A 53,761-nucleotide genomic window follows, 5' to 3' on the forward strand; every position below is an offset into this window, starting at 1 on the left:
AATGAATTCTTCCTGATTTTTGAGAAAGTTAGGTCATGATATAATGCTGCTCAGAAACATTTGTTTGAACACAGCTATATTTTGCATTTCTGTCGCTCAGTTTTTACCGCTGTTCAGGTCATTGGCTCAAAAACAGAAGTGCCATTGTTTGTAAACTGTAAAATTATTTTGTTCTGGACTTCTTGTCCTAAACTTGGCAAGCCAAAAGGAAAGAGCCTGTGTTACCTACAGCCTTCACTGCTTACATGAAAAACTGAAGAAACGACAACTCTTTGAGCCCTGCACTGTTCTGTCTTTGAGCTGTTTGGAAGAGAGGGAGGGGAGACGCAGGGAGGAGAAGGAGGAGGAGGAGGAGGAGGAGGAGGGAGGTGGAGAAAGGTTGGAGGGGAACCACTGGCAAAGAAGTTGTTTCATACTGAGCTGTTTGTATTCACTGAGAGTCACTGCACCTGTGTTTCAGAACTGGTTACTCACAGTCCAACTGGCTATTTGTCAACGCTGTCATGTCTGCAGTTCGTGCAGCAATCAGCAGGAGAGAAGCAGAAGTGGACCTGCTAGACTCAAAACAACAATAACTCAGAGCAAAGGATTTGTGTTTGGTGAGTTCCTGCCTCCATCTTGAGACGAAAGAAATCTTTGTACAACAAACTTACCTACCTGGAATGAAGGGCTGACAGCAAGCTGACTGGTGTGGACAAAGGTGAGTTACTCACAAACAGCTGACGTTACTCTGGTTTGTTTGGTCCCAACCAGGATCCGTAGAAAAGTTTCCCCATTTTGTTCTTACCATAATTTGCTCCAGTAAACTTTGCACGACTGTAACATACATACAGGGTGTCTAACATGAGCTGCTGTTACTCTCTTTGTGTAAGTGTGTATGCACAGGCGCGTGTTACTTTGTTGAACTTTATGATGAGTTGGCTGCTCTGTGGTTCATCTTTGGATCAGACTAAGCTGCTCTGGTTCTCTCATAGAGTATGTCTTGTTTTCTTTTGTTCATTTGTTCAGACATCTCACATGTCCAGAAATAAATACACACACACACACACACACACACACACACACTCTTCCACACACAGGAAGCAACAGGACAGTGTGATGTCTTCACTCCACAGCCAACAGGATTAACTCCTCCTAGTTTAGATAACAGCAGTCCTCTCGAAAACCAATAGCCTCTAGCACCCTTACTCAATTTATAACAGAAAATCATTAAGCCTGTAGTTTTTGAGGTAGATTATCTCAGACTGTTTGCTTTTAAAGTTGCAGCACTTTCTAAAGCTGCAGCTATATTACAGTAAACATGTACGTATGTATAGCTCAGTTGGTAGAGCAGACATCGAATGTACAGAAGCTACAGTCCTCATCGCACTGATCCACACACATTACTGTGAACTTCTCTGTCCGTGCCTTAAAAAGCAAAAAAAAAAAAAAAAAAAAACTTTCTCTCTCAGCATGTGTCATAGGGCTGCAGTAACAGATTATTTTAGTCTGGCGATTAATCGAGTAATCAGATAAGAAGTATTGCAAGTTCGGCCATTTTGTTTTTTTCATGAAATCACTAGCTTTATTCAAGAGAAATAGTAATATATAAAAGAGATTATAAGAAGGTCTCTTTATTGACCATAAACTTAATTTCCCTTTTTGAAAAACACGGGATGATCTTATCTTGCCTATATAAATACCATAAAAACTCGGAATTTCTTATCCATGCTTGTTTGTTTTGATTTGGAAGTGCCTACACATGTAGTGTTGCTTCTACTGCCCCCTATTGGCTTTATTGTGAAATGCATCATTGGCAATGGGTCTTTCAAAACTGCCATCACAGCTTTGCGGCTGCATCGATACTATAAAATCTGTGTCGGTTCACATATTGGCAAAGAGCCAATGACGATATATTGCCTTATCAATGTTTGAGCACAGGCCTAGAGCCACCACAGCCAAATTATTCTGGATTCGTCCCTTGTTGAACCAAAGCACTTGCAAGCACATCATGTTACGTCAGCCAGAGGCAGTAGGACAGAGGGTGCTGTCAATGAGTGCGTTTACATGGACTTGAGTACCCCGGTTATGAGCCTTATCCCGGTTTTATGATAAATACTGCTATCCCGCTTTCTGATAACTGCGTCTTATTTGCGCAGGTGCCTGTGATGTTTATTTTTTTACAATACAAACCGCCTTAAGTACTTTCCAACGTGACCTTTCTTGCTCCAACAGTAGGTGTTGGGAACCTGTTGTAGCCTGTTCACCACAGACTTGAATAGGGTCATCATTTTGAGGTTTTCTCCAATCTAAACTTCCAAATATATTTAATTATTTCAATACCAAAAGACAAACCTCAGTTTCTTCATCGCTTCTGAAGTAAGACGCTTTTGTTGCTGCTGCCTTGTTTGTTTTGCTGATACGTCACTTGGCTGAGGTAGTCAGCAGCTGTCAGAAACCGGGGCAAGGTGTGTTCATGCCACTGTATCCCAAGAGTTCTCCAGGTAGCAAATCGGGTTTCTCAAAATCGGGATGAGTGCTGGTCCTGGTTTCTGAAATCAGGATACAATGTTCACATGCACAAACACAAAAACGGGATACATTAAAAAACAGATCAAAACCGGGATACTCAAGTCCATGTTAAAGCACTTAATGGGACAGAGGCTGTTTAGGAATCGCCTCAGCCCTAATGTGTACGTTGTGTCATTTTGATGCTGTCAGATGACGCTCAAGCCAGCCATCAGCTACCTTTAGATTATTCGGTTTTAATGTAGTAATGAAAAAGAAAGGTTTTTGGATTGAGTGGGGACATGTTAGAAGCACACAGCAGATGTACATACTCAGAGTTATGGCTGAATGAACTCTTTGATTTTTTAAAAATGTAACAATGTAAGTAAGTAAGTAATGTTATTTCACAGCAATTTTATCTTGCAGGCCTTCTTGACAGCATAAATGGATCTTGATAGACAAGGCCAGAATTGATCACACTGACAGTAGTTCAAATCTAAATCAGCATCCTTGGTTTTCTGTGTTTTGGCTGTATAAAAGTTAATCCGACCTAAACACAGCTGTAGAGTCGGTTCACCAACAGTCATTTTTGGACTAAACTGTTCCGAGGACTCTCTGAGTGGAAAAGCCCACATGGGAACTCCCTAGAGAGCCACATGTGTTTTTTGTTTGGATTTGGTTTTGATATATAAGGCATAGAAAATAAAGATGGAGAGACGTAGTAGTTGAAGCTGTAAGCATGTTACGTGTTGAAGGTTGCATGATTATTGCTAATATAAAAAGCAGAGAGTGAATTCAGACTCCACTGTCCGTCCATTGGTCTGTTTTTTAGTCAAACTTGTAAGCCTACTTTTTTAATCTGCTACATAGGTTTTAAAGATGATGTTTTCTGTTGCTGCCTTGGTCTATGTAATGAACAGAGACACTCACGTTAGGACAAGTCATCATACAAAGCTTTCAATTAAGAAATTGTTCCAAGTTCCTGCAGTAAAACAAAACAACTGAGTAAAAGTTATTTTGGTCTAAATACACTTTTCCAGACTCAATAGTGTCTAGACGTAACATAGAGCTGTGGAATATGATATCTGAACATTAATACATTTCCAAAATGGAGATGTGATTCACAAAAAGACCTGTCAGTCAAGCGATCTGTCCTTCCGTCATTCAGGTCTTGTTCTTATTTGGGACTGGTGAGTCCATGGTGGTGTCCATATGCAGAGTAGGTTACTTTTGATATTCCTCCCCTTAGAAACTCTCTCCAGCTCCTAAATCCTGAGTTTTCCCAGACTGTATGAGATATATTATCCCTCCAGAAGGTTCTGGGTCTTTCATGTGCTCCCTTACAAGATGGACTTGTTCATAAAAGTTCCAAAGGGTGGCTCACAGGAGGAATCTTTTTTTGTGTTGCCCATCACCTCACGATGTCTTATGTGATTTGTGGGAGCAGTGGCTTTACTCTTTGTCTTTAAGGTCAGATCCCTCTACTGTATGATAAAGTACAAGGCCAGCATCAGTGGGCCAGTCTGGACACAAAAGGACTACCTGAGCAGACGGGTTGAGGGACAGAGAAAGAGACCTGTACTCTAAATGAGCAGTGTCATTCTATTCTGACGCATCCTTGCAGCGGGCTGTGTCAAAAATAGACCTCATCAGTTTTCATCATCATTTCAACATTTAAATGAACTAATTATCAAAATTATAAAACACAATGTTCGTTGAAAAGAGGTCCTGGACATTGAAACCTCATTTCTGTCTGTATTCAACCAATTATCAAAGCCTAGATGAAAACGAACTCTGAGTTGACCGTAGTCAATACGAATGGGCAAAACAGACCGGAGGAAAAGAAAAATGTTTACCCACGAGTTATTGATTCAAGTATAATTTACATTACGTTATTTCCAGCACATACAGCAACAGTTCAGGAGCTTTCAGTAGCAGTTCCTGCTTCCTTATGTAGCAGTCTTTGACATAACATTCAGTGTTTCCACAGCAACGATAAAAGTCCCGTTACAACTATAAAATGAATTATTTCTACGGCTTTGTCGTAGTGTTGGAAATATCTGAGGTAATGTAAGTACTCAACAATAAAATATAAATAACATAGGTTTAGTCAATTTGTCATTAATTTGGATATTTTAGTGAAGAAAATGTTCATATTGTATCTTAAAAAAATGTAATAGAGGCACTGCAAATAAGTAACAGCAAAAATGATTTACAAAAAAGTTGTGGGGGTTGTTTTGAAGAGAAGGGCATGTTTGAGGCTCTGCGTGCTTCACATTCTTAGCTGCTGACCTCTGTGGAAAATAACAACAGCCGGGCTTGAAGGTCATGCTGCAGTGGCCAGTGGCTGAGGCTGAGTGGTTAGTGGTACCACACTTGATGTTTGTGAGCCTATTCTGCTCGGTATTATAGGATCTGTTGAGGAGAAAATTGCACAATGTTGAGGAAAATGCATACCACACACAGTCACCTACTAAGTAAACACTATATTTTCCATATTGCACAGCTGAGTCTTCAAGTCTGGCAGTGTTGAAGGACACCTTTTCCCTTTAAATTGTCTATCCCTTGCATGTTGGCAGTGACAGTGTTGGCTATCGTGTTTTGATATCGAGATATTGGAGCGTATTGTCATTAGCAAGCCAACGCTCAAACTCCATATGTGGCATTTTCAGGGTAGACAGATATATATGGAATGAAGAAGGTGCTCACTTCAGGAGGAGCATTTATTATTACAAGCAAAATGACAGTAAAGAAATCAGACCAAACACTTAAAGGTAATATAAATTTGTGTAAAGTAAAAGACGTAGTAAACCATCAGAAGCCCGTGTAAAGCTGAGACAGCAGCTAAAGGACAATGTAAAACAAACAGCATTTCAGATTTATCCCTAAACATAGACCAAAGCATTAGTAGAAGTGAATACTTCAGCGTGGGCTGATTGCGTATGAAGGAAAAAACTCTTTCATAGAATGTTTTTCTGTGTATTCCAATATCGTGATTAAGCGTTCATGGGAAATAGTGAAAGTTTATTACTTTCCTCCACTTTCTCTGCTCATATCCTCTCCTAAAACACCTAATAATGTCCACATTTTCAAAAGCATAACTGTCACATTTGACTGTTGGTTTGGTTGTGGAATTTATTTAGTTTCTATATCTAGAAAATAAAAATTACAATCTCTCCTACCATGTATTAAATGGTTTTTGAACATAATATTTAAGTATACGTTACAAGCATACATTTTAAGTTGTGTCTGTGTCAAAACCATATTGTACCAGACTGTAAATATTAACGAGTGACGTCAGCCATCTGTTACTGCAGGGGGCTCCGGAGACTAATCGGCAGCAGCCGCCATGTTGGAAATCCTGTCTCAGCCTAAATTTCAGTCAACCTAACGACAGGCTGAGAGCTGGAGCTGAGGCGGGTTCTAAGCCTCCTGACATCACGCCCACCTGTCAATCATGTCAGCTAAGTGCCTAACTATGGATAACACATATCGTTCATAAAATCAAAACGGACCGTTTAAAAAAAATTCCCATGAGGACGATAACTAATCAGACCTATTTTGTTTATTTTACCAGGCTGTAAAAAATTTAATTTATGCTGTAAAAACTGGCTTTTTTGTGAATAAACGTGTCCCTGGAGCCAGCCTCAAGCGGACACTCAACTGACTGCAGGCTTTTGCACTACTGCATTTGCTTAATTTTTCAAGAATGGAGGTGGCTGCTTGGTCAAAACAGAAAGTGAACGACGCTTTTTTCATTTTACAATTTTTTTTGGTGTGTTTAGAATCAGGTTTTCATTAGAGTAAGTGGAATCAGTCTCATTCATTTATAATTGTGCAGCTCTGTCATAAAAGCAATGTAATAAAAACCTTTATAAAGCTCACATATTTCAACTTCCGAGATGTCAATGTCACATTTAAAAAAAGCTGAGAGTGGTAATCCTGTTTATAGAACATTGAATCTGTCTATCTTAGATTTGATTTTATTGCAGAGGAAGTTTAAACTCATTTACATGCGAGAGACAAATTGGTGCTGGTGCTTCATATTCATATTTAGAGATATTGCATTCAGAAGTGCCTTCGACCTGACACCCCAAGTATTAATGGATATCTGTGCAAATAGTGCATATTAATGCCTTGTGAATGCGTGGATTGGTTATGTGCTTTGTGTTAAGACAGCGGGTAAAGATGGCTGGTCTGAGCCTGCTCATTTGTTGAGGTAGGACAGCCCCTCGTAAAAGAAACGACTCCAATAAACTAACTCCTGGTGTGCCTGCCAGACCACACGCTTGCTGTCAGCTTAAAAATACGACCGTACTGCTTCCCTTTTTCTCTTCTCACTCTCTGCCCTTTTGACCTGCTCGCCTCTCTTCTTTTTTTCTATCCATCCTTCTGTCTTTTGCTTTTCTTCTCCTTTTCTGTCTGTTCTGATGAGCACTTCCTTTCCCTTTGTTAACAACTGTCCATTTGTCAGATGATTAAAACATGTTTTTTATTGTCAACTTGCATAAAATGATTACAGTGATAATTTAATAGGTGCAATACCTTTGCATATATCCGCAAAAAAATATTTATTTTTCCAACTATCCTTATAATCTCTGCTATCCATTAAAATGTGTAAGCAGTGATTATTCTAAACTTTGTGCAATTCCTTAAACCTTGGAAAGTCTATTCCAATAGTTTGAAACATCCAGTGAATAAGTCATTACTATGTTCATACAGTATTGTCTCCTGTGATGTATATTCAGTTTTTGAAATGGTTGGAAACAGGGATTGAGACTGGAAAAGAAGCCCTGACTGGGTAGTGATGAGTTATATATTTCTATGAAATATCTAGTTGGGATTATGTTTAACATGTCATTGTGTTGACACCAAGTGATTTTCTTAGAATGCAGAAACAACTTCGAGACAGAAATTGCTGTGAAAGATAGGCCCATTGACTGTGTGTTATCCGTTCACTGGACCGATAGCTGCATTCACTGTAGTTGAAGAGGTCTTTATTACAAGCCTGATCATTTTCGGCTCTGTGGGGCCTCACTGTCTCAGTCCCAGTAACCTGGTGTTTGCTTCTTAGAAATCTGGCTATTGACCAGAGAACGGGACCAAAATAAACAACATACTGAGAGGGATTAAGAGTGTCTGAGAGCTTCTAAAATTACAGCCCTCAGAACATATCCAGATGTTGCTGTCCTCATCCTCCTCAGGTAACGCACGTGACAGAGCCGTAGTGTGTGGAGCGGCCCAAAGAGGCGAGAGCGGCCCCTGCGGAGCCCCCCCCCCCCCCCTGGGTGAAGCTCTTCACATTTTTTTTCCATGCTGGACTCCAGCTGCTGTGATCAACCTGCTGGAGACAGAGGCTCTCACAGGGTGGAGCAGAACAGCTCTGCGTCTGCCGCTGATCACATTCTGACCTGGTGAAAAATACAGAGAAAACACTAGTATGAAAAAATACAACTGAGATTATTAATTATAACACACTCATCAACATGTATTGTTTTTTTATCCAGATTTTTTTGAGGGAAAACTGGAAAGCATTTAGTTTTTTTGTATTCTGTCTTGCAAACCTAAAAGGTTTGAACTATTAAACTAACTTGAAATACATGAAAATAAATCCCTCTGGTGATAACTAATGGCACAATTTAGCCCTGAATCGTTTGCAAATTAATGAGAAGGGTTATACAATAGATGGACTTCATAATATGAAACAATGTGAAGAGAGAGTTAAGGATGATGACATGCAGCAGAGAAGCAAGGTCAGATTCGAACCCACGGTTGCTGCACTGAGCACTAAAGCGTCTGTATATCAGGTGTGCAATCAACCACTGAGCTAAAGCAAGTTTAAAGAGGAAAAATAATGACATAACTGTGGTGGTTGGGGTTGCATTATGGGAAATGTAGGACATGGTTACGACTTGGAAAAATACATTTCTCCTTCTCATGCATCCCTTTGTATCATTGTATGCACCAGTTTTGCCTACAATTGTGGTAAAGGCTTTTTTGTTGGGTTGTGCATCTGTCATCCATTAGTCTGTTAATCCATTGCATAATTATAAATATAAAATAGTCTGGAGAGAAAATCTACTAATTTAAATTCTGTCACAGCAACACCTTAAGAGAATTTAGATTCAATCTGGGACTAAACCTCCTTTTGTACTCAAGGGGAGCTGATTGGACTGTAAGTGAAAGCCAAGAAACCACACACTTATTATGACACCTTCCCAAAAATGTCTAATTGGATAAACTGATGGTTTCATTCAGGGCACGAAAAACAGAAACTCTCTTGGTTGTGTCCCGACAAATAACGGTAACCACCAAAACGTATTCTCTAAAGTCACACTGTACTTGTCGGCAGATACTCTGGTACTTCTTACTCCAATCCCAACTCTGGTCATAGTCTTTTAAAGAATTCAGAGTTGGTACAACAAACCTCATTTCAGATGAATTCCTGGATCAAAACACCGGCTTTAGTTTTTCCTGTGTAAATCACAAGATGTTTGCAGTATGCACACGAAGAAAAGATTGGCATCCATAATAGTCATGAGGAAATAACAAATATTGATATATGCTGCAATGTCACATGTGTGTCTGTCTCAGGAGTGAGAATACAGCAGCAGAGTCAGCATCATATCATTACTACCAATTGGCCATGGTTAGCCTCTGCATTGTGCCTGATCCAAGAGTGAAAATACAGACCCTTGTGCTAGAGTAAGGAATTTGATCTGCTTCCAACATGTGGGATATGGTTGCAGTGTACATTTTCAAATATGTAGGCAAATAGGCAGAAACGATCTCCTACTGAAACGCAAATCAGGAAAGTTGTAGTCATTCGCTCTGCCTTCAGGACCACCCTGACCCAGAGTTTTATACTGACCAGTGTTCCCTCATGCCGGGAAAGTCTATTCAACTTCAAACTTGCATGAAACCAAAGTTTACTTCAGGGTCACAAACTTCTGTCAGGTCAGCATTATAAACTTTATGAAACCAAACACTGGTACTCTCTATATGCGGCATCTAATCTGAAGTAGGGGCGTGTGGTAAAACTATATTAATACCAGAACCGGTATAACATTATCGTTACCAGTTTAAAAACATACGTTTGGTTGTAGTGCACACACGATGTAACACCGATTACTCAGCCTACCCGCCACAATAGCGGTTAAGTAAAAGTAGCATCTCACATGCTCGCTGACCAAAGGGCACAGCCTCCTCCTCATGTCAGAGCGATTGTCGGTGTTTACAAGGAAAGGGAATTCTGGCAGAGAAATTTGGTAAATGTGTATTCTCCCCTGTCAAAGTTTTTAGCAACAATAAGTGGGTGTGCTTCTGTGCTGCAGTGTGTCTCTTTCTGTCTGTCTGGAGCTTTAACATAGGCAATGTGCTGAAATGGCTTGATTCGGTGTCACTTGAGCCCAGTGCTGCACAGATTTGCATCTCCGTTACAACTGCTCAATCTGCTGAACAAGTGTTTTGTCTGATGTCTTAGTTGCGTGTCTTGAATCCAATATAGCCTAATTAAAAGAAGCGGCGATGGCTGTGACTCGTGGTCAAAACTCAGACAAATCCTGGAGAACTTCTCAGATGCTTTCTACAGTTTTTGGCTTGGAGCAATTTCGAATGAAACTGCACACTGTATGCCCCACATTCTGAAGAGCCTATTTTAACACTACTATTTATGGAATATTCTATGAAGAAATCTAAACTGCTCTCTCTTTGCCCCAGTGTTGTGTTGTTGTTTGTGTTTGATTGACAGCACTTGGCATCCTGAAATCGTGCAAGGCTGCAGAGAGACACTGTAAACAACAAACCCTAACCCTGGGAACTGTGGCTGAAGATCCATTGACATGTTTAGTTAGATATTATTAGCAGTTGTTTTTATAGGTAAAGACCACACAGTATCAAGGAAGAAATTTCATTGCAGGACTGCAATAGGGATGGGTTTTTGGAAAGGACCCAATGATATGATATGTATACAATACTTTCCAATACGCTGCATATTTGACTAAACAATTAAAAGTGGTACCAGGATACATTTTGCTGTATTATTGAGTCAAAGCTATTTAATTCAGAATTTCTATTTTAATTTATTACAATGTAGGGTTTTCACAACACCAGAATTGTAATCTTGTAACAATTAAACAATATTAATACTTATTTCAGTACAAGGGCAACAAAAATCAGTCCTGGAAACCCAAAATTCAGAACATTCTTGTTTTTAATTACCAGTCTGCACACAATGCTGGTACAGAAAAAAAAGCACTTAACACACCAACTCATTTGAAATACTGTTAACATTTACAAAACGCATAAATTAGGAGGATTGAAAATATATATCTCAGTTGAATTGTGGTGGTGTCTGTATCAGCACAGACCCTGGCCTCTGTCTGTACTTTCATGTCTTCTCATCATGTTGCTGCTCTTTGGGACATTTCTGTCGATACCTCTTCTCTGAATCTGCACATAGTCGATACAGATCGTATTCTGACATCAGTGCATCAGTGATGTTTGTCAGCAGGGCAGATATCAGCCAATACTGATGTTCAACCATTACATTGGTGCATTGCTAAAAATAAAGTTCAAACATTTTCTATCAAAAGATCTAATCAGATATTAAATGTACTGTCATGGGTTTGGGGCATGGAGAAATACTTTAGGCATTGAAGCCCCCCTCAGGATAAACTATAGACCCTTTCACATAATGAAACTGTTTTCTTACTCTATCTGCTTGCCAGTATGTTCTTTTTCACTCATTTGCTGTTTCTTTGAATACGTCAGACTACTCTTTCTGTAGCATTGATATAAAGGCAACAACTGTCACAATAGCACTGGACACTGCTGCTTCGTCTGCCATCTTGGATAAGTTCAAATATTTCTCTCTGACTTCTGCAGTCATTTTTATGTCATGGCTTTTCCTCCCGAGAACCCCTTCCCTTCCTGAAACTATATGGTGTGCATGTGGGAAAGGGGCTCATATTAACTCTGGTGATCCCTTAATTTTTCATCTAGTATCAGCATGGATACAGAATGTCAATTCAGATGCTAACATGTTAATGAGGATGTTAAACGTGATCAACATGAACCCTGCTGAATGTCACTGTAACCACTATGAGTGTTTAAACCTACTGATTGAAGCATTTAGCACATTTATGTCCTCTCACACTGCTACACCCTTCCTTCCTTTCTTTTTCTGCTTCTATTGTTCACTGTGTCCCTCTTTTTTTCTTCAATAATAATGAATACTAATTACTTCTCTTTTTACAAATATCAACATTGACAAATTGGATTTGGTGAGTTTGGATATGAGTTATTTTACAATAGTTGTGAATGTTGAATCTGTGCAACGAAGTAGTTGTGATCTAAAGTCGCAATGGCCACAATTACCGACAACAAGTCGCAGATTGAAGAGTACCAGAAGTTTCCCTGAACAGGGCCACATTGTGCCTGATCATTTACCTCTCACAGTATTTAGACATAATTGGCTGCAGCTGTTTCACCCTCTGCAGAAGATAGGTGCCTCTCGTTTTTTGGCACTGAACTGTCAGCTGTAATGAAATGTGTTGGATGAAAAATCTCAGCGTATGTTTCTTCATCATCTTAACAGAGATACAATTGTCTGCGTAGGCGCATTCTGCTTTTCACGCAAATGTAAACAATCACTCGCACTTATGCAAGCTGTACCTAACTGGCAGTAAATGAAACAGAGATGGGCCACCTGGTTCCTGTGTGTTTCAAAGAGCTTTACTTTTAGGGCGAGCCTCACTACTTAGTTAAACAAAAGGGCCTCCATGTTGGTCCTCTAGACAAACACACTTTCCTGAGAAAACACGGACACAGTTACACTTTAACCTGCCCAGGGAGGCCACAGCTACATCCTCCCGGACAGTTTAGGTCAGACTGGACCACAGTTCAGACCTGCAGCGAGAATCATGCGCTGCACGTGAAACCATGCTTGCCTGTCAAACAATGGAGCCTTTGACGATCATACCACCCCCCTCCCTCATCCACAGTACAGTCAGAGCACTGTCTCTCCAGGGCTTGGGTGTCACTCCACATCTCTGCTGTGCTGCCCTGGAGCTGACCAGCTGGCTTCTAGGCTCTGGGATGTGAGAGCAGCAGCACAGAGGAGCTACAGTCAAAGTTCAGACCAGATTAGCCCAGAAAAGGGGCCAGCAGCCCAGCCCAGCTGAGTCCAGGCTATTCCTGCATGAATAACTTGATAAGCTTGGCCACTTGAGAGGAGGTTGAACCGGTCCTTTTTAGTCTGACCCTCCCTGGATAATCTCAGCTCTGGTCTGGCCCCTAGGTCCTACTCAGGGAGACTTGGGACTTTGACTTTGGCTGCTCTGTGAGTGCTGCTAGTTTTACATCCAACATCGTGCACACATTTCAATTACAAATGTATGCAATTTAAAAAATATATATTTTGATATATAAAGTCAACTTGAGTCTATATTTAACATTGAATTTATGAGATAGGATGATTGAGAATATTTAAAAGCCCTTTAAGCACAAATATTTTAATGCAACTTCATGAGTTTTCTTTGGCTCATGGTGAAAAATAATTTTTACACTTTTCATTTCACATATATAGTGCGTGTTTTACAAAACAATATATTTACATAATACCCTTACAAAAGTAAATTGAATCCAAGAAAGGCTTTGAAATTACATTTACATCGATTTTTTTTACAACAATGTTGTCTTCTACTACTCATTATAACAAGACTTTAGCCTCTACATACATGTGCTACATTACAGGTGCTGACGTATGTTTAGATCAGACTGAGTCCATACAGTTATCACATGTGATTCTTCAGTATCTCTGTGCATGATGGACACAAAGTGAGAGGGAAAAGCAGATTATCACTATACCTATATTACTAGATAAACAAAAGGTTTGACTGGTTATACAAGAAGGCAAGAATCTGGTTTCTTTACTTTTACCATTATGTCTCTGTGACTGTCAAGATTTATGTACATGAAGGGGTTAAATTAAGTTAAAAACTTAAACATTTGAAACAATGAATAAAGGATTCTTATCTCCCTGGTAGATGATGAACATAAATGCAAGCAATGAGTGTTATCTGATGGTGTAGTTATGCCGGGCTGCCACCTCCCCCCCGGCACAGCGTCAGTCATGTAAACACACAGCGCTCTGGAGGAATGCTGGACTCTGTGACCCCCCTGCCCCGAGTGCTGTTACAGTGCATTGAGTTCAGCCCGTCCCATGCTGCGCCTCCCCAAAGCTCCGCCTCACCCTATCCCAGCCTGAGGCCCCACAGGGTGGAAAAAAACACACCTCCCTCAACCAGCACAACAGCTTCCTCACATACATGCACATACGCAAACATGAACAGACACACACATACCACACACACGCACATATCAAGACAGACAAGTGCTCAAGTACTCCCTTTCTTCAACCCCCCCCCCCCAGCTGTCAGAGGTGTAAGTTCTTGTAGTTTCGACAGCCTTGTCTTTTGAAGTTTTCTAGCTAGGCATTGGAACTTACAGCCTCCTTCTTCAATTATCATCTTGCAGAGTGAACAAATCCTGCCAATTGTAATAATACAATTTCGAAAGCTTTATAGACTTTTCATTGAAAACACATGAATTTCATTCGTAACCTTGTCAGCTCCTTATCTCTTTTATGTCAGCATTTGAAATGAACAACAAAAAACACAAGTTAAAGAAAAGGCAAGGTCATTCTATATTTTCCTAATCCTCCCATACATGTACTGTAGTTTGGAAAGGCAAAGTATTTGTAGTGTCAAGCAGACACTGCCCTCTGCTGGAGAGCAAACAGAGAAGAAAGGACAGGTGGACTGAGAAAAGATGTTGGTTTTATTAAGTCACACGCCGAGTAATGAGGAACACATGTAGACAGACTGAAACCCAGGACTGATAGAAATTCTATTGTTATCTCTAAAAGTTGCATACCAGCTGTAACCCCATTAAATGGAAGTAATCATTGATTGCAGTGAAGAAAAAGTAAACCAAACACTGGTGATTAACACTCTGCTGCACCGCATCACATTAAACACAAGGGGCCTGACACACGGGTGCAAGTCTCATACACACAGATTGCATGTGCATGGACACACATGCGCTCACAGAGACACAATCACAGTTAGCCGTTGTCTGAGGAAACGAGGAGCTGTCTGGTGCCATAGCAACCAATGCGGATATCCCACCCTGCTAGAGTGATGAGAAAAAAAAAACAGAAGTGGCAATGACAGATTGACAAGACCTTAATGAGATCCTACACATAGACATGAACAAAATATATCTATCTATCTATCTATCTATCTATTTATCTATCTATCTGTCTCTCTGTCTGTCTGTCTGTATATCTGTCTATCTGTCTGTCTGTCTGTCTGTCTGTCTGTCTGTCTGTCTATCTATCTGTCTCTCTGTCTCTCTGTCTTGCATCTTTCCGTCTGTCTGTCCATCTGTCTGTCTGTCCGCCTGTCTGTCTGTCCGCCTGTCTGTCTGTCTGTCTGTCTGTCTGTCTGTCTGTCTGTGTCCATCTTTCCGCCTGTTTGTCTATCTTTCCATTTTTCCATCTGTTTGTCTGTCTGTCTGTCTATCTACTATTCTGTCCTTTAGCTTGTCTGGCAGTTTGTCACAGTGAGACTAAATGGGGAAGTGGAGGCATCAAAGTGCGACGATGGCGACTTCAGGGAATCTGAAAGAAAAAAAAACACAATATAAGAAATAGAATAGCAGAGTGTGGGTGAGAAAAGGGGGGTGAGCTCAAACTGATGGGTTTGGAGAAATGAAACAAGGCAAGAAGAAAAAGCCTCGGACTACTCTCTGGGGCACATCTTTCTGTAACAAGCCTGAAAAACACAGAAGCTGCCGCAGTCTGCACCAGCCTGCCTTTCACCAGCGTGACTCCCGTTTGAACTGCAATCTCATATGTAATACTATTATTTTGGCCCATATACCAGATTACATAACATGCCAAGCCAAACCCTGACCTCAATCTGTTAAACAGCCACACTTGCTGTGATAAAAATATTAGACTTCATATCTGCTCTGAAGCATGTGGAGCACCAGAGCAAAAAATAGTCAGACATAGAGCATTGTTGTTGTAAGGCAGTGTTTGATGAACTGGCCAGCTTAGTGTTGCACGGATGCTGTATTCATTATTGTTTTTGCCTCCCTTAGGTGGCTGGATGAAATTTTGTATGGCATGGAAAGAAGACATCGTGTTCTAACCGGTAAGTCGGGACTTTGAGCATTAATTCCCGCAGCTGGCCTGCAGGTGGAAGTCACACCCACTGCAGTGTGTGCTCTATACACAGTGTGATAGCACCAAAACCCAAATCTCCACTCCCATTTTTAGCAGTTGTTGCTGCCAGGTTGGGTGTGATGTGACAAAGGGACAGTTTGTTGAGACCCCCGCCACCTTTATAGGAGTCTGTGTGAGTGAGCATCTTTGTGTTTTTGTTTTCTCTCAGTGTTGTTGACGCTATTTATGTCAGTAGTGTACAGCAGAGTGACTCACAGCACTGGCATGACCTATTTTATTTTTATTTTTTTTCGTACCACGGTGTCATTGTGAGGTCTCTGTGTCTCTGTGCAATGCCTACTGTAAAGCTTTGATGTACTGCCCTGAAGTGGGTCTGGAGAGAGTATGTTCAGTCTGAGAGGAATGATTGAGACTTCAGCGAGGCCATGACTTTGACTTATCTTAAAAAAGTGGATTCGATTTAAACATGTCTCTCTTCCTCTTATGGAGTGGTATGACCCCTGGTCTGTGATCATCATAAGGCAGATAAACCCTCCGAGTAAGCTTAAATGAACAGCTTTTCAAAATCCCTTTTTCCTTCAAATACTTTATCCTCATATGACCTAGTTTTACCGTTTTGATGTTTCTTGTTGGTATAAATGTACACGACACAATTTGCTTAATACAGCACGAACACAAACTAAGAACAGATCTTTTAGCCATCGGTTGCACTTGACTAACTGAATAAAAATCAAGGGTACTGAAAGGCATCCACTTGCTCCACTGTCCCCATTCTGCCTCTCTGTTACCTGGGATGGCCCCTACTTTCTCCTCCTCCTCCTCCTACTCCTCCTCCCCCTCCTCCTCCTCCCCCCCTCTTTTACAAGCGCAGTCCCACCTGATGCACACATCTGCTTGCCCACTCATCTACGCCACAGCATTGGTGGGTGATTGGTGGGGGTGGAGTGGGGTCCGAGCGCCAGCCAATCGCACGCCTAATCGTGACAGCGTTGGAGTGATTTGACACATGTGCTTAACCAATCAGAGAGCACTGCAGCAAAGAGAGCAGTTGTACAAAAAAAAAGAGTTGTAAAAAAAAAAGAAAAAAAAAAAAAAAGAGTTAGTGCAGTAAGATTTTATTCAAAGAGGGAATTTTCTGTGTGGATGCTGTACCCCTGCATTTCACAGTGTTCAGTATTTGGCTTCAACATTTGAATGTAGTGACAGAAACTCAAGTGAGACAATGTAACATTTCCGTTTTACAGTAGATGTTTGAATATTCTCTTTGTTTATATGTAAATACTTTTTTGTTTATAAGTTCACACTGTAATTAAAATCAGGCCTACAGTACAATCAACACCTCACCTGCCTGTCCTTGGTTGCCTGCGGAGTATTCTTCCTTTCACTATTAAGGGAGGACAAAGGAAGACACATTTGAGAGGGGATCTTTAGTCTCTCCCACTCATTTACTTCTTCATTTCCATCTCCTTTGTATTTAATCTTACTGTTGATCCTCATCTCACCTTGATCTTAAATAGAATCATATGATTGTCTTGCACAACAAACATGAATGACAGCCACATGATCATCCAAAATGTGACAACAATCCGTGCTTTTGATTGAGGAGAGGAAGAATAGAAGTGGTAGGGGCACTGTGAAAGAGGTCAATCTTTTTTCTGCTGTACAATTGACCCATAAAGCTTTATTCCATCAGAGACAAACTTTGATGTGGACTGCCTTATTGTTGCTGTGTTGTACTCCAGCTTTAGTGTCTGCCAAGTCAGAAAATGACTATGACTTTGTCTGACACTGTGTGGCAGTACTGTCTTCACTGCTGCAGACATACGCTAGCCAGACAGCAGTAGACAGCCAACAGAGGACCTCTCTATCAGCGTATATGTCACTTTTCCCCCAGGGCTGATGTTCCTGTGCAGTGTAACGAATAAATGAGAGGATAATATGTCATGTGAGCTTAAATGAGTTGCTGCACAGCTTTACCTTGTATGGTTCTATGTTGGTGTTGCACCAGATGGACATAAGTTTATTACATTGCTCAAATATGAAATATCAAGAGCACTGTCTATCTTAGAGTCATTTTATGTTGGTGTGATTTGGCGCTATATAAAAAAATATTAATCTACTGATCTTTTTTTTGTTGCCAAAAATTCAATTATAAAATTTAAATCAAACAAAAATAACCTGGTCAACAGACGATGCTTGCCCTATTGACAGACATCGGGCAAAAAATGTGGCATGCACCAATTTCAGTTGTCAATGTGCATCTGGTGTGTTGCATAAAAGGAGCAATATGTAAGATACCAACTGAATTAAATCATAAAATTTCCTGTAATATATCAGACATTAAGGAAACATGCTTTGTTGAAGTGTTGACTTCTCTGACAACAATGATGCAGCCAATATGTCCTCAAAGTTAAGAATCCGGTCCGGAACGGTTTGCTTTTGTTTTGACCAGAGGAAGTAGGCGGTTTTAAGGCAACCCCCACAGTCGCTTTGGACCCCCCTCAGATTGCCAGATATGAGACCAGTTGTCACGGCAAACCAACAGGTGTCGCAGGGATGAAAGCAGGCAAGCAAACTGGTTTAGATTTGACTTATTATTATTATTCACAAACTGCTGTAATAGGCTCCTTATAATGCATATTCTTTGTGCTCCTTGAAGCTACAAAGACAATGTGATGTCCCACCTCCAGGGCAATGTTTGAAAAAAGGCCAAATTTAAGTTACCCAAATAAAATTGTTTGTCTAACATCCTCATTCCGGCTTTATTTAGATTTAAGTTTGAAAAACGTGATTGATGAATGCAGCTTGTGTTAGAGTCTCATCGAGGAGGGAGACTACGGACCACCACTGTCTGTCAGCCCACTGTCTGTCCCTCCCTCGCAGCATCACAGCCTTAGTTCATGACTCACACTGTGATGTGCGTGTGTGATTTTTTTGCGTTGTACGCCTGCTCTGGAAACGCTTAGCAGCGTACTGTATTGTGTAGACTTGGATGGCTCTGTGTCTCTTGTCCTCATCACTACACACGACGATGACAGGGATTGTGATAGATTCTTCCTGATTGTGTGTAATGTGGTTGTGGTCAGGGACGTGATTCATGCTCACCACGAGTGAAAGTTCAATCTGAGTCATCAGACAGACACAATGGTTCAGGAAACCACAGCAGTGTCCACACACCCTTATGGTGTAAGCGCACACACACACACACACACACACATACATACATTCAAACAAGCAACACAAAAAATCAGTTCCTTGATCGATGAAATTAGGGTTTTTTTTCCTGCTCATAATGGCTTAGCACAGTCCTGAATGACGTCTCTTGTGGTTCTGGAAAGACACACCTCGGTGACTTTTCTGATTCATAGCTTTGACAAGAAAGCAGAAGAGACACAGTCAGTGTTGAGTCATTTCTCTGAACTACTGACCCACAGTTGAAGAAGAGGACAGTGACACTAATTATGCTACTTTAGTCGTGTCTTGATTATGAATAACAACATGTATAGAAAGGCTAATATCCCAATATATATGTACCTACCTCTTTGTACCTGTTACCCCATCAATCAAACAGTATGACAGTTAATTAGTTTCATTTGTTTCTGTTTATCACTCATTTCATAATACAATCATTGTTGCAGTTAAAACTAAATGATTAAAATGTAATAGAAGACACTGATAGACTGAACAGTTTGTACTTTTTTAATTATATTTTTAGAATTAATTAAGGATGGTGAGGAAACGTGACATGTTTTCAAATGTATGTTTCTTCACTTAACATTGGATCTTAATGGGTGATTGCTAAAACAGGCCATTTGTGTGAATATGTGCTTTTAAACAATCTGTAAAAGCTTTTAAAACTTAACGTGGTGGAATACATACAATACCATGTCTTTACCTGTTCAGTTAGCTCCAAGTTCTTTTTCTCATTTGAATATCTTGTCACTGGAAAGAGAGACGATGTTGTTTGTAGACACAAGCTTTGACAGGATGACAGAAACAGACATTCGATTTTGTGTTTGTAATCCATTTGTCAGCGTGTCGAACACAAATGTCTCTCAGTCTTGTTACACCACTTTAAATCAGATCTTCTTATCAGGTGTTTGTAAACAGTAAAAGCAAATGAGCCACTAAATTAGCTTTCAAGATCAGAGTAATCCAGCTCTCACCAGGATTGTTAAAATTAACTTTACGGTTTAATTCAATATCCTTTATGAACCAAACACTCAAAATCATCTGACATATTCAATAATATGAAAGTTGATATTTTGTGTATTAAGATGACTTTAGTTGTTTATTATCACCACCCGTAGACACAGAAAAGTCTTGTAAACCAACACCTGACGCTCATTAAGTGAAGAGCAAACCTGCAGAACACGCAATGAGAAACGCGTTGATTACTTTAATGTTTTATATACATTCAACTTTCAAATCAGTCGGAACAATCCTGCTGTGCGCTGGATTACTCTGATCTTGAAAGCTGTTTGTTCCTGCTCTAGTTGCACCCCGGATGAGTAACACGGCTGTGCACAGGGCACCCATCGATCCTCGAGCCACTATCAAGATTTAACGCTGCCTACTTCACCCAAAACTACTTACCAAACTTACAGGACCACAAAACACTATTAAAAAAAGACAAAGGGGGACCCCAGAGTCTGTTGGCCCATGAAATACATGATCAACCCGTCTTCCTTAAAGGGATCGTTGTGTATGTTTGAAGAGGGGATGTATGAGGTACTTGTCGATTGTAAGTATATTAATCAACAGAGATATTGGTCAGCTCAGTCCCTCTGACGATAAAAAGGAGTGCAGGAATGGAAGCTTAGCATTACATACATTGTAGCAGACAGGGACAAGCTAAAAACAGCGTCAGGTAAATGTACACTATATTGAAAAAAATGATCATCACTTCACTTTCCTGCTGGCAAGCCACCTTGTTTTACTGTTTGCACTACCTCCATGTAGCACATCACAATTAAATAAAATATTTTCTTAACCTCCTAACTAAGTAAAATGAAATAAAGTTTAACAAAACTGGCATCATGCCCCGACAGACTGCTGAAAGAAAAAGCTATTAACACAGATGATAGTGCAACCGAGAAATCATGCAGTGTGGCTGGTGGAAAAAAAAAGATGATTTATAGTTGACTGTCATCTGGGGGCACCTGCACAACCAGCTATCAAGATGACCAATTACCTGTCTGTTAATGCGTCTCCTTTCATACTATACACGGTCAAACACACACACACACACGTGCAAGGAACACCTGCCACAAGCCTATTAACACTGACAATGCAGATTATATGTGGATCACAAAACCAAGATGGACCATATGTTGCATATGTTGACCATGTTGCAGCACTGTAAAGACTGATGCCCTCTTCAGATCTGCTACAACCCCTCGTCTTCCTGATTATGGTTACATAGATTCAAAGATATTGGACCTTTAAGCAAATGATCATTTGTCAGATGAATACTACATGAATACATATTTGAATACAAAATTAAAAATCAAAAGCTAAAAATTGTTGAATAAAAAAATTCCAGTTTGGTTTCATGATGCAGGTATCTTTTTATGAGTTTATTTTGAAGGCATTGCACTTTTAATTTCAGACTAATTTCATAAGTGAATTGCAAATTATTTGTTGAGTCTACGTTTTCAGAATAATTGCTGCCATTTTGTTGATTCAGCTCATTGCCTGTCCTTTCCCTCCTCTGCATCAGACATTTGTAACAGTCTGGTAATGTGTGTGTGTGTGTGTGTGTGTGTGTGGGTAATATTTGCCATTTTCCAAACCAGAGTGCCCTGCTATTTGTTTATTAAACTGTCTCATTGACGCAGCTTCCAGAGAGCGATGCCCAAAATGAAAAATAATACCTTGTTATAAGTGAATGGGGTGACCACAGACTGTAGACATTTAGAAGAGGCTGTGTCTGTGACGTCACTGCCTGGTGTCTGAGGAGGAGGATCAAGCCTTAATTTGGGTTAACCCAAAGAGGCAGTCTGCTGTGACACGATGGTAGAGATGCACATTTTGAAAGATCCAGGCAGATGCTTATTCGCATATTAAAAAAAAATACTATTAAGCAGATCATACCTGATTCCAAACCTGTTTTTTTTCTTCACATTAAATGTTGCACGTCTCATAGTGCATTTATGAACATATATTAGCTATTTGATCTTCCTGTGGATCTGTTGTGCTCTGTCGGATCATTCCAAAATCAATCCATCTATCCATTCGGGTCGCGGTGGCAGCAAGCGCAGTAAGTCATCCCAGACTTCCCTCTCCCCAGCAACGTTTTCTAGCTCCTCCTGGGGGATTCCAAGGCTTTCCCAGGCCAGACAGTATATGTATAATGTATAATCCCTCTAGCGAAATCTGGGGTCTCCTATCCGTTGGATGTTCCCCGAAAGCCTCCAAAGGGAGGCGTCCATGAGGCATCCTAATCAGATGCCCGAACCACCTCAACTGACTCCCTTCGATGCGAAGGAGTAGCGGCTCTACTCCGAGCTCATGTCTTAGCTCATGACCCTATTTCTAAAGCGAAGCCCAGCCACCCACCGGAGGAAACTCATTTCGGCTGCTTCTTTCTGCAGACTTATTCTTTCGGTCACTACCCATAGATCATGACCGTAGTCGAGGTTTGGAACGAAGATCGACCGGTAAATCGAGAGCTTTGCCTTCAGACTCAGCCCCTCTTTACCACAACGGTCCGGCACAACGCTTGCATTACTGTTGTTTATTCCAAGTGTGCAGCTTAATCAAACTCTTCATGCATCATCACCCAGCAGAGTTATATAAAAATCGACTTTGTTTATTAATGGACATTCGGCCTTTTCTGATAGTAGAAACAGAACAGAGACAGGAGGAATGGGGGAGTAAGAGGGAATGAAATGAAGCATGTGATAAGGACTCAATGCTACCAGGTGAAAGCACCCTGCTGTTCTGACATTTTACCTGTAGCCATGATATTGTGTCTTATTTGAATGGATTTTTTTAATGTATTGTCTCTTTAACATTTTGATTTGAGGAATAGGTCCTACCAGGTTTTAACATCCTAGACATAGGTAGTGATATATATCATTATTTTAATCATATCATTTATTTGCTCTGGTACTATAATGCTCTGTAGTTGTCCATATTGCCCCTAATTGGTTGAAGCTCGATTTCACAAGCTCACCTGTTGATTCCTACATATAGTCCCTTAGTGATAATATGTGAACAGAACAATCGCTTCATAGGTTAAGCACAGATGGAAGCCCTGTTGTGATTATAATAACAGTTAAAGTAAAAACTGAGCTGTCGCTTGTACCCTTTCTTCTGCTTCAGTTACTCACAGTACCTGACACCATTGGAGTATTGAATGCAATAGATTGTAATCTGCTTTGGAGAAAGGTGCAGGCACTAACTTGATAAGTTAGTCAGGAAATTCTAAATTTAAACTTACATTGGACTACGAAGACAAAAAAAATAACCGTTTGCTTTTTTGGATTGTTTTTCAGTGATGAGATTTGCTCTTTCTGTGCAGTACCGTTGTTGATTTAGAAACAGATCCAACCCCTTTAAAGTCTTTGGAGACGATCTTTTGAGATGTTTTTGTAGACTTAGTCTTGTCAGCTGCAGTCTATACATTAGAGCAGCCTCTCTGTAAAGCTGGCAGATTCTTGTGGCCAAGCACACCATTAACTGTGGAATTAGAAACCCTGAGAAGTTGTTAATCACCGCAGTCATTCACATTCCACATAGACTCTGCTCTGCTCAGGACCTCCATGAGCCGAGGATGGGGCATGGTCTGGGCCAATGCTATTGGACCCGATGGTCTTTAATTAGAGGGAGAGCTTGGCAGGGACTGATGGAGGAGAAAGGCTCTCAGGATGTGAGTCCAGGGTGAGAGGGTTCACACACAAAACACTGGCTTTTCATCACCGCATGACTCACTCAGTTTGTGTGTAAAGTGCAGTGTATGTGTGGATGCGTGTGCGTGTGTGTAACGCAGAGAAAGTGAGAAAATGTGTGTGTACTGTATGCATGTGTGTGTGTGCACACATGGCTGCGCGTGCGTGCATTTCTTACCTCACTGCTCAGGCATTCCAATAGAGAAAGTGGTGTGAAGAGAAAGAGCGGCTCTCACAGTGTGGGTATTCATGGATCTGGCCCCTGTGGGCCGGTCCGGGCTCCAGTGTTCACAGACAAAGCCTCTCCAGCAGGACCCAGACACACTCACACAGAAAGGGGAGCGACAGAAGGAGAGGGACACAGGATTTGGGGAGACAAGGTTACAAGGAGGGAGAAAATGGAGAAGGGGCGAAAAAGGGACCAAATGTGCGCCAGGTCCTATTCCCATAAATCTGCAGGTGTGATGGATTGCCATTTAAAACTGTAAAAAAAAACCTGCTCTACGTTCAGAATGTTTAAAAAAACATAGTTGAAATAACTTGTTAATTGCCTTTAGAGTGATATGTTACATATTTCAGACTTAAGAGTTATAACAGTCACAAATGCCGCTTGATTTATTTAAGAAATTGCAATATTGGAAGACACTTGCACAACCCGCCCCTCACCGTCACCTTTATTCTTTTTTTCCCGTGCTGTCTGCGTAGTCCATATATCTACCACGACTCTCCTCCTTAACTGGTCCTGCCTCTGGTTTTTACATCAGCCAATCCTGTCGCTCTCCTGCAGCATTCTCCACTCCCTCCTGCTTTGAGCCAGCAGCTCGAGCTCTAGGATTCCATCAGAGTTTCTTCCACTTGGCCGTCCTGTCACTGCTCCCCTTGCCTGGCCCCTTCCCTAGATCGGGTAGCCTGGTTCACTGTGTCCTTAAACAACCCTTATGCATGTACAGGAAAGGGGCCCCAAAGTGGGGAGGCTCATCTGTAACCCTTCATTTTTTGGGAGACAAACTCACACTAGAACATTTCTACACTGCCTTTTTGTTTTCCATGAATGTCATGTTGTAATTTCCATAGTCACCATAGACTATAATAAATGTGTTGTCTGTGGAATAGATGAAGAGTAAATGTACACAGGACTGTACAGTGCAAACATTGGACTGTGCTACAAAGTATTTACCTCATTGCACCAGTGTGGTGAGAGACAGAGAGTCTCTTTTTTGTGAGAGGGAGGTGTGAATGTGTGTATTTGTGTGTGTGTGTTTCAGGGTTGGAAATTAGCATCTGCCACCGGCCAAATGCAGGTGTTTTTGTGCAGTGTCAGGTGAATTTGCCCCATCCACGAGTTCTGAAAACCTTTTAACAGGGCAGACAAAATACAAGCTGAGGTAGGAAATGATGGATTGATTTTAAGATTGCAACTTTCTGTTGAAAGTGTTTGAAAGTCTTGATGTGAATATTACTTTTAACTAACTACCTCAAACTATCTCAACTCAAAGAGAATTTGCTCCTCCATCCCTCTCTTCATTGATGTTGTGCCTCCTCACATGGAGCGCCGGTCTGTTCTGAGATAGATGGATGGATGGGTGGATGAATTGATAGGCCGAGTGACGGATGGCTACTTGCTAGAAATGGATGGCCTTGTTCAGACTGTGCTGAGTCACAAAGCATGAGTGTGAAGACACCAAAAAATTGATAGCAGACACATGATGTTTGAGATGATGTGTGTAGTATTGTTGTGAATGATTCAGGTAGAGCTAGGCAATCATCAGTTTTACGTCTGAAGGCCACAGAGATACAACCAACTTGTCACTGTTTGTATAGGTACCAGTAGTAGTTTTCTTCACATGTATGATATGGTTGTTTTCTAGTGATGAATCACTGTTTTTTTTACTTGTTAGGGATTTGTATGAGACACAATTTCAACCTCTATTTTGTACAAGAGAGGTGTGTGAAAACTTATAAAACCAATAAAAGATGTAAAAGATGTAGTTCCTCCGTCCATTTCCACACAAGTCATCTCTCTGTAAGCCATGAAATTAGGGGTGACCCCAAAGTTGACTCTTGAAAGATTTGTTCCAAAGAGCCTCAGTAGACTGCCAATCTCTCAGTTGCACACAGATAATGACACAAGGATCATTCCATTCCAGCTATATGTGGGTGTTCAATGTCTATTTATACAGTGATCTGTCTGTTATCTCCAAATAAATCATGACTCATAGCCTATCTTAGTAAATATCAACAGCAATACTTTTAATGCAATACTGAGAATATATTATACTTTTAATCAATGTCCTAAGTGTGTGCGTTAAGAAATCACCACAAGCAGATATCCACTTGTACAGAATGAATTGATTACAAGACTTAGTTTGTCTGCTATGTTGCAAATTAGAATCTGGATCATTGAGCGCAAGAAGAAGAGGATGACATTCGACCATCAGTCGACGATAGGCAAAATGTAAAGAATCAGGTTCAAAATTGTCAATCTTTAGTCAGGGTCACCCCTACATGAGATGATTACACAAAAAAAGAGGATTTGAGAAAGCTCACTTGTTTAAAATGGGCTCCACCAATGTAGCTGTATGTGAAAGTCTAACAGCTGGATCATTTAGGGGTGTTTAACTTGTGCTATAAATTATTTAAAAAAGGCAACAAAATGCATAATTGAGAGATAAAGATGTTTTCTTTTTAGGAATGCGATACTGTAGTTCAGCTGATTGATGTGTAGCTAAAAAGCTGAAAATAAACTGTTTTACTTTATTTTCAGCTTTTGATTGAAAAGCTGAAAATGTAACATACTCTTTTCTCTGCTGTAGATAATTACAACATCTGATTAGTTCACATGCTGTCAGAAACTTTTACAACCATTCCAGTGCTGAATTTCAAATTGGGTGGATTAACCTTCGAAAATGAAGACAAGAGCACCCTTTGACTGAGTTTGATTTGCAGATGTTTCAGGGTGCACTCCAAGTAAGGACTTATTGAAATCAGCCTACTTTAATGATAACAACATGCATAAATATACAAATTTGTATCATGAAAAGACCGTTTTGAATTGTAACCCAAGTAAAACTGGGCTTTATGAAAATTAGAAATCTGTTGTAGGAGACCAAAAATGTAATGGCGATGTCATCATTTATTATCTCAGTCACACACATGGAATGGCAGTGTTTCCCCTACCATTCAATAAGAGTGGTGGACTGCTCTGGTAGATAAAGTCTGCAGCAACTTGCTTGCATCTCTAAGCCATATTAAGAGATGCAGTTTAGTTTAAACCTATAAATTATGAAAAATAATCATTGGTCATTGTCCCACTTACAACTGTCTAGAGAACAATGTGGTCACTGGTCACATTACACAAATACCCTGACCTGCCTTTTACTCTAATATCCAGATTATGACTGAATGAATGAATGGAGTTATGGGGATCATGAAGTCACAGTAGAAACACTGTCATATGGATCTATGATCCATTTGACTCCTGATCCCCTCAAATCCCTGGTGACCATGAGGCCATGACCCCTGCATCTGCCAGCAGCAGCAGAAGGGGAGGCGAGCTCCAACTGTACCTAGACAGATGCTCTGTTAGATGAAGTAGTGAAACCTCCCGTACAATCTCTACCACTGAAAGTCTCACAGGGCGAGATGAGTCATTAGACATCGATCCTGGCTTCTTTGGCTCCAAGCAGCACAAATGATTTGAAGCAGACACTTGAGATATCAGGAACGGCCCACAAAGATTCTGTTTGGTCTAAAACTGCAATGAAATGTGTGTCACAGAGTATAATATGTAGGTCTGGGTCTGGAGCCAAACTTTTGAACTTTATAGTGTTAGCTCAATAAGCCTAATAAGGGGTTTCATTTAGAGTCAGTTACAATAGTATGATTTGTTGTTATGTGAGAACTTGTATCAGTAGGCCACTGAGACAGAGAAGAGTTGGATGTGTGTTACAGTTAAAAATGCACAATGCTGTGCAACTTCTATTGATGTCAAGTTGCCTTCATATCATATATGTGGAAATAGATTCACAGTATCAACAAATAAGTGGAAAAGTACATGCTGGCGAGCAGAAAAGAGAATGAAGCAGCTTCATTACATGTGCATGAAGGTCCAACATCTTGCACCAGTCGCACACTCATGTTGAATCAAGGAGCTGTTTAACTTTGGTTAAGAGTACTTTTTATAAGCAACATTCATCCTAAACTTTATCTCTGTTTCCTCAAAGGGAAATTTGTTTTGCTCACAGGTGACAAGACAAGAGACATGTAGGAAACACAGGCACATAGACTCAGACATTAGAAACAACATTCAATACATAAATACTAGAATAGGCCCACATCAAGAAAACCCAACAGAAACAACAGAAAACCCAGATTATTAAAAAAGTCCATCAATAAAGCCATCCTCAGTCATCAGGGTCATCATTAGAATTCAATACTTGATGGCCTGACTTATAAAAGCAAGTTCAAATTGACATTTCTTTTCCCCATCTGTCTACCATCCAGGAAATCAAAACTATAATATGCAAAACTTGAAAATTTGGTTTGGTTGCATAATTTTGCACATATTTAACCTTCATGTTTTATTAATTTAACTAGAAGTTACATTTTATTATTATTATTATAATATATTGTGTTAATGATCAGGGTTTTTGCAGACTGTAGTGTCATTTTTATTTGCTCACAGCTCATCTCTTTATCCTTGAGAAACAAGCTTTGACTTTGAGTAGAAGGAAAATCAAATTGATGATTCAATTAATCATCTTAATAGGATCCACCTTTAAAAAGCTTGAAATGTCAGAGCTACCCTTATATAATTAATATTCTTTAGGACTGGATCTAATGCTCTTGCTATAAGTTTGTGCAGCAGTGCATGAGTACGATGTACGTAAGTGAATCTGTTTGCTTCTCCCTCCTGTGTGTTCTGAAATCTCCTCTGCTGCAGACAGTCTGGGGTGCAGAGATGGTGGATGGTGTGTGTATATGTGTGTGTGTGTGTGTGTGTGTGTGTGTGTGTGTGTGTGTGTGTGTGTGTGTGTGTGTGTGTGTGTGTGTGTGTGTGTGTGTGTGTGCAGGGGGAGGGGGGGGGCAGCGGACGTGGCGGCAGGCCAGAATCAATTGGCAGTGTAATGAGATGGCCTGGTGCCAGGTAACCATGGAGCTACCCTCTCTGCCTGTCTACCAGCACAGAGTTCAAAATTAAACTGAATGAATGAAAGCGAGAGAGAGTGAGAGAGAGAGAGGAGGGAGGGGAAAGAAGGGTCTGAAATGGCAGGAGTGGAGGGTGATAGAAAGAAAGAAATGTGCAGGAGAGGAGGGAGGTTGATGAGGCTCTGTGGGCTATTTCTAAGCACTGCTGGAAAATTTAACTTCAGCCTCATTTCAAAGGAGGATGATTGAGGGGAAACTCAAATCCACCTGGGATCTTTTTACCCTGGAATATCTGAAAATACTTCTGTAATATACCTGCACTTCCTGCATGTCAGTAAAGAACAAGTGCTCTTCACAAAGAAAGGAAAAGAATGTGACCTCCCTGAGTTTTTTTTCCCCTTGATATTCACGTTGAGCTTCTTCCTTTGCAAGTCTGACGGCATTAGTGGCTTAAATGTTCCTGCAAATCTCATCCTTTCATCCTCTCCTAGACCCACACTCTTCCCCCTGTCATGGAAGATGTGTTAATATTGAGCATTTGGCCGCATTCTTAAAGTGATTAGTTCAAGCCAGTGGATCCAGCAGATGAAAAGAAATTAAGTAATTAATACAGTAATTAGATCTTTTCCTCCTTCCTACAGCTTTACCCCTGCTATGTCATTGTGCTCGCTCCTTTCTTAACTCCCTGTGCATAAAGCATGTTAAGAAGCAGTGTGCCCCCCATGATGGATGATCTTACTTTGCGTTTTGTCTGCGTCTGGTGAAAACATTTTACTGCAGTGGTGTTAAAAAACGGAAGTACTGTCAAACCAGAAGTATTTATACACTAAAATATTAACCAATATTTTTCTATTAAGATTATAGCCATGTTGAAAGACAAAAAGTAACTTTTCAAGAGTTGTGAAAAGTTTCAACTCAAAATATTTTCATTAATCTGCCTTTATGTATTAATAAGACTGGCTAACATCATGTGATATAATAATTGAAAACCATTTTCTGACCATTTGGCACACATGACTATAACTCCATAATGGCACTTAGGATGTACGTATATGAGGGTAATGTCTTGAGGTGGGGGGAAAAAATCGAGATACTAATCTTCTGAAATTTTAAATAGATTCATAACTTCCAAAAAACTTTTTTTTTAGCTAATCAGTCACTCCCTAGTCAAGTGCTAAGGCTAGCTCTTTAACTCAGTAGAATGACAAATGGAGCAGCAAGAAATTTAGCCAGTCTCACAGATGACTGGAGTAAATCATGAAGTATGTACTAATTCAAAAATAGACTTTGAATCATGAATCCAGAATCTTTTTGAATTGAAAATAGATTCTTAATCGAATTGGGACCCCATGAATCGAAATCGAATCGATTCGCGAGACACCCAATGATTCCCAGCCCTAGTAATGTCTACAGAAGTTAATTGACCAAAGACGTTGACAGAGGCATAAAAAAAATATATCAAAATTGCACTTTATCAATTTCAACCTCAATTAAATCAGATTGTTGTGATGTTTCATGATGATCATGCTTTTGAGGAGACCAATGGTACCAGGGACAAATTCGTTTTTAAATCTGTTCGTTCCTGCACCGGGGCTGAGTATGTCTGCGGCCGCATGGCAGCAGTTTGTACTCTGTATAAAGGGTGTGAGTGTTTTCACCAAGGATAGCCTGTGCTTTCTTTGTAGCTCTGGCTCTATGTAAAAGGGCAGGTTCATCCAAACTAGTGCCAGCTATTTTACTGCACATTCTCACTATTTGTTCCAACCTCTTCCCTTTTATTCAGATTGAGAGACCCAAACCAGCAGATAAAAGAGAAGGTTAATATCATCGTCTTGACTTTAGTAATCCAATAATGGATTTGCTGGCCCCAAATATAGATATTGGAATTTTCTTTTTTTTTTTTAAAAAAAAGGTTCTCTAAACAGATTTCCATGGTAATTTGCCCCGTGTCAGTACTTTAACATTAATCTGGATAATGCAAACAGAACTTCATATGCCAGAGAGGAGGTTTCACAGCAGGACAAGAGTAGAAGAAGACAGCAGGGTTATGTCAAAATAATCTAGAGGGATGGTGAAAGATGCACTCCAGACTGCAGAGAAAGTTTCAATCCTCAGCAATGGATGGACTTCACTACCCACAGAGTCAAACATGACAATTGCTGCCTATTGTATGTATCTACGTGCTACTAGACTCATACTCGCGCTCATTTGACTGGAGTTTTAAGGCTACGGTGGAATGGAAACTGACTAAAAAGACGTGATTTTGTGCTGCTTGTTGGAAAATGCCACTTTAGCATTTAGCAGAAGCTATCACTGTTCTCTGTAAAAGCGTGTTCCCTGTATAAAATCACTTCATATTGCACCACTATCCCAATTAATGTGCATTGTAAGAAAAGGGGAAGTTGATTCTCTTTAACACACACTGTATTCAAGGTTTAAAGGGTATTGTATCATATCATACTGTATTGTACAATATCGAATCTGGAGTTTTCCAGCCCTGATAAAAACTAATCTCACCTTTCACAAATACAAAGCTAGGACTTCAGATTGTGTCATTGCACGGGAAATTGCAATAGAATAATTAAGCACATAATGTGAAGCATTTTGATGTGACTCAAATTAAATATTACAGGTTTATTGTAGCAGTAACAAAACTAGTTTCATCTAATAAATTCACAATAAGGATTAAGGTATGCCTAATATAGAAAGAATAGACGTAAGTACTAAATCGGCTGTCAAACCAAACATACAAAGCCAGTTGCCATTGATTTAGTTTCTGACCATCGGGCCAGCGTCTTCAATGCCTTTAGAAACTAGCTCAAACAGGGAAGAGCCAGCCACATATCTCAGGCTGGTCGGAGCCGGCTGAAGCAGGCCATCCGTTTGTTTTGTGATGTTTTTCCTGCTGTAGTGAAAGTAAATGTTAGGCATGGCTGAACATAGAGGTTTTATACTGTGTGAGTAAGGACTGGAGTGCTGCTTATCCTGATATGACCTCTGCTTTGAATGGGATGCTGTCTTCTAATCAGTGGTATTTAAAGTGGGAGGGAGACGTGATATACTAGTCTGTCTGTACAGTAAAAAGCATGTTCAGCAGTGGGCCTCATGGCCTTTGAAAAATGCTCAGGCACTCTCTGCTGAAACGGCCCAGACTTTGAGAGCCTTGAGTGCACGTTGAGAGAGAGACGAGACAGTGGGCCAAGATGTCTGTGGTGTGGATTAATGGGGAGGACTGGAGAAAGGGTGCCGCAGTTGTGCGTGAGCAGAATATTTGATGGGAAAAGCGAGAGGAGGGAAGAGTGAGGGACAAGCAACTGCAAGAGATGGGCGAGATGAAATGGGGGGAAACAGATAAAAATTGGACTGAAACATCAAGATGTATGAACATGAATCAAAATCTACAGTATTAAATAGTGCTGCTGTCTGGCATCTCCCACTGGTGCTTTATCTTGTCTGATTGCACTTCACAGTGTGCGCTTTACACATTTATTCTGTTGCACTGAGCTCAACATGGGGATAAAATCTACATAAAGGCCTTCTCACACAGCTGAAATACACGCCTCAGCCAGGTTTAGATTTCTCTAAATACAACACTGAAGGGACCAAAATGGATAAGAGAGTGAAGAAAGCAAGAAAGATTTTAGGATTACAGACTGAGAATCATTTTCAATTGTATTTTGTATTACTTACATGCCTACTTTAAATCTCCGAGGCGTACAGCTACTTTAATGCCATCATGAAGTCACTTTTTCTTTTTTTTTTTGAGATTTATTTTTGGGCTTTTTGTGCCTTTAATGGAGAGATAGGACAGTGGATAGAGTTGGAAATCAGGGAATGACATGTGGGAAAGGATCCACAGGCTGGATTTGAACCTGGACCGTCCACTTGGAAGACTGTAGCCTCCATACCTGGCGTGCGCACTAACCACTGCGCCACCAGCACCCCATGAAGTCACTTCTTTATTCTTCTGTTGTCTCTCTTCTTCTAGCCAGTCTTTGGTATAGTATGTCGTTTTCCTTTTATAATGTGGCTCTGTAAAGCGCTATATGAATACATTTGTATTATTATGTTTATTGTATTAAGTATAGCAGACAGATTGATATACCTTTGATGTTACTCCCCAGTCCTTTGATCTTAATATTTTTAATAATTAATATATTCTAGTTTGAGTTGTAACATCTGTACAATACATCTGTATTGTTTTAATATTTTATTATGAACTGAATTAAGAAACTTCCATCCACCAAATTCAATCTAAAAAAACATGCTATACCCAGCATATACATTTGACAGGTTTTACCAACATTGAGCCATTATGTTTCTAAAATCTAAGCGCTGTTTTTGAGATTTTTTGAGATTTTTTGAGAGATTGAGAGGTGATATTTGCAAACCTCTGAGCTAATACAACAGACAGTCTGGACTGCCGGGTTTTCCCCACCCCTCATGTTACCACAGCTGCAACCAAACAATTTGTATTATAAGCCATTATTGCTGCCTGCCCTCTCAGATGTTGAGTTATGCTAAGGCAATCACAAAAGATTCTGACTTTTATTAAGACGTGTTAACACAAACAAGGTCTGAAAGAGACACATCGGAAGTCTCTAGGTATGACTGTGACATATATGCGTTTGTAGAAATGCAAACAACCTGCATTGTAGACACTGTTTTGATTCATATGTGAAAAACAGCCTTTAAACAAACAGAGAATTACAAAAAAGTAATACAAATCAACATTACAACTAGAAGTTAAACTATTGGTGCTGGTTGTAGCCTTTCCTGGAATATAAACCATATAAAAATGCTTTAAAAGACTACTATTATATAATGATATACTTAATGGTACAAAATTGATAAATGTTCACTTCTCCTGTTCTTTCCTGTCCTGTTCTCCTCTATAATAATGAAAAAAATAACATAACATAACATAAGCATCTGAAGTGCTTAGGTGCATCAAAACCAAGGTTAAAATCATGTGTCAAGAGTGTTGGACGGCTGAATTGAGTTCAATAATGTCAGAAGACTACAAGAAGAAATACAGCAGAGGCTGAGGCTATGTCATATTGTGTGATTAAAACAGATTAACCAGGCGTGGGGGGATTTGTAATACAGCTGTCTTTTATGAAAGGTGTCTCAGAAAAAAAATCGAAACATTTAAGAAAAGAAGTTTAAAGCACCAACAGTCAGTCAGTTTATCTGACTGTAAGTGTTCCTGTGATGCTGAACTTGAATCTTTTACTGTAGTCTTGTGCTCAGTCATCACTATAGCTTCCTCTACATTAAGAACAAAAATAGACGGTAATGATTTCCCCCCCTTGTTGGCAGCTTACTCCCTCCCCCTAACTTTCCCAGGCTCTGAGAGTGGCTTTAATGGGGTTACCTTGATAGAGGTTTGGGGTTATGCCCATGTCAGTCAATCTGTTTTCTTAAAACTTCTGTTTTTGAGAACCTTTTTTTCTGTGTCCACACAGAAACACAGGTTTCTTGGCAATATGCGCACAGTTAAATCGAGTCATTAAGATTCAAGGAGTGACCATGGAGCAGACAGCAGCCCATCGGCATGCTGTGGCAAAACTAGCATCCAAGGCTCTAAACACAAGGAAGGTTGTCCTTGTGTTTCTTTAAAATGGCAAATAAATACTATGACTTCTTGGGCATTTTGTAGCTGCTCAGGATTTGATTGAAGGTGGTGACAAGTCACGATCAGCCAGATAATTTCTGATACTTCGGCCAGCTGTTTACTGTTACAGGGCTTAAATACATTCAAAATGAGCAAGAGTATAAAATAGGTACTTCAAGTATGGTGGCAGAAAATAATCTCTCAAGTGTTGGTGCATATAAAGGATGGAATATTTTGTAAAAAAAAAAAAAATATATATATATATATATATTGTTGTATTTGTGTGGAAACAGTGGACACTCTTATCTATATATATTCCACAAGGAACAGGTATAGCACTGAATGAATCAGAGGTCTTTTACTGTTAAGTAAGAACATCAACGTCAAGTGAATGGAAGTGGACCACCATTTGCACCACCCTTGTTTGCGGGAAATTACGTTTTTTTTTTCTGTTAAATTCATGAAATGAGATTTGAGGCAAAGTACTATAATTCTCTTAGCAATCAATGAAGTGTCAACTTGGCAGTAGTACATGTTTAGAGCTTCAATGTTTTCTTTTGAAAATTATTTTTTCAGATATATTGAGTCTTTGTCCTTTTCTTGAATATGAAGAAGAGCTTTTAGGAGCAAATAGCCAATAAATGGAAGGGGTCCGAGAATAGATCCTTGAGATTCTCAATCAAAATTGTGCAGATGAGGATGTAGTATGCAGCATTCTGACTTCACTCACTATTTGTTGTGATGCCAGAAGGGGTGCTTAAGATACAGTACAAGGACAAGATGAGTTAATGAATGATTATGATTGTGACAAGGATATTCATAAAAGCATATAAAAAATGTGAGGGAACTATGAGAAAACAATGCTCACAAAACGAAAAAATGTTGGTGAAGGAATTTTTTGAAAATGGTTTTGGTACTCAGGGTGAAATAAAAAGATAAAACATTACATATACTGTGACTTACTGTCACTATTATGTCATTTTTTTCTTAAAAGGAGTAAAATAATTAGTTATCCGGTAAGGAGAAATTAATTCATGGGGAGGACACATCAGCACGGACAGCAGTGTTTGAGCATCAGGATGTGGGCATGTGAGGGACACACACTCAGCCATATCAGCCTTACTCGTGTACAGTCGTAGCCTTCCCCTGCATGGTGGCCCAAGTAGAGTTTCTAATGGACTCACAACACAGCTGTATGCCAATCGTCCGGTCTGAAAGACGACTACTGGGACAAAGGGCACGAGTGAGGCGAGGGAAACGAGGGAGAGATGCTCGCTGCATCGCCCAGCCCTCCCCTGAGCAGGACGGGGAGCACCACTCTTCGTCTCTGCTCATAGCTGCTTTCCCCCGGCCCTCAGCCATTTTGGAGAGAGGAAAAAGTGGCTGCTTTCTCTCTCCCTCTCACGCTACGTGGCATAGCTTTGGAAAGGTTTCGGCTGCTGTGTTGTAGGAGAAGGGACATTTTGCAGCTCGCATTTGGGGGATAATATGTTTGCAGAGAAAACATTCTGACGAGAAAAACAACGTTCTTCCATCGTGACTTTTTTTTTTAATGTATTTTCGTTACCCTTGCATTCAACTGCTAAGCCTCTCTTCTCTTTGCTGTGCACTTTCACTCATGCTGGGTCCTTTTCTTTCATAACTTGCACTCTAGTTTAGTTTTCCTGTGCTATCCCCCCCGTCTTTTTTAAAATTATATCTGTTCTCATCTCTCAATTTGACAGAGTTTAAGACAAAAAGGACATATACAAATTTTGGCAGCACTACGGACAGACAGAGCCGCAGCCAGAGATCCTGCTGGGATCCAAAAAAGCCAGGCAGAATGAAGCACCAAAAAAAAAAAAAAGAAAAAAAGAAAACACCACCCATTCCTTCGCCTGATCACAAATTCCACTTTTTCTGTAGCAAGCCCTGCGCTGCGACTCCTCCTCATCCACATCTCATCGCGTTCAACCTTTTGCCGTACCTTTTTTTTTTTTTTTTTAAAGGCGATTTGAGGTTTTTGTACCCCGGAAAATGGGAACCGGACAACGGGTCAGATGGGCTAACAGGGAAAGAACGAGGGGATGTTAATTTCCTACTTGTACTTTTTTGTATTTTTTTGTTTCACTGTAAATGTTTTTGAATTGTTGTTGTAGTGCTAGTAGTGTTAAGTTTGTATGTGTTGTAAGGGTGTGCTCGGATCACCACGTGTTTCTAAGTGTGTGGTTTAAGGAATGTGTGTGCACGGGAATCTAGTCTGTCAGTACTAGACATTCTGTTCTGTTCCACTAATGATTTGTAAATGTCTTTTTTATAGGTGTCCTGCTTTATGTTGAAGTATTGGCCTACACTGCTCCTCATACCTAACTCCATCTGATTCCAGAGGATGTCTTGACCATCAAATCTGGAGTGTCCCTTGCTGGTACGTTGGCGATTTATAATACTTTAAGTTATTTTTTTGTAAGCGTTGTTCAGTGTTGTTTCTAACCCACACCATTTGGTGCATACCTGATGTTTTGCTCATGGTTCTTGTGATATGGTGTTATTGAAGGGTAGGAAGGTCAAGAGGCTGTATAGAAATGCATATTTTATAAAATAGTTGCACTGAGGATATTTATAAACTACAAATTGTTTTTTCATTATTAAACCGCAGTCATATGTTGCATTCTGTAAAGGTGTGATTTAATATGATTTCACACGCCCCTGGACTTTTTTTTTACAATATTTACCTGAAGACGTCTGATTTTTGTGTCTTTGGAACATCGCCGTCTACTCGATCCTTTTGCAATATACAAATGTTCACCTTGTGGTGTTGGAACATTTTTTGTGGTAAATTATTGAAAATACAGCCTGAATTTAGATTTGTAAACCAAATGTGTTTACAGAAATCAAAGTGTTGTTAAGTGGATTTCATTTAGGATGTTTATGTCTGGGGGAAAAAAGAACATGCAGTATATTATACTGTCTGACATTTTGAAAATAAATGTTGACCTCAGAAGAATGTGATCAGTAGGTTACACAAACACCACGTCCCTCGCACAGTCATGTGCTTTTAGCCTGTTCAATGGACCATGGTTTGACTTCACAGCACTCAAGATACACAAACAGGAAAGTGTTTTATAGCCACCCTGAAAAGTTGTTTAAAAAAAAACAAAAACATTTTAATTACATGATAGGAACAGTATCTAATGTGTCCGTTTTCGAAAACGATTCATTTAATCATTACCTTAAAAATTAAAGTTAAAACAGACTTCCTTCTTAAATATTGTAACATGCATTAAGTATTTTATTTAAAAAAAATACACAAAGATTTAACTGTAGTTCTTGACCAATTCTGTGTTTTTCATTTTGACACATGGGCATGAACGCCCACTGAGAGGGCTTGGATTGGGACTGAGTGGTGTTTACAGGTCGAGGTAGTGGAATGGTTTCTGTTTTCATACATTGTGAGTCTCACCTTACTTTTGTTTTTGCTCTTAAAGGGGTAATGCTAGCTGCCACAAACCCGTAGATCCGAACTTGTGGTGACTGGCTGCACAAGCTCGTATCTATAGGTATGTGTCATCCAGGCAAACACAGCTCCTGCCCTACATTACGACTAAGAAAAGTACCGCATTGTAATAATATTTGAAGCAGACTCGTTAGTCAAAACGAATGGAAATGTCAGACTTTATCACAATCGTGACTATACTGTAAGTCGTTTTAAACACAAAGCTTTTGATTGTATTGGTATGACTGAAAAACAAGCTCCTTGTCAGAGTAGAATATTGTCCTCTAAACTTCTCCCTTGCGTCCCATCTTTATGCAGTAACCCCACCCAAGTAGGAGGGTTGGACTGTATGACGATGTGACACAACACAAAACCGCCCTGATGTCCTTGGGCAGCGCTGCACATCAATGAACTGATCTACTTCAATTCATGTTTTAACAGGATGCATGAATATGAGGATCAAGCAGACTTTCTCTTCTGCGTTTTTAATAATACACTTTTTTTTGTAAATAAATATTTTCAAAAGTTTATTTCTCATCAAATAGAAAGCGTTGACACTATGCTGTAAAGTTTGTATGAAGCCTGGTAGGTTTTGGTACACAGCAGCCAACCCGCAGTTTCCTCCAGTGTTTTCGCAGGTTGAGGTAGTAGGTTGTATAGTTCAGAGTGACACCACAGGAGATAACTGTACAGCCTCCTAGCTTTCCCTGAGGAAACACCACACAGCCTGGACACTACTGGATTATTTTACCCATCATTCACTTTCATATGCTACAGTATTTGGGACTAGATTGTTGGTCGTTTTAAAATGCATTGTCTAATATCGGGGGGTTGTTTGTTGTTTTTAGCCCTTAAACATTGATACAAAATATTCATTTTTTTTATTTAATTCAACATTTCACAGTTTTTACAGAGTAAAGTGGCACGGACCAACATTTAAAAGACGAACATTGTTTCCCAAAATGACATTATTTCGGGCAAAATAAAAAATTGAAATAATCAAAGAACCAGAGGACAACGAGGACAGAAAACGATTCAGAGTTGTGTGAACAGCACCAACGTGCTGCTGCAGTGAGGTCTGTGGGCCGCACTAATGAAAGAGATGCCACTGAAGGGAAACGCCATACAGCCGCATGGGAAGAACACGGTCTATGCAGCCAATTATGTACAAAGTTCAGTGTCACTTAACCAAAACGATATATTTCCTCTGCTCAGCTGTGTGGTAAAGACACTGCTGTGATGAATACAGCTCATGAACGACTTTCACTTCTTCAAACCACAGGCCCCTCAGATCATTAACGTAAAATACGCTAGTTCATTGCTTTATTTGACACATATTCCGGGCATGGGATTTCTTCAGAATCCATGAAACTTGAAGCTGCTTATTATGATCATATTTTAATCAGTTATAGGCTTTTCTCAGAAGACACCAAAATGTGACAAACTATTAATATAAAAACATCTTCTGCTTTTTAAAAAGGTTTTGATTGATTTATTTTTATGTTCAGAAGGTCAGATGGATCATAATGTGCAGTACATAATTCAATGGCGGCATTTCATCCAGATTTTCTTGAGTAAAATTTTTATATACTGCTTTTAAAGTGCATTAACAGTATTCAATCGAACACATTTAATAAATAAAATGTGGATGCAGTTGAAAATGACATCCCTGTCTTGCAGTTTGCTGCTGTGAGCAAATCTGTGAGGCTACGAGTGTTATGGTGAAAAAAGACTGTTTCCACTTAAAACTTTCGCTCTGTGTCCCGAGGCCAACGGGTTCGAAGGAGATGGAGGCGGAGTAAAGACCTCTGTGGGCCAGAATGAAGCAGGCACCTTTAGTACGGGGCAGCCTCTACAGTATGAGAGAGCAAACACTAACAGGAGAAAAGAAATGAGAGAAAACATTTTGAAAATGTTTCTCCTCAGTGAAGAAGTTCCCTGCTTAGTCTGTTCTTCCTTGTATGAGCGAAGTGTAATTTTCTTCCCCCCATATGCGTGATAGTTTGTTGTGGCTTTGGGGTAATGTGTCATAGTATACAGCAGGAGGCATACAGGAGCGCTCCCTGGTGACCCCCCCCCCAGTACAGGCACCCGCCTTCCTTGTGGAATTGAAGGTGATTTTGTCTTCAATGAATATCTTTAAATAGTTTGCTTAGCTGTTTGTTAGCTCTGTGTGGCTGCTTTATAGTAAAGTATAAGCATCACTGTAACAGAAGTGGAAGTACAGAAAGGCAATTTTTAAAACAGATATTAAGTGGACTTGACCCCTCACTGCACTGATGTGCATGTGCTGTGTTGAGACACCACAGCATCTCCTTGCTCTTATAGAGTTAAAAATGGAAAAGTTGTTCGATGCAAAAATAAGAAATGTAAAAAGTAGTTTTTCCTTATGATATTCTGATCGCCCTTCACATCAAAGACTGAATATTTCCAAATAGATCCATTTGACGATGTGAGGAAATGGGGGTTGATAGTGGGGGACCACACACCATTTTCCTGCTGTCAATTATGTGAGCCCATTGTGTGTTGTCAGTCAGAGAAACCCTGTCCCAGTGATTTCCTTTTCTTCCCATTTGTCTCGCTGTCTTAACTTCTTGTCGGTCACCCCTTTCACTGGCCTCTTCTGCTGCTTAAAACAAGCTCATACTTAATACGTTTATGAGTTACATTTATTTAACATCCTCAAAACCTTGTTTATATCCCTCCCTTACTACCTCTTTTTCTCCTTTTTTCATAACTTTGCATATTTCCTACAATTCTTTCAGATCAGTTTGAGGAGGTGTGTCCTCAAATCAGAGACCGTATGAGTAATACACCTTGAAGATCGTGCTTGTTGAAATTCTACCTGTGAGTGATAGAGGCCGCTCAAGAGACAATAACATGGACTGTATGAAGATTGGGAGACTGGGCCATTTTTTGTGTAAAAATCACAGACAAAATAAACGTCTTCAGGAATCATCAGATTAAATGATTTTAAGAGGAGGATAAATGTTCCATCATAGAGTTTTTACATAAAGTAGAGAAGAAAATGCATCCAGTAATACAAACACAATTTTACAATATAGAAAACAAACAGAGAAAAAAAATGTTTACTTCCAGTAAATGGGAGATACCTATAAAATAAGAGACTCCGATGATAGCTGAAGAGAGACAGGAACGGTTGGAAGGAGAGAGCGGGGGATGACATAACAAGGAGCTGAGGTCGGATTCAAACCTACAACCGCTGTGACAAAGACTGTAGCCTCTGTTTGTGGGGAACGCAAAATAACTGCTAAAATATCCGTCGCCTCAGCTGCAACTTTGAAAGATATGAATAAGGAAAGATGAGCTGTTATCTATCAGTGTTAACGATAAGTATTATCTTTATTAATTGAGAATTAGAGGTATTTTTATTGAAAGGTTTCCTGATGAACGAGATGATTACTTAAATAGAAAAAAAATAATTACTTTTAGTATCGCAGTGTTCTAATATGGCAGGTTTTGTATACCTGTAAGGTTTTGGTAAAAGTGATTAGCTCTAACCTGCTCAATCTGTACTTCTCACATCTCTGCCAGCAGCCTTACTGTAGAGGATATGCATTGACATCACTTCACCCCCGGACCACGCCCCCTCAGTCAGACTGAGTGTCGAGTGTCTACAGTAAAACAGACGAATACCTTCGTTTGAGAGATCCACACTGTTCTCTAAAGACACACTGGTCTGTTGATATTTACATTTGGCCAGAATTGGGTTTCATGACTTTTATATGTAACTGATTTCAAAGCAGAGAAGTACACGAAGCAAAGCCTGATTACACAAATAAGCCCGGTTGGATCAGTGATGGATGTGAAACCGAATAAACTTCGTAGTGAGAGTGAAGGGATCTAGTTTTTCTCTGAATGGCAGAGCAGCACCGTCAAACAGCTGGAGTCGCGAGAACTACAGAATAACACACAACAGTGTAAGATAATACAAACGATGTGGAATAAAACCCTTATAAACACCTCAACAAACACACATAAAGTCATTGTTCTGAACCGTCAAAAGGCAGTGTTTAATACTGAAATGGGCTGGATGTTTTAATGTTGTTTCTGTGTCTGATTTTCTGTCCTATACTCGATCAGCTCGGCTGCATATTGATCGGTCCCTTCAGGATTTCTCTGGCTTATTGAGGGTTTGTTGCAGCCTAAAATGGCTGATCTTGAGTCAGCTTTTTTTTTTTTTTTTTTATTCGATTTTTTTATTAAGATATTTTCAGGCCTTGTTTTTTCCATGACATTGAAGGAGCAAGTTCCTTTCCAAAAAAAGTTGCAACTAACTTTCAGGTTTTTTGTAGCCAAACAAAAAAGGCTCAGAAATAAAACTGTTAAATATGCATAGATATGAAGGCTGAAAGTGCAAAAAACATGAACACATGCCAGTTACAATGACAAACCTGTTCTTTAAGTTCAATCTAAAAAAGTATTTGTTTTAAATATAATTTAACTTGAATTTGAAATTGCACATGCAGCGAGTCAGTTGTTCGTTTAATAGAGGTGGGCAGTACGACCTCAGATTCATATCACTATATTTTTCTTCTGATAACTGTAGTTTATTATATCACGGTATTACAGTATTATAATCATAACATATTCACACACTAAGACCCCCTTTCTCCCCCTCAAAGAAGCCTGCTTGATGGGTTACCTAACTCATTTCTCTGCATGAGACCAGAGAACGATGTTTTTCAAAGTCTCAGTGCGTCTAGATCTGAGGAGCTTCTGACTGAATCTGTGTGGTTTTAAGTTTTGTCTTTCTCCTGCTGAGTCGTGTTAAGCTGCTGCCCAAAATGACCACATTTCCTGATATAACTCTTTCATAATAAAAGCGTCTCAACAGCTTCAAAAGTATGGACCTGTATTGATTGTGAAAGATTTGACGGAAATGGAATGTGCCTATCATTTAAGCTTTAACCGAGTTACAATTAGCGGAGATTTTAAACAACACTTTCATCAGTTTTAGTCTTTGAGACGCTCCTATCACCACGAGTCACAGCCACAGTCCGCTTCTTTTAACCATCTTGGACTTAATGCAAGTGAGACATCAGTTAAAACACACCTTTAAGCAGGTAGAACTGTTGTAATGGAAATGCAAATCCATTCCAGCACAAAACCTGTGTCAGAGACTCGCTGCAGGCGAGCACACCCACCTAATGTTGTTATTTGCGTAGCAGAGAGATTACATGTTTAGCTGATTGCTGTGCTACAATTCACTTTCATCAAATTGCAGAACTGTTGTAGTGGTTGGACAAAATTGCAGGGTTGCACTGAATTTGGGGTGATTGGTTGAATTTGCACTAATAGTTGTGATGGCAACATCGAAAATTTCTGGAAGGACTAGAGTGCAGCGGAGCCAGCAGAAGCACACACAGTGACACACACAAGTAAAAACCTTTGTGCCCTGGTGAAGCTGAGACGGACTGAACAAGTATCTGGTGGAATTTAGCAGCAAGTCTGCAGTGTTCGCTAAACGGCTTGTTCTGTTAAACACATAAGAGCTCCGCGAGACTTTCATGGTGGCAGGTGGAGCCGTACTCATTGGCTGTTCTACCAGCACACGAGCATCCCTTCCCTAGCAACCCTGCAGTGTTCTGCCACCCTGGAAGGCTTCCAGAGAGCTGGCCAATCAGAAGAGAGTATAGGCATGTTTAGGGGGCCTTAAAGAGACAGCAGCTAAAACGAACTGTTTCAGGCAGAGGCTGAAATCAGGTTTTTTAATAACGCCACTATAAGTTAAATAAGGAGTTTGCAAATCATGCAAAGCTACTCTATAGCTTTCACAGACTAACAACATATGTAAAAAGGATTAGCCTGCAACTTTCTTGTCCTGTTCTTGCTTATCTTTTGTACTTGTTGCTTTAAAAAGCTTTAACTAAATGTTTAGTTATTGTCCATCTATCACTGCCTCTGAGTTTTTATACGTTTGAAGATGATAAAGCTGGGTATTGTCCACAACCTCACAATTCAATTCGATTTCGATTATTGGGTCACGATTCGATTCAATATGGATTCGATTCGATAAGATCAATATGCTTCGATATTTATTCAATATTACACATAGATGAGAGAAATACCCAGATTCTACTCACATTACCGTCTTATATTTGTTAGATAAATATGTGTTTGTATTATTATTATTATTTTTTTTAACGAAACGTCTCAAAAATGTATTTTATCATTGCATTATTGATCTGAAGTGCACAATTGTGCCAGACCTGAATTCACAGCACCCACAGTGCCCCCAGTAGAGAGGGGTGTCATTACAATGAGAAAAACAAAAAGTATATCAGGATTTCCCAGAATCGATATTGAATTGGGAAAATAATAATTGCAATGCATTGATGAATCGATTTTTTTAACCAGCCCGAGAAGATGACCGAAAATAGACTAAAACTAAACGGAACATTTAAGATGAAAATGAGGGTAATATTATAGGATCTTTAAGGTCTTACTTTTCCCGGAAACACAAAGGTAAAAGGGAGAGGAGGGAGAATGGAGGGAGTTCAGATCACTAACTGAATACATGTAGGTATTTGATGTATACACACCGTTAACAGCATGTGTAGGCCTACTGAACTGCATGGTTTATTAACAGAACATTAGGAATCCAAAACTTTCTATAAACATATTAAATCAGCTGAGGATCTATTTCACCCAGAACATCTTCAAGAACTCGTAACTGTAAAGATGGCACTTTTCAGCTGATTTATAGACGTTGAATGCTTCTTTCTTAATGACTCCTGGCCCCCAGTAAATGCTTTCTGCCACTCACTGACTCTAGGTGTAGTGACTCCGCCTACCGTGACGTCACATGCATACCCTCTTTTGTTGCTTGGTGGCAGCAGCCCTCTGGAGGTCACATAGTCACATAGTCCGTTGCTAGTACTAATACTTCACCTTGTAGAACTTCTCTTGACAACAAAAGCTAAAGAAGGTGCCTCTGAATTCAGTGAGCTGCTCCTCCACAGTAACTTCTTTACCATGCTGTTAGTAAAGTTAGTAAAGATATACCGTATAATAATGTATTTTCCCATCTAACGTGCATGGCAAATGATTAGTTGGGGGACTTATAAAAACCCATGATGATAACTGTTCAGTTCCACAAAAAAAATTCCTCCTGCTTTTTAAAAAAAATCTTTTTGCTCTTAAGATCTGAAGACTTTGACAATGAATATAGATTACAAACTGCCGTTTCGCATACTTTTTAGCTTCTGTCTGTCTTATCCTTTTATTTGGTAGCTCTCAAAATGAAGTATGCTCATGTCTAACAGCAAGGGTATGTCTGTAAAATATCTTTGTGTAAATGTCACTTTTTAGGAGTGTAGGGCCTTTGTAAATATATTCTGGGACTTTGTAGAATCTCTCCTGACAAGCTAGCATTGGCATGACAAGTAGACCTGTTATTCAACAGGTTTTTTGATCGGAGTCCTCATGGTTCTCTTCAGAAGTCAGTCAGTCTGTGCCGTGGTAATTTGATACAATGGGAAACATTGTTTAACAAGGCATGGAGGTTGGAATTTGCTGTTTGTATCAAAATGAGAAAGTCACCTCATGCTGCTCGCCTACATCTCTTCCGCTCAACAGCGCCCCGCTCCCACCCCCCCCCCCCCCTCCCCTCCTCCCCTTCTGCTCCTTTCCTCTTTCAATCTTCTCTTGTCCCACCCTCCTTTTCCTCCATGATTGCACGCTGTAATACCCAGTCACTCTCGCAGACACAGAGGGGAGAGAGACAGGAACAGAATACCGGACTTGCCGACTGAAGAAGGATTTTTTTTTTTTCATTTCTTAAATGAAAAGGAGCTTGAAAAGAGACATTGTAAGATAAAATGTGATTAACTATCTCTGCCTTCTCTCTTTTTCCTCTGCTAGTGTTTGTCTTTTATCTCCACCACTTTCTCCCTCCTCGCTCTTTACCTTTTCTTATCTCATTTTCTCGGCATATAGCGGGCCTTTAGAGTCTGTGATTTCAGCTGTTAGGGGAAATGAATGGGGGATATTTATTTCTCTTCCCCCCCCCCCGCTCTGCTTCTGCTCTTTCATAGCTGTATGAAACAGGCAGAGAGGCAAACCGAAGCTCTACTGTTCCCCTGCCCTGGGGACTTGAGCCTGCAATCCATGAAGCATGCAAGGCAGAGGAGGGAAAGAAAACACACAGGCACAGATACAGACAGAGAGGTGTGATGTTGTGAGACTAAAGCGGCGAGCAGGAGCAGATAGAAAATGTGACACAGATGGAGCAAGGAGGCAGACAGACAGGGGAAGGAAACGATGGGTAGTGTCACATGGAGGGGTGAGTAGCAGCGGCTTTAGGGGCACTACAGCAACAGGCGTTTCACATTTTTTCCTATTATTCACTGCTGTGGCTGTTTGGACACACTGTCTGAGCTTATTTTCATAGCTTTGAACCATATCTGCTCATTTCAGATAATAACAGCTAATGTTTATCTTTTGTTTTGTTTTTTTAGGGACTTATACAAAGCTATGTTTCACCTGTAAAACTTTAACTTACCCTGAGGTAGTAAGTTAGAGTATACTTTATTGTATCATATGTGACTAGTTAGTGTGTTGAGTTTTCACACTTTTTACTCTAACTTACCCTTACTTAATACTGACCTAAGTGGACTCCTTTCTTCTTGTCTTTCTTTGTCAATGTGTTTCTAATTTTTCATTAGTTCCTGCCTCCCTTTACAAGGAAGCAGGCATGTAGCCGTACAGGCCAATTGATCTGCTCATTCTTTCCTTTTGCGTGCCACTGTTCTACTTATGCCTACTATAAAGCATCTTTTGCATTTCTATCTCTTTAAGACTTAAAAAAAATTGATTTCTCTCTTATGTCTTCATTACCTATTGCTGTTTTATGATGTATATGTTGGCTTTTTTTTCCTGAAATATTTCCCTAAAATGTACTGCAGTGTCATCACTCTTCTTTTCTCTTTTAATCTTGGCTAAATTTCTCGCTCACCTAAAATAACCCTTTCACCTAACACCTGCCCTCCCCTTCATTTCTGTCTCTGTATCTCTGTCTCTCCCTCTCTCTCTCTCTCTCTTGCTCTCACTGCACATGGTATAGTCTTGCATGTCTGAACAGCAGACGGCTAGACAGCAGCAATCTGCTACAACAGCCTCATGTGCTAGTGCGAATGATCCATTCAACAAAGCCTGAGCTAGCAGCACTAAAACCTCTTCCTCTGCCTCTCTCTCTCTCTCTCTCTCTCTCTCTCTCCAGCTTTTCTTTTATCGCAGATCTCCCTCTTTCTGTTTGTCTGGCCACATCCTCTGCTCCTCTGACCGGCACAGACATACAGAGAGGACTGCAGCAGCCTCCGCCGCCACAGTCAGCTGGGTGAGTTTTCTTCTTCCTCTCCTTCTTCGCATCTTGTCTTCACCTTCCTTTTTATTTCTCCTCCTCTTAGTTATCCACCTGAGCTTTCCCTCCATAAAATCAGAGGTGCATGATTGACAGGAGCTGTCTCATAGGGCTGACAAGTCTGGCATGTCTGGAGATGATATATCTCTATAAGAGACTGTTAATGGAAGGAAGCTTCTGCTTTTTTTTTTTTTTTTTTGCAATGTGGAGGGATTTTTATTTGAGTGAGACCCTTGCAGTCCAGATTTGGTCTCTGCTGCTGTCCTTGTTGTCTGGCTGGTGCTGCTGCGTGCGAGCAGTGTTCAGGATTTTGGCATGTTAAGTAAAAAAAAAAAATCAAAGATTATCATACCACGGTTTGGCCGAGCCAGGCTGTGGCAGCAACAGGGAGGCCAAAATACGCTGATGCAGAACCATTCTTATGAACATCATGTGATGATTAAGTGCTGTCTGTCTGTCTGGGTGTGTTTGGCCTTTCAGTGGCAGCACAAGTGTGTACAGTATGTGTGTCCAGTTGCAATGTGATGGTTAATAGTCAGTTTTGTTTGCGTGATGTGATTTGCTTGTGATTTACGATGTGTATCGGCATGGACAGCATACAATTTTACTTATTGCCTTTTTCAGTTTGAAATATTATGAATGTATTAATGCAAGTGTGTTCGGGATCATTCAGACTCGACTTACTGACCCCGATCTGGATTTAGTGACAAAACTAGAGACTTGGGGTAGAGTACCGCACTAAGCCAGGGACAGAGGAAGCTGCCATTGTCTGCTCCAGTCTCTGCCACAGCGCTCGTGCAGCAGATGATCCACTGTATGTCGCATAAGAAAGGCGATTCAAAAAAAGCAACCTGTACCTCTCTCATTCCCTGAGACCCTAACTTGTGACGTTTTCCTCTGATGTGCACGGGTTGGGTTCTTGGGAGCTGCGAGGGGCACTCTCACATCTATGTAACCTAAACCGCCCCCCCCCCCCATCCCCCCCACCTAAAAAAAAGGAAAAAGACTAACATGGCGGAAAGACTCAAAGTGAAGCGAAGAAGGGATGGCTTCCCGTTTTAAAAGCTAGGCACGGTGACAGGGATTATTACTTCATTCACCCTCACAGCGAAAAAAAAAAGAAAAAGAAAAAGAGGGGATCGAAGAGGAAGAACACTTGGTTTCTTACATTAGATGGACGGGCTAGACCCAGAGGCAGGCACAACGTGTGTGGCGGCGGGTGGGGGAGATAGATAATGGAATGTGGGTGTAAGGGACATGTGACTGGGTCGGAGGGATGTCCAGACAAGGTGGGGTGATGTGTCGAAACGCTGTGGCATTTACAGTACTCTCGTTTTTTTGGGCAGGTACAATAAATGAATGAGGAATTTGTGACTCAGGTCACACCCACAGTGACTAATGTTGCACGTGCAAACAGCACAACGCATTGACTCGGTCTGTAATATACACACTGCCCTGTACTGTACAGACACAAAATCGGACTTTTCAGAAACACCCTGAAAAAAAAAAAGGTAAAGTCAAAGATTTGCTGCAAATGAATACTGTAGCATACATAATGTGGCTGCAAAGGGAAAACAGCCCTTTTAAAGAGAATCATATTCAATGATTAATTGCATTTTATCCTATTTAACAGATACAAGTCGTCAACTTCATTTTGACACCTCTACAAGCTCTTTTACACCTTATCTTGAGGGCAGCACAAAGTACTGGTGAGAGCGTGACACTGAAAGCTCAGTACACTTGTGTTTGACCTCATGAAAATCTCATCCTTTCTTAATTATTCCTGTCGCATCTATCACTGTGCTCCTTTGTTACATATCAAAAGAAGATACTGAAAAGGCGAATTCAATGCATGGTTGACTGAGAAGTTAACACCCCTTAAGACACCCCTATAGGTCATTATATTATGGATTTAAGCAGGATTGAACAGACATGAAAACATTTGTAAAATCAGTTGTAGTGTTTATTGTGATTTAGTAAATGTTAAAATAATTGGGACAGTATTCGGTCGGGGTTTTTACTACTGTGTCGTACATGGGGGCACTTCAGGTCATCAGCCAGTGAACAGTGTATCATGCTAAGGATTGCTGTCGTCTCAGTCTCCACTGTTCTGCAAAAGCAGTATGTTGAAATGTGTCTGGAGGCAAATGTCTGTTTCTATAATTGGTTGTTGATCTGTGATCACAGTAACAGCTTCATTTCCAGCTCTCCCCCTCCCTTTATCCACACCTCCGGTATGTAACCCTTTACATGTCTCCTTCTTCTTTAGCCTCAGTCTTTTTAGAGCGCTTTAGTAGTTTTTGAACCAATATGCCGAGTGATGTTTTGTCCTCATTCTTTCATTAGTTTTTATTAGACAGGAAGTGATTCAGTGATTGTGTGGATGAAGGACAGGTAGCTTTGAACTCTTATTCTATTTTCAGCTTTCATTTGAAGGCATTTTCAGCCATGTTGGATTAATGCTTGAAGAAACAGCTGCCGTTCTTTGACACAAGCCCGCTCCATGCTTAAAGAATTCAGAGATTCATCAAATGTCTTTTATTTTTATGTCTTTAAGACATCTAATGAGTTAACTTGTGTAAACCTGCAATCTATTCCCATTGTTGTGCATGTGATATCTTATTGGAAGATAGAATATGACACCTTAAATGATATCTAGATTTCTTGATATTACGAGAGAGATCCTATAACAGACAAAAAACTTCCACAGTTAGGGGTAGGAATCACGGGGTAACTCACGGTACGATATGATACGGTATTGGATGCTTTGCTCTGGGGTTAAATGTTATCAGCTTTTTTTTTTAGACATGCCTCTTTTTAGATCTTCTGAGATTTTAAATCGATTCATAACTTCCAAAAATCGGTTTTGTTTTTTTGGCTAATCTGTCACTCCCTGCTAAGTGCTAAGGCTAGCTCTTTAACTCAGTAGAATGATAAATGGAGCCTCAAGAAATTCAGCCAGTCTCACAGATGACTGGAGTAGATCCTGAAGTATGTACTTATTCAAAAACAGACTTTAAATCATGAATCCAGAATTGTTTTGATTCCAAAATCGACTCGTGACCCCAAGAATCGAAATTGAATCGTGAGACACCCAAAGATTCCCAGCCCTACCTCTTTTCAGGCCAATGGTTACATTATCCCGGATACCAGTATCAACTACATGATTAAATATGTAAATGTATTGAGTTTCCCAAACATGTACATGTTCAGTAACAGTTGTTTCAGTTTAAGCTAGGGCCGCGCTCTTATTAGCAATTTTATCTTTATTGAATGTGAGCTTTGGCAATGAATACATTGCAAAGTCAGAATTCATCACGATAAAAGTGAAAAACGAAACACTACCCAACATACGGCCCACATAAAGATAATATTCGTCTCATGATGGACTATTCCCAGCTCACGTGACGTTCCCTATCAGTGGGGGAACAATCCAACGCTTGGTGAATTCTGCTTCACAATGATATGAAGAGGGGACATCACAGGATCAAAAAGTAACGTTTCTATGAACACTTGGCCGCCACAAGCCAGTTATCCCCGCGGTAACTTTTCGGATGTCTCCTGCTTAAAACCCAAAAAGTCAGAAGGATCGACGATTCTACGATAGATTAAGTGCAGAATTTATTAGTTTATTCACTGAAATCTGCAGTCAGTTTCACCTCTTATCAAGCTTCATACTTTAACTTCTTTTCAACACGTTATCTTCTTCTTTTATCCCGTCAATTCTGACTTTGGCCGCTCTAGTTCTGTTCCCGATGTACTCATTCGTGTCATAAGCACTATCATGAGGGGTGATAAAGGAGCGACACAGAGAGTCAACTTTTCAGGGAAATCTGTTTAAAGTAAGTCATTCTTTTAATGAAAATATCCATGTTGGGCATCAGCAATAAAATAAGTAAAATAAGGTCAGGACTACCATGTATTGTGGTATCGATATTTTGTCCCAACCCTAACTACAGTTGAGTCTTACAGCTGATTTCTGTATCTTGTATAAAGTGTGAATCAACATTTTTTATGCAGCTTTAAAGGACAAAGTCAGATATTTGCTTTTGCTGAGGTCATGCACTCCATGTGATCTTTTGCATTTTGATACGTTTGAACTGCAGTGGTTTAATGTTTGACCAATGACAACTACCAATCTCTTTGGAATTTGCAACTAAGATATGAAAAATGCCAAGGGGTTCATCAACTTTTGAATCTGAATTGGTGGTAAAATGCAAACATGGTCATGTGATGTCATACCAGTTCAGCAGGGTTTCCTTCTTGGGGAAGCAGTAGGGGATGGAGACAGTGTTGACTTGTTCAGCAAAAACATGCGGTGAAAGGTAACATCCAGACAGACAGCAAGGAGAAAGAAGCCAGCATAAAACATGCTGATCGTTTGTAGAGTGGTTGCTGATATAATTTCTGTTTGGTTCTGAAATGTCATCCATGCTCGACTAAAAGTAACTACTGAGGAAAATGAAAGAAATAACTTCCATGTGTGCATTTCGAGCGTTTACACTGTACCTCCATCCATGTGTGTGTATGTGTATGTGAGAATCTGTGTGTCTGTGTATATGCATGCACAAACCACATTATTAAGACCTCCAACAGCAGCCTTGCCCCCCGGCCTCTGCTTTTTTTTTTTTTTTCTAACTTGCAAAATGGCCGACCATTGAAAGGAGTACAGATCTTTCCATGTAACTCATTGACAGCTTCCTCCGTGTGAATGTTTTTTGTTTCATTGGCATTGAATTCTAAACTTGGCTGCAAACAGCTGGACCTGTAGTGGTGGAAATAGATTGACATGAATACAGAGCAATAATGTTAATTTGAAAGACTTTGGACGGACAGTTAGGCAGCAGATTTTATGCTTGAATTGATTAAGACTTTTTCTATATGTTATTAAGATCAATTCCACTTCAGCTGGGCAGTTTGTGAACAATTCTTTGTCATGGACCATCCGACTGATGACATTTGGTGCAGACTCTTGATCATACACATAATGAAATAAAGGCAGACTATTTGTCTTGGAGTTTATAAACATTTAAAAAATGAAATAAATCAAAAAAGATTAGGGTTATTCTTTGAATTACAAAAAAAAAAAACCCTCAGGGAATCTTTGCTGAATAAAGTGGGTGCAAACCTCAAATTTAAGATTCAGTCTTCATGTTTTTAAGTCTAAATACATGAAGAAACACATCTGTTATGTGTGTGTACAGCATATGTCAGTGAGTATGGTTCTTTCAGCTTTATTCCTCCCCTCTTCTGTCATTTCCAGCTCTTCCCCTGTGCTCTGATCTCACTCACACTCTCACGGCACAAGGGAAGAGTCCTCACATGCCCTCTGATCGCTGCATGAGAGGCTGGACTCGCGTTTGAAACCACCTCTTTCTGTCTGCCGTTTGTTACAGTGGCTGCTGTTGCTCCAGCGGCAGGAGCAGGTGTGTCTACCTACTGTGTTGCGGCCCCCCCCCCCTCCCTTCCTGTTCCCTTATCACTGCAGTACGGCAGCTCTGTCTGGGAGGCAGCCATTCTATTGTTCTCGCGCCCCCTGCACCTACAGTATCAGTGCCCATGTGGGTGCTGTCTCCGCTCTACCCGCCCCTACCGGTAGATGGGACTTGCTCCAAATTACTGTGATACTTGGCCCTGGGTGCCCTGAGCAAGTTCCGCTCGGTTACTCAGGCTTTCTGTCTCTTTTCTCCCTGGACAGAGCTTACTACTCTACTGCAGACCGCCGCCATCTTGTTACTGCTTGTGCTGCCGGTCTGCTGCCTCAGCTGCACTCGAACCAAAATCATCGAACCCAGCCTCAAGTGTTTGCCAACGTCTCGCTCCTGCCGCAGTTGTTCCTTTCCATGATCATTTTCAAAGCTTTATCACGACACACAGCCATGAAATGGACGCTTAATGAACGCTGATGCATTATACATGAAATGTGTTTGCTGCAGACACTTTAATCGCAACAAACAACAACTTAATACTCCCACGAAAAAAAAAGAGATCATGAGGAGTGTAAGATATTTTTAAGAGTGAGCCGGATGTGTGGATCTCAGCCTGGTTAAAAACCATTACTAAACTTTACTGTAACGTTTCAAAATAAATAAAATCTTAACTATTTAAAGTCAACATTACCATCACAGTTAAAACTTTACAACTAACCATGATATGCCATGATGACGTGGAAACACTTGGTTATTTTAATCATCCACAAATGAAGCTGTACAAGATCTTGTTTTTGATTTACATAGATGCTGCTATGGAGTAGTCTGTGCATCCCAGGAAATATGCATCCCAGTCTTTCACTGATTCTGCAGTCATTTCTGAACTCATGAGCATATGTAAATGTTACTGTCTGAACATGCACGTGTTTTGGAAACTCAAAAAATATTTGATTGTATACAGTATCTTTTTTTTTTAAATATATAGTTTTTCTGAAGTTGTGTAACCTTGATCTATTTTACTTTACTGAAAAAGGCTCTGCTTCACAGTTCATCATATTTATCTCTGCAACATT

General features: G+C 40.2%; 1 long non-coding RNA gene across 1 annotated transcript; it reads left to right on the forward strand.

The window, feature by feature from the left end:
• Positions 1–361: 361 nt before the first annotated feature.
• Positions 362–37,282, forward strand: LOC132988894 (uncharacterized). Its single transcript, XR_009675877.1, has 3 exons — positions 362–700; positions 15,658–15,710; positions 36,702–37,282. It is a non-coding gene; the product is annotated as an uncharacterized LOC132988894 (long non-coding RNA).
• Positions 37,283–53,761: the final 16,479 nt, after the last annotated feature.

Source organism: Labrus mixtus, chromosome 14 (genome assembly GCF_963584025.1).
Source record: "Labrus mixtus chromosome 14, fLabMix1.1, whole genome shotgun sequence".
Lineage (NCBI taxonomy): Eukaryota > Metazoa > Chordata > Actinopteri > Labriformes > Labridae > Labrus > Labrus mixtus.